General features: G+C 44.5%; 2 protein-coding genes across 2 annotated transcripts in view; one reads left to right on the plus strand and one right to left on the minus strand.

Annotated features, from left to right (window-relative positions):
* The first annotated feature begins 13,326 nt into the window (after positions 1-13,326).
* On the plus strand, positions 13,327-49,778 carry OPRL1 (opioid related nociceptin receptor 1). The gene is made up of 4 exons (XM_074969506.1): positions 13,327-14,001; positions 14,552-14,804; positions 43,013-43,368; positions 46,664-49,778. The coding sequence occupies exons 2-4, from the start codon at positions 14,581-14,583 to the stop codon at positions 47,185-47,187; spliced, it is 1,104 nt and encodes a 367-aa protein (XP_074825607.1). The 5' UTR covers positions 13,327-14,001; positions 14,552-14,580; the 3' UTR covers positions 47,188-49,778.
* Positions 49,779-70,561: 20,783 nt separating this feature from the next.
* NPBWR2 (neuropeptides B and W receptor 2) overlaps positions 70,562-72,089 on the minus strand; it is a 3,384-nt gene continuing 1,856 nt past the window's right edge. The window contains exon 2 of the mRNA XM_074969486.1: positions 70,562-72,089. This exon is cut by the window's right edge and continues 968 nt beyond it. Coding sequence (XP_074825587.1) covers positions 71,376-72,089 — 714 coding nt within the window. The 3' untranslated portion in view covers positions 70,562-71,375.

The following is a 72,089-nucleotide window of genomic DNA, read 5'->3' on the forward strand; positions in this document are numbered from 1 at the left end:
AATTGAAAGAGTTTGACTTGAAGGGTTGAATCGTCACTTGGATCTCTGGGTTGATTAAATTGGGGTCCACTAAGGAAGCCTGGATAGCTGACACTTGTGCTCCGGTGTCCCTCCATAGCTCTCCTGTGGGCAGCCTCTTGGTTTTTCTCTGCCTATTTCACTGCCTCCATTTCTTTGTCCTTTGCCTCCATAGCTCTCCTGTGGGCAGCTTCAAGGGCTTTTTCTGCCTCTTTCGCTGCCTCCAGTCTGGTTAACTCCAATTTGTGTTGTGTCTTGGTTTCTGTCATGTTTGTCTCTCTGTTTTTAACTAACTTTACACCCGAGAGTTAGAAATAAAACAAACAAAAACCTTGGCTTGTAAAATTTTGCTGTGCTGTAACCGGATACCTATGTTCTCTGATAGTGATTGTCAGCCTACAGAAAAATCCTTAAACCCCCCCCCCCCCAAAAAAAAAAAAAAAAAACAACTAACACCTTTGTCTCCAGGCAAATAGACAGAAAACCCCTCTAGTTGCTCTTAGGTAAAAAACAACTTCAGGTCTGTGAAGACTGGTGAATTTCCCTGCAGGAGGTTAACTACCCTGCCTTTGGGTAGAGAAAACTCCAGCTCACAAAAGACAATTCCCTTTTGTCTCTGCTCTGGCCCCCAAGCAGAGATAAAAAACAACAACTCTAACTGCTTTCAGCTTAAAACCTGCTTTCCAGCAGCCCAAAGGAAAAAAAAATTCCTTTTCAAATCTGTGCTTCTGGTTCAAAAAATCTCAAAAAATTGATCTCAAAATGATTTCAAGTTAATCCCACCACTCTGCCACCATGTCAAGGTTCCTTCCCCACTCTAAACTCTAGGGTACAGATGTGAGGACCTGCATGAAAACCCCCTGAGCTTATTTTTACCAGCTTAGGTTAAAACTTCCCCAAGGTACAAACTATTTTACCTTTTGCCCTTGGACTTTATTGCTGCCACCACCAAGCGTCTAACAAATATATAACAGGGAAAGAGCCCGCTTGGAAACATCTTTCCCCCCCAAATCCTCCCCAAACCCTACACCCCCTTTCCTAGGGAAGGCTTGATAAAAATCCTCACCAATTTGCATAGGTGAACACAGACCCAAACCCTTGGATCTTAAGAACAATGAAAAAGCAATCAGGTTCTTAAAAGAAGGATTTTAATTGAAGAAAAAAAGGTAAAAGAATCACCTCTGTAAAATCAGGATGGTAAATACCTTACAGGGTAATCAGATTGAAAACACAGAGAATCCCTCTAGGCAAAACCTTAAGTTACAAAAAGACACAAAAACAGGAATATACATTCCATTCAGCACAGCTATTTTATCAGCCATTTAAACAAAACAGAATCTAACGCATATCTAGCTAGATTACTTACTAAGTTCTAAGACTCCATTCCCTTTCTGTTCCCGGCAAAAGCATCACACAGACAGAGAGACCCTTTGTTTCTCCCCCCTCCAGTTTTGAAAGTATCTTGTCTCCTCATTGGTCATTTTGATCAGGTGCCAGCGAGGTTATCCTAGCTTCTGAACCCTTTACAGGTGAAAGGGTTTTTCCTCTGGCCAGGAGGAATTTTAAAGGTGTTTACCCTTCCCTTTATATTTATGACAGGGGTCATGGTGGATGATTAGCTGAACATGAACTCCCTGTGCAATACTGTGGCCAAAAGCACTAAAGCAATCCCTGAATGCATAAACAGGGGAATACCAAGCAGAAGTAGAGAGATTATTTTACCTTTGTATTCATCACTGGTGCAACTGCTGCTGGAATCCAGTGTGCAGTTCTGGTGTCCACGATTCAAGAAGGATATTAATGGATTAGAGAGGGTTCAGAGAAGAGCCAGGTGAATGATTCAACCTGTCTTACAGTGATAGACTCCAGGAGCTCACTTTATTTAGCTTAAGTCACCCCTTAACTTTCTCTTTGTTAAGTCTGTAAGTATCTATAGGGGGGACAAATATTTGATAAAGGGCTCATCAGTCTAGCAGACAAAGGTATAACAAGATCCAATGGCTGGAAGCTGAAGCTAGACAAATTCAGACTGGAAATAAGGGTGTAAATTTTTAAGTGAGGGTAATTAGCCACTGGAACAATTTACCAAGGGTTGTGGTGGATTCTCCATCACAGGCAATTTTTTAATCAAGACTGGATTTGATTCTAAAGATCTGATTTAGTTCAAACAGGAAGTAATTCAGGGACATCCTATGGTCTGTGTCGTACAAGAGGTCAGACCAGCTGGTCAAAATGGTCCCTTCTAGCCTTGGAATCTAGGAATCTATGATCACTAAACTTTAGCCACCAAATTATACAGTTAGAGAGTTGATGGACACCCGATATGTCTAGAGGAAGTAAACCTCGCTAGAGTAAAGTAGAAAGTCCTAAATGGTTTCTTTCATGGGTATGAGCAGTTTTTTCGTTATGCCAAACCTCTGCTACTGGAGAAGTTGTTTACTAAATAAAATGGGGAAAACTTGCAGGGCTGTAATGAAGACAAAATCAATTAAGAACTATGAGATGTTCCATTATTAGGGTGATGGAGTCTGGATAGGTACCTGTGAAGACTGGGATGCAAAAACTCTTGCTTCAGTTCCCTCCTTTGCCACTGACTTCCTGTGTAAACATGGGTAAGTCCCTTAATGACTCTTGGCCTCAGTTCCCCATCTACAGAATGGAGCTAGAACTTCTGGTCTTTCACCCTTTTTCTTGACTGTTTTCTTGAGGGTAAGGACTGCCTCTTACTAAGTGTTTTATACATTATATGCCTCTGATCTTGACTGGGGCCTCTGTACATTACAGTAATACAAATAAGAAAAGGTAGCAAACCTCATGGATACCAGATTGTGCAAAAGATCCGTTCCCAGCATGGTGGAGATTATTTAGGGCCCATTTCTGAACACACAGGGCTATGCTTGTGCTAAACCCCAAGGGGGGTTGAATATGGGTTGTCTCATCTGCAGATGCCCTCTCAAGCCAGTGTAGTGTAGTAAGAAATGAGATAATGAAAGAGAGTGTGCTGCTCACCAGCAGCTGATGCGTCTTTCATTTATTTAAGATCCAAACATAACAAAGAGAAGAGGCATCACCAGACATGAGGGGACAAAAGAAACAAGGGGACATGGTGGATGGGAAAAGAAGTCAGCCAGAGAGTGAAGTGGGGAAGAGAGGTGGCAAACAGTCAGGACAAAAGACAGGGGAGGAGATCACTAAAAAGGGTCAGGAAAAAAGAGGGCAAATAAAGAAACATCAGAAACAAGCAAATGGGAAAAGGCAGGAGAGAAAAGGGGAAATGATCTAAGGAGAAGGAAGAAATAAAATGGGGACAAATGAAGAGAGAAGTTGGAAAAAAAGATGCGTACGGAGCGTGTGCTGAGGAGATGGGGTAAAAAGCACGCGTGGAGGTGCAGGACTGTGGGGCAGAGGGTGAGTGAGGAGTAGATGGGGGATGAGGGTTATTTTATAATGAAGGAAAGTGTTTGAATGCTGAGGTTACACATTTATTATACATTGGAAAACAAAATCTGAGCTAGGATAAAAGAATGAATCGTGGTAAATGACAAATATGACTGAAAAAATTAAATATCTGCACCTGGTGTTATTCGAGAGCCTGTCTGTCATTCTTGTTATCAGTAGAGCTGCAGGACATTTTAAAAGGGTTTTTTGTGTGTGCAAAGACATGACCAACTCTCATTGAGATATTATTAAGCTGAAAGGTATCAATGGCTGCCATTAGGAGAGTCTTTGATCCTAGTTAAATGGACGGAGCAATTAAGCCCTATTATGTAATAGCTACAGAGAATGGAGGTTACTGCCCAAGGCACATGGTAGGTCTGAGCTAAGCCATGTGAGCGGAGGTGTTTCCCTGATTGCAAACACAGGCGATAGGACATTGGTTTTGCAGCCCATATGTGTCAGAGACCGAAAGCCTGGAGAAAGCCAGCAGAGAGCCTGGAGAAGCAGTAGTGAACTTGATCTCAAGAGGAAGTAGAAAGACAAGGTTTCTTGGGGCACAGAACTCACTGAAGTGGCAGGCTGGGGTGGTTTCTGAGCAAGCAGATTGCCTGCTATTGTTATTTTCTGCTGTGTTGAGGGCAACAGGAGTCTGACAACATAGTTTTTGTAAATAAGATCACAACAAAGAATAAACCTGACTCATATTATTGATTTCGGATCCTATCAGAAACAACCCTGCAAGGCCCAAGTATTGGCTAACTGGTGCAGCCAAAGGGTCGTCAGCGTTAAGGGAGGTGTGTAATGAATCCATCTGGTAACATGACTGTCTACACGCCTTTCCCAGATTGCACAGCCTCCTGTCATGTATTCTTAAACCTTTTAACTGACTCCAGAGTCTCTTGAAAGCGTTGTCATTTGAAGTTCTGGAAGCACTCATGTTAGCTCCATGGAGGGATGGCAGGGGAGGGTAAAGCTTTCCACACAAGCCACTTTTTATCGGTCTCTTCATGTACCCTTTCTTGTCCTGCTGTCCTGAGCTTTGTGTGTAATGCTAGAAAGGAGTTGTGAGCCTTGTGGGAAGCTTATGTAGAGCTATGGGGATGAAACATTGCTATTGTTTTGCCCTCTGTTTGTCAAGCATCCCAGGTGTGACTGAATACGCAGCACTGTCCTCACCATGGCTGCAAGGCAGTACCCGTGTACAAAATACACCCGCAACCTACCTCTCCGATCTGTATGAGCTTGCACGCTCCAGACACCACAGCTCTATACACCCATTTCCTAGTCCTCCTATCCATGTTCTCATCATGGGGCAACACTCATATCATAGACTGTACTTCCAAGGATTCAGGTGTGTTCACTTTACCCATCCCCTAATAGAAGAACAAGGAAACAGTGAAGCTGAAAAGCAGATGGTCATCCACACATTAGCAATTAGCAGGGGATATGATCCCATGAATAGTGGCAGATAGAATTCAAGCTCTTTATTCATATGAGTGACAGGGGTTTTTTTTTAACTTATTTGACCAGCTCTAATCTTACCCAGAATGAAATCCAGCCCTGCCTAGGGGCAGTACTTCTATTCCTGTGTGTGTGTGTGCGTGCGCGTGTGTGAGGGGTTGGTTAATTTTGGACTGGAACCTTGTGGGGTTCTAAGCCCCTCACTGCCTTCCCTTGGGTTGCTTTGAGTAGTATGTGACTTCCAGACGCTTGCCTGGTCTCAGCCTCCTTAGTTCCTCCTTTGAAATTGCTGTAGTCGCTCCTGAGGGATTCTCAGAGCTTGGTTGTTCTGTGAGGTGCTGTACTTTGGTGCCACACGACCTTGCTCGCACATCGGATTACCTCGCACTACCTTCTGCCAGGTTATGGTGTAAGTATTATGCTGTAAATATTATCATCACAGCTGTAAATTATTCATGAGGAGCCTGGCAGAAATGGACATCTCTTCAAAACCACGGAAGTTTCCATGACACAGATTTGTCTATCTTTGGAGAGCTCAGCTTCCTGTGGGGTTTCCACGGGGCTCTCTCATGGGTCCCTGTGATGAACTGGGAATATGTCTGTACAATTTATGAATTCTGAATGAGATTCTGGACCCTATTTGTCTGTGTAAGGCTGCAAACTCCATTCTGAATGTGCAGTCTTTTGCCTTTTCTATGTTCTACTCTGTTTGCCTGCATTGTGGGTTGGAAAGACTGGTGGCAGAAGAATAACAGTAGAGGGTAGCTGACTGTTAAGTGCCCAGTCTTTGAAAATCCATTCACTCTGGACAAAAGACTGGTTCCTGCCCAGAAGAACTGGTTTACCGGGTGAAGTCACCTTAGCAGCAAAGTCGCCTGACATGGGTCTGTGCTCATGTGGGAAAGCTGGCAAGGGTGTCACCCGCCACAGGGGGCTGAAGGTTTTAAAAGGGCAGAGGCTGGTCAGCTTGGGGGCCATTTTCTCCAGTCATGAGGGAGAGACCACTCACCATGCCTGCCTTCCTTCCTTCCTGGACCTGGGTGGTTCCCCAAAGGCTCACGAGGGGTGGGTGAGATGGAAACAGAGGGATATTTGGGTTTCAGATATTTGTTCTTTTATATGATCTGTACTCTCCTGTGCTTCACATGATTTAGGATAAAAGATCATAAAGGTGTTTGACTGGGCAAAGTGTGTATACATTGACTGCTTCACAATTTCCTTGTGCCTCTGAGAAGGTTAGATTGTGAACCAGAAGCTTCACACCTTTGGGGTGGAGTTCTGGGAGAGCAGTGCGTTTAAGTACTGGGGAATCTGAAGGGTCAGCACTGTGTCCAAAGAGGCTAGGTGGCTGGTGAGTGGGCCCCAACACTCAGAGGGGGTGCCAGATGGAAGGTCTGGCCCTGAGAGTATGCCTAGGGACCCAAAGATTGGGGCCATGTCTGGACTCTGTTCAGGCTCCAGAAACGTAACATACTCCAAGGGGTCCATAGCACAGAGACTTGGATTTCCCTCGCAGCAGTCCTAGTGGGTGGCCAGGCAGGAGTACCCGCTAGGATCTGTGACAGCTCGCTTCTCTTCTCCTGCTACACCTTCTCTCATCTGCTGACACAATTTCTGCTACCATCTCCATGCTTGACAACTCACAGATCTGCTTCTGTACTCCAGATCTGTCCCTTTCTGTCCAAACTAAAATCCCAGCCTGTCCCTCTGACAATTCCTCATGGAGATCTAGCCATCAGCTGAAGCTCAAATATGGCTGAAACAGAGCTCCTAGCCTTCTCCTTTATGTCCTTTCTCAAGCATGGTGGACAACATCACCATTGTGTCTGGCACTCAGGCCTGTAACCTGGGCATCATCTTCAACTCTCTCTAGGTTCTCACATCCAGGCTATATCTAAATCTTGCTGATTCTTTCTGTATAACAGCTTTGAGATGTGGCCTTTCTTATCTATCCACATAGCTAAAACACTCATCCAGGCCTTCATCCTATCATGTCTTGATTACCATCTTTCTCCCCGGTCTTGTCAAATGCAATCTTGTCCCACTCATATCCATGCAGAATACTATTGCAAAGATCATTTTTCTAGCTCATCACTTTGATTATCTCTTTGCATCTCTCCACTGGTTCCTACCTCTTTATTGCTTCAGACCACAAACTGCTCTCACTTTGAAGGCCCTTCACAACCTAGCCCCTTTCTGCCTATCATCCTTTATTTGCGATTGAGATTTTGATTCCCGCCTCTGATCAGCACCATGGTGCCATTCTCCATCACCCAATTTTCAGACAAGCACCTTTGTTTTTCCTCTCATACTGCCCTTCACATTTTGGGAGGTGCTTCCCATAAACACCCACTAACCTAGCACATCAGCTTGGAAAAGAAATGCCTAAGGTGGGATAGGATTGAGGTCTGTAAAATCATGACTGGTGTGGAGAAAGTAAATAAGGAGGTGTTATTTACTCCTTCCCATAACACAAGAACTAGGGGTCACCAAATGAAATTAATAGTCAGCAGGTTTAAAACAAACAAAAGGACGTATTTCTTCACACAACGCACTGTCAACCTATGGAACTCTTTGCCAGAGGGTGTTGTGAAGGCCAAGACTATAACAGGGTTCAAAAAAGAACTAGATAAGTTCCTGGAGAACAGTCCATGAATGGCTATTAGCCAGGATAGGCAGGGATGATGTTCCTAGTCTCTGTTTGCCAGAAGCTGGGAATGGGTGACAGGGGATGGATCACTTGATGATGACCTGTTCTGTTCCTTCCCTCTGGGGCACCTGGCATTGGCCACTGTCAGAAGACAGGATACTGGGCTAGATGGACCTTTGGTCTGACCCAATATGGCAGTTCTTATGTTCTTATTATCTGCCTTTAAACTCCCCTTTCCCACAATGCCTTCAAAACTTGGCTGCTGGTCATGTTGGCCTGTTATTATTTATTATTTGTATTGCCGTATTGTCTCACTGTTCCCCTGCCTTCCCCATCAGTCTATTTGTAACCATATGTAGTGTTTTGTCTTATACTTCCATTGTAAGCTCCTTGGGACTAGCACTGTCTTTTGTTCTGTGTTTGTACAGCGCCTGGCATAATGGGGACCTGGTCTATGACTAGGCCTCCTAGATGCTTTGGTAATACAAATAATTGATAATCCATCACAAATAGAGATTATTAGTTATTATAGTTTACTATGAACCTAATTTCACTGAAATAGAAATGATTTTGGAATGATAAGAATATGCAGCAATTTTTTACATCGGGGATAAGGACCTCAATCTTGGGCTCATTAAGATTAATGGGGCTTTTGGTGTTGATTTCAGTGGAAGCAGGACTTCAACAGTAATTGGGGGCTTCTGCAGAATTTGTGTGTGGGCAGTGGCAAGACAAGTGATTTTCTGAGTGTCTATATTTTTATGAAGGTGAACATTTACCAGTTGCTGGATGCATAATGTGCAATGATTAATGACAAACGATTCAATATCATCCACCATCAATAGCAGGCAGTGCAAGATGTTGCTAATTTGCAACCTGCACACACACTGCAGGTACCCATCATCCAAGAGAGACAGATGGATTTTCTGACCTTTCCTTTAAACCGATCAGATGTACTTTGCATTCCCAATAAACTTTCCTCTCTTGCTAGATTACTCACTTGTATCTCTGCGTGCAAAATGATTTCACACCTTGTAAGATTAATTTTCTGCTCCTGGTTGGCTTGATTAACCATTCAGCAAACTGTGCTAAATGTGGCAAAACAGCCATGACACACGGACATCTTCACCTCCCAAAAGCAAGGTCAAAAAGGCAAAGCTACAGATTGCTGCCATTGTGAATTGCAGGGGGTTGGAGCTGTTTTCTGCAAAAGTAACAAACATCTGCTGTATTTTGGAATACTGTCTATGATTTAAAAATCTATTTCTACAACTGCCAGATTCTTTAGTTATTGGCAGCAAATTTTGATTGATTAGCTACAAACGCACGACATTTTCTTCTCTGGGTAGTTTTCGTCTGGCTAAACATTGAACCCAAATGGCGGTATGGTGTTTTTTGATTATGCATTGAAACTCCTGCGATTTTGAGATAGGTCTGATACAGACACACTGTAAAATTAAGGACCTGATGATACAAACCTATACTCATTCAGTGATACTATTTACCTGAGTAAAGACTACTCCTGGGGTTAAAGCTTTATACAGGCTACTGCGAGTACATCAGACCTATCCCCTGCTCTCTGCTCTGACTTCCTATAGAATTTCAAAGCGAGTTCAAGGTCTCAGTCCTTGTCTTCAAAGTGCTCTGTAGCTGGGCCTAGGATATTTAAAAGACAATCTAAAGCTCTGAAGACCGTGGTTGACAGCTGTGCATCCCTGGCACAATGGAACTCTCAAAGATAAGAGTAAAACCTATCTGTTCAGGACACAAAACCTTCTCTGGGCATGGCCTGAGACTGTGGAATGAACTCCCCCAAGAACTAATGACCACACAAACCTCACCGCTTTCTGCTCCAAGTGCCAGGCATGTTTCTTTGCCCTGCTTCCTCTAACATAAATACAGAACAACAGGAACATTAATACACCCCTCCCGCAACAACCCTACCCAAAGAAGACACTCCACCACACATGCTTCTCCCTCTGGGGACAGGATGAGCGAACAAATTACACGTGACAGATATGCAGTGACCTTGCTTATGGCACGACTGGAAGGCTCTCAGATAGTACGGTGATGAGTGCTCTATAAGAACTTACATCATGATGATGGAGTGTCACACTGGTGTCAACGTATAAGAATTCAGCAAACAATAGAGGTGAACACATATGTGAGAGGTCAGACCAATGTGAGAAACACCAAAATGGTTACATGTGGGACAGCCAACGCTGTTCATGACCAGTGCAGGCTGTTGTATCCTTGCTTGCGTTGTTCAGGTTTTTCCCATAAGCTGTTAATGCACCTTGCTTCACATGGTTAACATGTTAACATGCAACATGGCCAATCTACCACCGCCTTGGTCTGTGTTGGCTGTTGCTTCCCAACTGCTAGGGTCAATCTGATATGCTTTCAAATTTGACTTTAGTGTGCCTTTCTATTGTCTGTACTGACCACCATGAGAATGGGTGCCTTGCTTTAGCTGACCTAAAATATGGCCTTGGGTGTTCTTAGGTCAGCCACATGTCCAGACCAACACAGCTGAGCTTTCATGAACGTACTTTGAATGCCAGATATCAGACAATGAGTATGGATTTCAATATTGGAAATTTTGTTCCCCCATTTGAACATCCAAACAGACCAAAGACGGTGTGTATGAAACTGATCAAACTTCCTAACGTGGCAGCAATATGCTGTCCATGTCTCACAACCATATAGAAGCATCGTAAGCATGTCTGCCAAAGGGTGCTAATGACAGACTTGAACTCCTTTGCAAGAACGTATATAGAAGAGAATATGTAATCCTACCCTAAATGTGATTTTTCTAGCATGCTTTATGATGCAAACTTCTGAGACTTTACAAAGCAAGTCAAAACACAGCCAAAAAAAGTCAGTTCAAGCACGTTATTTTTATCAGAGTCCAAAATATTTGGTAAAGTGACTGCCAGACTCGCAGATAATATGGATTTGGCACTAAAATTATACAATAAACTGTTTCACATATTATCAGAGTATTTGAGTCATGCCGGGCCTGATCCAACGCTGATGTTGGATCAAATTGAAGTGGGTAGTGGTCGTCTTCCATTAATTTCCATGAGTGTTGCAATGGGCACTCAATGCATTCATGAGATGTATGTTTTTGTTAGGAATCCTGTACATGTGCGCTGGACTTTAACTGAAATATCAGCATTTATTCATGTACATATTTGTTTACAAGCATAACCCATAAAATGATTTCATCTTGCTGACAACTTGGTTCTGCCGTCTGTTGTTAATTTGGGATAATTATAAATCGGGAGCGTCAAACACTGTAGGTTGACATTGGACATGTCTACATCTGTCTATTGCCATTTCAGTTAAAGGTAAGGTAAATATTCCATTAAGTTATTTTCATGAAACATTTGCTCTTGGATCCCCCCGCCCCCTGTGAAAAAATTAGGAGCCACTGGTCTAGGTCCCATACAATATATATACAATATGTGTCGTAATTGACAATCCCTGCCCCAAAGAGTTTACAAGATAAACAGGCAAGGCAGGAAGGGAAATTGAGTTGCAGAGAGGGGAAGTGACATACCCAAGGTCATACAGCAGGTCAGTGGCAGAGGTGGGAACAGAATCCAGTTTTCCTGACTCAATCCGGTGGCCTATTCACTGGACCTCATCATCTCTCTAATCTAGATCCACCATTAGTATCTTTCACAGAGGACTAAGTTTTTTGTTGCCTGTTGACATTCCCTACAGCAGTAACACTGATCCCATTGGTGTGTAACTAGAAATATGCCAAATGTTGGCACTGACCTTCAGGCCTGTTCAAACTGGGCCTTTGGTTTGAGGCTTGGTGTGATTGTGAACTTCAGCCCCCAGCTCAGTGAAAGTAGGCTGAGGATGTTCACGGAGCAGGAAAGGTGACAAATACCCCCTGTCTGAGAGCTGACCTCCTTGCCACGCTGCCTCCCAGGCTCCCCAGCTAGTCCTAGGAGACCTGGTGAGAGCTAAAGCCCGGATCCTGCGACCTATTTTGGGTGGATAGATCTCTGCACTTGTGGGGAGACCCACTGATTTCATTAGGGTTCCATGTGGGTGGAAGGGTCTATTCACATGGAACAACTTGCAGAATTGGGGCCAAAGGTAGAAGGAAATGTGTCCTTTTGGATTATTATGGGAGACAGGGTGGGTATGCAGGATGAAGGGGCCAGGCGAATGGGGACGGGGGATTCCTTGATAGATTCAAGTTACTTTAACTCAAGCCTTCAAACAAATCTACAAAGAATCATTTGCTCCCAACTCCAGGCAACCAACTGCATGGTGGAGATCACACAACCCCCTTTACTCAGCCCCCTGAATAGCCTCCAGTCTCAGTTCAAAAATCAAAGCAACTGCGACAAACCAAACAGCTTTAACACACTGTATTTGGTGCATAAATTAACATAAAATGAATATCCGACGACTTAAAAGCATTAATCAGATTGGGAGCCAGCAGAAAAGAGCCGAGCAGAATTCATAAGTGTTCTTCTCTGAACCTCCTGCCTCCAGTCGCGCTTCCTGCTTCCTTGCACTGACAGATCGCTGTCCTTCCTGCAGGTTTGGAAAATCAATCCATTAACAATTAAAGTAATGGCTAGCCCATTATTTATCTCACACATTTTTTAATGCACTGACCAAGAAAATGTGATGAAAACATGCCCAGATGTGTCCCACTCTGTTTTGAGCCCACCCCTTTTGATGTCTGCTGCTGAGTCCAGAGACCAGTGAGTCTAGGAGTTGCTATTAAGCCCTAAATCATTATTATTTATATTCTAGTATCCTTTGAGGCCCCAGGAGATCAGAGCCCCATAGCGCAGGGGACTGTAAACGCATAGTGAGAGATAGCACCTATGTCAAACATCATACACAAGACAAACAAAGGATGGGAGGGGAAGGCAACTGACCAAGGTCAGTAGCAGAATCCTGCTCCTTATGCGAGTGCCCATACCACCCTGCTGTCCCTGGTTTAGGATCAAAGTAAAACTAAGGGCCCATCCCACAAGATCCTAATCCTGCCCATAGATCTGAGTGGCAAACCCCTGCAGCTTGCCCAGCTCCAGCTGCGGTATCTCCCACTGAAGTCAGGTTGTAAGATGGTGCTCTCAGTTGTTGTGCAGCATTGAAATGCCAAATTTACAAGCATCTGCTGACCACTTGCTCTTAATGCTTTGGTTGTTTTCAAAAGGACAGTATTCTGCTGGGGCCAGATTTTTTAGAGGGTACTTTTGCGCATTTTGGGGGTTGCCTGAGGCAACCCCAGCTGGCCACTCATGTGCACATGTGCAAACAGGTGCTATTGTTAATCTGGTCCCAGACGTTCTGGCCTGTGTTACAAAAACCTGAACTGGAATCAATTAATTTTAAAAAAATCCACAAACCAAACGACAGCAACAAAAATCCCCAGGACACTGTACTCCCCCCTTGTTATGCTGCTTCTGGTTCTTGGGCACTAGCACAGGGCATAATATTTGAATCGCAAGGAAACACTGCAGGGGAATGTTAATTTGTTAAAAAGAAAAAATAACCCAGTTTCCATTTGAATTTTAAAAAAAGAACCATGGGGACATTTCCATTGGTCTGATGCTTTGTATAAGCTTTTCTCTTTGCAAAATCCATTTTGGGCCCACTTTGGTCTCCCGCTCTCCCCTCAATGTCTGGTAGATTTTTCGGCCCATCTCAAACTCTGTTGTATTTCTTTAAGGTGGCCATCCCTAGAAGAGTACCTCGTGTGGCTTTGTCTGGCGCTGAGCTCCAGCTCTGGTCTGCGGTTCGCTGGCAGAGAGATGCATTGACACTATGCAAAGGGAGGGGTAAGGAGGGTGGATTGCAGTGCAGTGGCAGCGTGACTGGCCAACAGGAGACTGCTTCCCCCAAGTTTGCTTCGCTCTGCAACTGGTAGAGAGGTGATGTAAGCAGAGCTTAGCCGGACCCACTAGAAGGCTTTCAGACTGGGGTGGACAGTTATACATGGGAATGAAGGGGGAGGAAAAAAGCCCCTCAGGTGTTTTACACATTGGGAGAAATCACAGTCCAACTGAGCTAGACTGGAACTGCAAGCCAGTCCCTCTGCACCAGGAGACCTAGAACTGCAGACAGCCCTGGAGCAGCTTTGGCTAGCAGATCCGCTCTGCTCCGCTCACACCTCTCCTCACCTCCCTGAGCTTAGAAACGTGTGCATGGGTGTGAGATTTTCCCCTGTCGAAATATCTTCCTTCTCTGTGAGCACCACATTCAAACGCCTGCTAAAGCAGCAGCAGCATCTCACAATCAGGGAGACTGAAGGCTGAGAGAGCTCTCCTGCATTTGCTTTGTTTCTCTTTTGTCATCCGGATTTAATTGATGGACCAGAGCACTGCTGAAGCCAAAGGGGGGGAAGATCTAGTTTCCTAACAGAAGGGAAAGGAAGCGTGTGCATTGAGGTAAGGCGCAAGCATGCTTATTTAACTTTACCTAGTCCAAGATTCCAGCTGAATTATTTCTGTTACGCTAGGGCTGCATGCAAGGGCAGCTTGGGGCTCCCATAGCAATGAACGGAGACGACAGACAGCAGCTGACAATGGGCATTGCAAACAACGATGTATTTTCTGTATGTCGTTTCACCTGCCAGAATACCGAGGTGTTCATCTAGCCAGTTCTGCAGCAAAAAAACAGGCAGGGCAAGACAGATGCTGTGTGTATGTGTGTGTGTGTGTGTGTGTATGCATGCAAAGGGACTGGTGCTACAGTAGATAGGGACATACAGTACCCCCAAATGAGTGCAATGTTTTTGTGTGTTGTATCTCTACATTTGTGTGTGTGACACAGAACCATACATAAGATGACGGTGCCTATCTTGCAGAAGCAGGGCTCTGCTTGCTTGACCATATCTATTTCCCAAAGGGTTTGCCCCCGGTGTATGGTTATTGCTGCTCTAGACATTTATTGATTGTTATTAATCCCATTTTCATTATTGGTCTGTTGGTGCCCCAGGTCTTTGCCACAGGCTGGATAGGTTCAGGATGGATCCTCTCTTTCCTGCTCATATTTTGGAAGACCCTGATCTGAGGAAACTGCTGAACGACTCCTCAATCCTGAACCTGAGCTTCCCCAGTAACTGGTTTAACAACGGCACAGGGGACAGCTTCCTGCCACTGGGCATCAAGATCACCATCGTGGTCGTCTACTCCATCGTGTGCATAGTGGGGCTGGTGGGCAACTGCTCGGTCATGTATGTTATTGTCAGGTAGGCAATGCACACATCTCACCAACCCCCCTCCCCTCGCTATTCTTTCTGAGAGTGGGGAGTGAGCAGAGGGCAGTGGGGTAACTTTAGACTGCAAGTGGAAGTGAAGTGATGCCCTGGGTGATAGAGACCATGTTTGAAACTCTTGCACTTCTCCAAGTTCTTTCCTTTGCATTTTAGCTAAGGAGTCCCCCCACCCCCAATGGTTCCTCAGGGATGATGAAGGTTTTCAGCCACGGTTCATATTAAACAACCCTCTGGTGCCTCCTAAAGGAAGCAGAGTTAACCCAGAGAACAGAACAGAGAGGTAAAATATATTTCAAAAGGTGGACTCTGCAAATTGTGTAAGGCGCTGCACTGGCTGTCAGCAGGCAGAGCAAGGATTTGGAAATAGTCAGCTGGCAGTCTGTGACGGTCGCTGGGGGACCACGGGCGCCCCCGTTTCACACCGCAGCTCCTGTGCCATGTTAGGGTTTGGATTTAGACTGGAGAGGGAGTCTAATCCCTTCCTTTGGTTCTATGCAAAAGGGAAATGAATTGCTTGGGTGGCCTCATATCTCTGTAGGGTACAAATCCTAAAGTTCCAAGTGTCACTATTTTTAAAAACGCCATAGAAATAGATTGCAACACAATGTTCCAGAGATGAGAGCAGCATCTCTAACTGCAGATGAACGTCCGGCTCTAGATAAATTGGATGGATTTTCTACAGCAGAAAGACTTTTGTGTGTGTGTGGGGGAAGAGCAATGAGCAGATGTTGTCCCCACCAGGGTCCATCTCCCGGTGTTTAGTGACATGTTTCTGGTCTTTAATATTTAATGTATCAATGGTTTGGATGATTCTGTATGTAGAGAAACTCAAAGGAGTAAAAACTCTCATTTTCTTCCATGATTTAAACCACCTTGACCCATGAATCCAGAGCAAATCATTTCCTGTAAAGTAAAATAAAAATTTGCATCAAGACGGGGCATCCCCTCTGTTGATAAAACCAATGTGTCACTTTTGACTCAGGTCACTGCTTATTTAGGGCTGGACTGTGACCCCCTTTCTATTGAGAATGGAGTCACTCAGGTGAGTAACTGCTCACTAATGTGAGGGGGTTCACAGTCTGGCCTTGAATTTGGAGCTCTAAATGCTGGAGTTATTTTATACTGGTCTGAGCACATCAGGATGGAAAATGTTTATTGAAGTAAAATAAAGGGTTACATGATTATATTTTCTTTATTCTGGGCCTGATGCTGCATCTCTCATTCATGCTGAGAAGCCCTTACTCTTGTGAGTAATCCCAATGGGACTACTGTGAGTAAGTGCTGCTCAGCAGGAGGAAGGGTCGCAGAACCTGGCCCAAAATATCACAGCCATTCAAATGAGTCCAGATCTTTGAGAACAGGGCAAAGGCTTGCTTTTTCTGAGCAGGCAGCCTTTCAGTGCTCTTACGGCAGGGAAGTTGGTGGATGGAAGGAGGAGATCATGACAAAACCCCCTGGACAGGGAGGGGCTGACCCTGGAGAGTGTGGAGACATGGAGGCCATGGTGCAGCAGCTGCACCATGTTTACTTGGTCTGTTGCGAGGGGATCAGTGTTCAGCTAATTTTTGCCTTTCTGATCCATTTATGTTGTTGTTAGTATTATTATTCAGTACCATCTGTTTAGCACCAGAGTTAGGCATGATGCTTTTTGATAGCCAATCAAGCAAGGCCTTCTGCATCCCTCCCCGTTCTCCTCGTGCAAGCCCCAGGATCAAGAAGTCTCTGCGTTTTCAGGAGCATAGGATTGCTCCCTCAGTGCCCCTCCTGGGCCTAATCCACTCCAATTGGTACAGGGAGGAGATAGGGCTAGGGCTGTGATCCCTTTCCCTTTCCACCCTGACTGGGTGCGGAGAGGGGCATAGACTGTAGCATGCCAAGAGCAGTCCCTGCACTGGGAAGGGCTGTGCCTCCTGGGGCTTCCCCGGGGGTTGTTCGGCTGCACACCTCGTCCAGTGCAGGCTGGGGCCTTCATTGCATGACCAGTCTGCAAACGAAGACCTACATCCACTGACATATTAAGTACTGCGCATGACTGAGCGGAGGGTGCCAGGAGAGGAACTGTCGGGTGACAGAAATGGGAATGGGGACAAGTTTTGGGAGAGCTTCTGAAGTTAGAATGAATAGAACCCTGTAACTCTCGGACCGTCATTTCAAAATGGGGCACACGGGTGTTCTTCCCCCCCACCCCAGTGCACTCATCTGTTGTCTCTGCAGAGCGCCTGCATGTAGTCCAGTTGGGGTTGCAGAGGCCCCAAGTGGTCTGGCTCAGAAGAGGAGCATGGGGGTGGGGCAAGCCGGGGCCATTAGATATGTCCTAATGTGCTCGGGGCTGCAGCCAATATTCCAGTCTAAGAGCAGCGACCAAAGGCAGCCTGCAGGTTGCGGGGAGTGGTTTCTGTCCCATGGAGTTCCCCACACAAAGTCAGACTGTTGATGAAATTTGGTCTCAGTAACATTCAGAAGGAGACGCACCCACAGAACTGCATGGTGTGCAAATGGATACAGTCATTTCACATAACTCCGCACTCTGGCTCACAGCAGGAGCAAATGGAAGTAGCCGATTTGATGCTTGTTTACTGCGCTGTGGCTGTGATATTGTGCAGCTGGCCACATTTTGCCTGCACTGCTGAGTAACTGGAGAGGGGTCCCCCACAGGTTCTGTGCCACGCCTTGGCTAACCCTACCATGCACTTATTTCCTCGGCCAAGCTAAGTGCTGGATCGAAATGGCTGCTCAGGTGATTTGTTTATGATTTGTTTTTTTAGGCCCTTGAAAGCTGTACTCCTTCCCTGCTGAAATGGATCCCTTCCCCACCACCCCCGCATAAGAACTGCCTAGGAAGTTCAAACCCTTCTCCCAGTGAAAAATATGTGTAGGAATGTTTTATGAGCCCAGATATTCCTGCTATACCGGGAGACGGGCCTGAACCCCTGCCCTGGATCTGAACAGCCCTGAACTCTAGGGAGCTGGAGAAGGGGTTTCAAAATCCACATCCAAAGAGCCCCGATTCTGATAAATGGCCAGTCCCAAACCCCAGATCTTAACACCCCTGCAGTTTAAAGGTTCAGAACCCAGATGCAGCATTTTGGGGTCCTTCAGGGAAACCTGCGCTCCAATATGGGGTGAGGAGGGTCTGTGTGCAGGGCACAGGAGGAGTGAACTGGCTAAACTGATTGGCGAAGGGACACATGTCGTGCTCCCACGAAAAAGTACATGGGAGGCTTTTATACATAGATCCCTTCAGGCACCCTACAGACTCAGGTTGCGCTAAAGCTGGATGAAAAGTTTCCATAAAAGCATTTTTTCAGTGAAAAGTGGGGTTTTAGATTAAATAAAAAAATGTCACAGAAAATGTTTGCTTTACTTGATCATTTATCTTTGTGTGTGTGTGTGTGTAAAACCAAAAACGTTTCCGGTTTTGGTCCAAAAAATTCAGCTTTTGGCATCTGAAAATTGAAAATATTTTGGCTTCTAGGTTTTTGAAAAAAAAATACAGCTGAAATTTTCAGTGGAATCCCTCCAACTTCACCCATTTTTCTGACCAGCTCCAGTTTGTACCACATAAATGACCTCTTCCAGGGCATCTTCACTCTTGCAATTTAAAAAAGAAGTATATTTCAACGACCCTTTCTTTTAGGGTGATTAAAAACAAACATACAAACAACCCCATCCCCCCCAGTATTGTGAGCTGTGATTTGTCTGTAGCGTTCCTAGCACAGTGGATCTCCGATCTGTGGTTGGGGTTTGTAGGTGTTACAGTGATGGAAATAATAAGACTGAGTATCAAAAATTTCAGTGGAAAGGTCTCCTGTCCTGTCAGACATGGATGTCGCCGCACTCCTCTTCCATTAAGAAGCTTGTGTTTAACTGAAGCAAAGTGCCATCTCATATTTGTGTCTTAGGGAAATGTGAGCAAATGATGCTAATTCTCTCTGCTTGCTAATAGAGCAATTCATGCCTAATGTAAACTGAAATGTATGAAAATTTGGGGAGAAACAACCCATTCTAGTTTCGACCGTCACATAAAGGAAAAGGAGAAGGCAGAGGAGATTGTGCTAGTCCTGGTCAGCACCATCCCTGTGCCCTGGCAGGTAATAAATATATATTGGCTGGATTGAAAGGAGTGATACGAGGACACCCAGGAACATCATTCATTCATTCATCTCTCACAGGCAGTGTAGGCAGAAGAACATCAGCCTGAAACATAAACATGCTAGGCCAAATTTTCAAAATGGCGGCCACCATTTTGCTCCTGAAGTTCGCTATGTGGATCCAAGATTGCAGATGCAAATTTTTCAGAGGCAAAGTGCACCTACAAAAAGACAGGCGAGCCTCAGCATGATGCATTTAAAAAAGCACGCTTATGTTTTCCCTGTTTAGGGGGTGTGGAAAAACAGAGGCAGGATATTTTGACCAATAGTGACCCTTCCATCTTCACTGAATACAAGACCATGAACACTAGAAAAGGGAGCCGTAGCCCAAATCTCCCCAGAGGTCCATGGAATAGTTTCATGGAATTTTCATGGCTTGCCCGCGTTTGTGTTTTCATAGATATTTGCGTCTGGCTAGTGGGTGATGATGTTTGTTCTGAGGAGGTAGCATGTAAGTAAATGTAAGTCTGAAAATAGTGTATATACACACTGTATATATTGCATCCTTAACCTCTCCCTGAGAATTGGCTTTAACTCAAAAAATACTGATACAAACCTCAGTTTCCTCCCTAAGCTTGATTATTCCTAGGGTTTCCTTACAGCTCCCTTTCTGCCCCCAAACCCCGCTTCCCGCTGTCTCTAGAAATGCTCCAACCTCACTTATATCCTAGTTGGATATGTCTCAGCACTATGAATCAGCCGTAAGTACCCAACATCTTTATACAGGGTTCAAGCACTAGGCATGAGAGTGACTGGAAGCAGCTCTGCATCCCTGTGAAGACTCTCAAATCTGCCACTTTCCTGCAGTCTCGTTCACACCCACTAAACAGACAGACAATTGCACCAAATAAACAATTTCTGCCACCTGTGATGTTTACAGGGTGTTTGTTCTTGAAGCTGTTTATTTCTCATACTTCCATGCCTTCGTACTAAACTGATAAGCGGTTTGCTGCACTGTCACCTCTGACAAGAGCTTTCAAATGGAACACATCTTTAACTCCCTCGCACTCACCCTTTCTAGGTACAGCAGCCACTCAAGATTGCTTCATGATCTGCTGACACTAAACTTCCAGCAAGGCCAACAACAACTTTGTGCACAAACAGTGTCCCTTACAAAGACTTGCAAAGAACATCTTAGCCAAAGTTGCAGAGATTTTTGCTTATGTTAGGAGAGCAACAGGGAGAATTTAAATGTGATCATGATTTGTGGCTATGTAACCTATCTGTTTCACAAGGTCTTAGCCATGAATCATAACAAAGACTCACAGAACATAGAAATAAGCAATACATCAATGAGTCCATCTCCCTGCTCATCCAGGATTGTTCTTTACAATCCAATGTTTTCCTTGGTTTAGTTTTAAATGTTCCAAGAGATGGAGCTTCTAGCTCTTCCCTCATGAGATTTTCCCACAGCATTATGTCTATCTCCCTTCTCTGAAACTTTCTGCTGTATCTTTTAAGCTACATTCTTCCCTCTTCCTTTGAAATTTTCTTCTACCTTCCCACCTAGACAGATGCAAACTTGGCCATTCTTTGCTGAGATTTTCCTATATTATCATCTGGTTTTCCAAGGAATGACCCTGCCCAGGTTTCTTGAATAGCGTGTGTGTTGTGAAAACCCATAAATCAGTCTGCACGTTTGCCTGCAGTACTGCTGTCTCCAATTTATCCTTTTCATTCGCCATCTACTGGTATTCCAGGATCCTGTTTTTAAACTAATAATAATGGATAGTGTCCAGTAGAAGAATGCTTCCTTGTCCAGTGGGTAAATAAAACTGCTTCTATCGTGTCTGGTCACGAATCTATTCCACTTTCTCAGGCCTTATCATGTCTCTTTGGTTTTTCAACAAGCACCTTAGCCAGCAGAGTTAGACAGAAGGAAAGTTTTGCAGTACATTCGCTTGCTCAGCTGGTCAGACAAAGAAGGCCACTCAAGTCAACACCAGGGATGAACTCGGCTTAGCATTTACAAACTCTGGAAGCTGGCCATTTGTCTGTAAAGAGTTATGGTGACAAATTAGCTTACAGCAAAAGGCAAGCAGAGGTTTGGCTCTGTACCATTTCCTAAGATAGCTAATGGCTGTGATGACACAAGAAAAGTGATTCACCTTGGGACAGAAGAGAATGTCAATGCTTATTAGCTTCAGGACTTGACTCTTGTCTTTAATAGGTTGAAATTCGGGTGCTTGCTAGTGGAGCCGGGATTCAGCTTTTGATAACCTTTGTGTGAGCCCCCACTCACAGTCTTTCTGTTTATGGAGAACAGAAAGGCAGATAAGAGCCCAGTCAGTTATAACAATATATTTTGCCCAATCTCTACTCTTTTGCAGAAGCAAGCTCTTTGTTCCAGTGCTCACGTTCAAGCTGGCACAGCCAAATTTTATGAGATTATTCTGCTTGCATTTCTCCTTGCAATTTCGAGTGACTGAAGCTTCTCTGCTCTATCTTGTAATGCACACAAGTGTTTCCCTGTATGAACATTGTGGGTGACATGTTTACAGGGAAGAAAAGTTGAGCTGCACAGGGACAGCAGAATCATCCAGCAATGTCTAAATAAGAACCAGCAAGAACCAGCAACTCATCCACAAGAAGCTCATAGACGGTGATGGCCTAGTTGGTAAGAGATCATGCATGAAAAGGCATGACCTGAATCTTGGTCTCTGCTTATTGATGTCCCTCAGATAAGGCCATGGGAAAGGACACTAAGGCAGATAAAAAGTCAAATGTATAGCCCAAGTGATGAGAGAACCTGTTTCCACATGGCTCCCCTTTTCTGGTCACAGTCTGCCCAATAGCTATCCTTGTGGAGAAACACCCCAGGAAAGTAATAGGAACTGCCTCTCACACTTTCTGTCCACCTGTTCTTACCTCAAATCTGGCGATTAACACTGATATGCAGGCACTGTCAAACCACTGACAGCTTGAAATGTGATCACCTTGTCTTGAGTTGTGTGGGGATCACATGGGATAAGAAGAGTGGGGTTTGTACCCTCACAATGACTCACATTGAGTCACACACCAATGCCCGTTTTCAGTGCAATGCTTAGCCCTTAATATAGCACTTTTCACCCCTGTATATGAAAGCGCTTTACAAGAAGAGGAATAAATATCATTAGCTACATATAGGGGAAACTGAGGCACTGGCAGGTGAAGTGACTTGCCCAGGGTCACACAGGAAGTCTGTGGCAGAGCTGGGAATAGAACTCCGATGTCCTGCCTCTCAATTTGATAATTGTGCTACTGGATCCAAGGGGCTACTTGGTCTTAATGGTGCATAGTAGACTTTTGTAAATCATGTGGTACCTGAGGAATAATATATACCAGGGAGTTAGCCACAAACCCCCTGTCACTCCATATCTCCCATGAAAGGAACCCAGATCCACTGTATCACGAGCCAGAGAGTACTTCTTGCCCATTTTTCAGTTATTAGTGGAACACAGAGACTCTAATGCTCACATTTCAGCAATGTTAAGGCTACAGGGTGGTTTGCTGTTTATCTCTTTAGGGGAGATGAGGATGAATTTCCTGAGATACAGAAGGAAGATTCTAAAACTTCTTGGTGTTTCCGAAATGACCTGGAGCCATTTAAAAAAAATCCCAAAGCTTCCTCTGGGTTTTACTTTCCGTCATATGGCTCACCCTACAGCTCTCTTATATTTGGAGTGACTGAAAAGGTGAAGTGATTAATTTGTTGGTATTGTAATCATATGACTGTCCAATCCTCCTCTACTGCTGAGCTGTACTAATTGGAGAAGACTGAAAAGGGCTCTCCATAGGAGTTCTATTTCCTTTACAGCAAAGGGCTATTGGTTTAAGTTGGCTGCCTCTTGCTGCTTCATATTACTGACCATTGTTTGAGTTTCCTGCAAATTCAGATAATTTCTCCCCCACCTCCAGCCCCTCCATCTCCTTGGTGCCTTTAAGGTGTTACTTATGCATGTGTTTCCCCTACAGTTTCCGATGAATTTGAAGCAGGTAGTTGGGCAGCAGCAGAAGGAAAGGGTTATCTGAGAAGGGAAAAGTCGGCACATTAAACTTGCCTGAATTCTTCTATTTCCCAGTAGTTTGATTAAAGGGAAAAAACAAAAAAACCAAAAACCCAGTTTCTAATGATGCTTCCAAAGCAAGAAGATTCAGAAACAACACCCAGCCTCCTATTGCCTGTTACTCCCAGACACCCAGTTGTGTGTGTAACCCACTGGTGAGTGCATGTTATGAATCCCCTTATGTGCCAGGCCAGAGGCTATGAGCTGTAACTGTTTTAGCTCTGGAGGTCCCAAGGTCACTCCCCCATGTTTTGGCCAAGAGGGTGACCATCACATGTGCCTATTTAATCACGGGGCTTTAGGCACAAGTACCTGTGCCATTTTTTACTCCCACAACTCCAGGAATATTCAGATGGGTTAGGACTTGTCGCCCAGAACGTTGATCTCCTTCCAGGGCTCTTTTCTTTCCATGCAGCTCCTATTTCATACACGCCCTCTGAGTAAAGACGTTTGACTGAACTCCTTGAATTCTTCCACCAGTTTGCTCATACTTGTTCTTCCCCAGCCCTCAAGTCTGCTACCTGGTCTCTAATGCTCTTCCTTCTATGGTGAATTGGACTCCTTTGCAGCCTAGTTAACTCAATAGCGCGTTCATGGCCTTTCAATTCTACTTACTTATTAATGGTGTCTCAAGGGCAGATTTTAAAAAGTATTTAGGCACCTAAAAATACCTGTAGGCATTGACTTTTACCTACAGCTTTAGATACCTAAACACCTTTAAAAATCTGGCCCTCAGTCCCTAACGCACGAATCAGGATCAGAGGCCCGTTGTGAGAAATTATAACATTTCAGTTACGTGACGTCTTACAAGAAGGCTTCCTAATAGGAATGGTTTAACAAGCTATCCTTCATGGAGTATAAAGTAACACAAATCCAGTGGACAGGAATGAACCCTTTGAGACCTTTTGTCTCTGTGCCCTTTGCTTTCCTTTTCCCTTTGCAAGAGGCAATTGGTGCAGTTTGGATAGAAATGAAATTAATATTGAGTGGTCTGTAGTGTGTGGAGTAATCAAAAGTTATTATACCATAAAGAGTGCAGAAGAACAAGAAATACAAATGATACAAATGGATGGAAAATGAAGTCTTTTGGTTATTACTGTGGTACAATGGCAAAGGAAACTTGATTTTTCCAAGATCAAGGCTGAAATATGCATGCTTGCAACTCACAGCTTGCATGTGCACATACCAATATGATTAACATTCCCCTCTAGTGGATGGCCCATGGAGAGTATAATAGCCCACCACTGCTACCAGCTGATGGATTTACTTCTTTAGCTCAAATGGTAGATGCCTGTGCTTTTGGAGCTGAAAGGTTCTGTTCCTGTTGGTATCGCATGTTTGGTGGGTTGTCACGCATGCAAATCCTGGCCGCACATTGTCTTTGGGATGTGCGTGAGCACAAGTCAGTTGCACACAAGTGCATGCGTGCTGTTAAAAATCTGTGCCTAACGTACACCAGCAGCTGCTTTCAATGTCAAGAATGTTACAGGCTGAGTAGGATTTTCAAAAGCACTGTAGGACTTGCAATCTCACATCAAAACCCAAACATGGTTAAAAATCCAGACTAAAAACACTAAAATGACAAACTTTGGTGAGGTTTCTAAGTCCTGTTTAATTGGGACTAAGTCCACAGCACTTTTCAGGTCAAGTGGCAAGAAGTTCCAGAGGCCAAAGGCAGAGGTGTCAAGTTCAAGATGGAAGTGGAATCCTAGTAAATGTACCAGGAGGAGAGTAGATTGCTACAGAATATTTTCAAACAGCCATACTCTTTAAACCAAAGCAGTGTGGCTCATAATGTGCCACATGGCTGGTTATGCATCTGTCTACGCTTCTGAAAGGGCCTGGTTGCCAGGCCTGTGGATTAAAGTGCTCTGCTCATCCACAGAACAGGCATGGCACAGGTAAGAGCAATGAAATTGTCCTGTGCACTGGCCTAGTAATGTATTTCAGTCCTGTCCCCAAGAGATGGACAGAGGGAAGAGTCAACTGCCAGGTCTTCATGGCACATTCAGTCCTTTGTCTATCTTCTGAAGCTAACAGTAAAGAAGACACTTGTGCAGGAGTGGTGCTTGTTTGCATTCTTCTATGGAGAGTCTGCTGGCTCATTAACCCTTGTTAGTAGATTGCAAGCAGCTAGGTAATTAATTGGGTCTTGTTTGACTATAAAGTTGGCAGTTTCTGTTGCGACATCTGGCTGCTTAGTCCAGGATGGTTAAGCCTCTGTGTGGGATCCATACACCCATCGGGAACAGAGTGCTGTTGAACTGCCATGCAGGCCTGAATAGGATGGAAATCTGGGGGACAGGGTAGTCATGTGATAGTAGTAGCCAGGATAAGACAAAGGAGATTGGAGTGATTGTAACACCTACAGAAGAATCTCTCTCCTTACTGTTGCTGGTCAGGTATTTGCATAGGTCATTCTCAAAAGACTACAATTTCTTGCTGAACATGTATATCCAGAGAGTCAGTGCTGGTAGATCAACTATCCTCATGCTCTTCACACTAAGGCAACTGCAAGAAAAGTGTCAAGAACAAGGAAAACCTCTCTACATGGCTTTCATGGAACTTAGTACAGCTTTTGACCTCGTCAGCAGAAAGGACCTTTGCCAATTGCTAGATAGACTTGCTTGCCACCCAATTACCCTCAGTCTGATTTAATTCTTCCATGAAGGCTATAGTCCAGTATGATGGTGACAGCTTAAAAATCCACAGTGGTGTCAAACAGGGATGTGTTTTGGTACATTCTTCTCTCTGCTGCTCCGTCATGCTTTTTCATTTTGCACCGAGGTTGTACATCTCCAGACAAGAGCAGATGGAAAACACTTCAACACTGCACATCTCAGACCACAAAGCAAAGTCAAATTCCTGCTGCTAAGAGAACTTCCTTTCGTTGCTGGTGCAGTGCTCATGGCATGCAGTAAAGAGGACCTCCAGCAACTTGCAATAGCTCCGCGCTAGCTTGTGATGAGTTTGGACTAACCAACACTCTGAAGAAGACAATGGTTATGGCACAAGTTGTGTTGATGGTGCTAGAAGTTGTGCACAGGTAATGCTACATGGGATCAATTGTATTGGATGATTTATCTCTAGATGATAAGCTTAATTCTTGCATCAGAAAGGCAGCCACCACATACGGTCAACTGACCAAACACATGGGAGAGAATAGGAAACTAACATTGAACATGAAGATATTGGTCTACCATATGTGTGTTCTAAACATGCCACGGTTGTTCAGGTGGTGAAGCCTGGACTGCCTACGGCAGTACAAAAGAAGGCTAAACACCCTGCACACCCACTGTCTTTGCCATATTCTAAATATCAAGTAAGAAATCAATGTTCCTGACGCTGAAATACTTGAGAAAGAAAAATTGTCATGTCTGATCACTGATCTCAAAGACCTCTCTGTTGGTGTGACCATTTGCAACGGATAGACAATTCTAAAGGATCTCCTGTATTGTGGATGCTTCAAGGCCACTGGGCCAGCCAAGGCTCAAGTTCAAGGACATTTGCAAGAAGGACCTGTTGAAAATTTTTAACATCAACATGGCAAGCTGGACAGATGTAGCTAGCAACAGGCTGCACTGGAGGGCTGGGCTGCATCAGAGTGGTTGAGAGAGAGGAAAGCAAAGTGAGTGAAGAGGAAAGAGCAGTAGGCTTCAAGCACTATTAGTGCACTGGTTTCATCTGTTAGCCCTGTGCCTTGTGTCTACATTACCTGTTGCTCGGGAATTGAGTGTTTTACCCATGTATGGCTGCAGCATGACATTTAGTACCTGAATGGCTTTGGCACGTAAACCATTGTCTTCTGAGACAGACAGCTGCCATATAGTAACAACCAGTAATAGCAGGGATGAAACCAGAGTTAGTGACATGGGACAATGATAATGCTGATGGCATGTGATAGGGTTTCCAAGATCTGACCCAAAATACACGGGCCAGTCCCTCGGCTGATTTAAATGGGAGTGCTGACTTCAACGAGGCTATGCTGACTTACGCCAATGGAGCTGAGAGATGCGAAAGAGCAGTGACCTCTTTTGTCTGTTTCATATCCCTTGTCATTCCAGACACTGCAGCCCTTACTGAACACGACTGTCTGCCGCAGGAGGGGAAGAGGAAGCATGTCATTGCAGCTAGAGGTTTAGTGGGGGAAGGAATGCGTACAAGCTGCATGCAGATGGATGGCACCGTCTGGGTCTCAGTTAGATGGGATTATGAATAACCTAATCAAGAGAATCAGGATCCAGAGCCAAACGGTAATGCTAATGGCTCCCTAGGGCGAGAGGTTTCAGTCTGTCCCTTCCCCCCCGCCTCTTCCCACCCCAGACATTTGTATTCAGTTTGTGACTGTGATGTCAGTGAACAATCTGTTCAGAAGTCTCATTTTTGCAGCCTGGCTGTTAGTTCAGTGACGGGGCTTCATGGATCTGATCGCTAAGCACACAGGCCCTGAGGCTGGTAATTGTGGGGAAAGGTAGCTATGCCATCAGAAAGGAAGCTTTGCAACATGCTGTGGAGATGGGCTAAAGAGCACCAGAGGATACATTATGCATCTCTGTGAAAGTGGTAAGACCTCAAAGTACAGGTGCAGGAAGGGACATTTCCATCTTCTCTCACCGCCTGCCCCTTTGTGAGCTGCACCTCTACCCAGCGCACATGCTTTGGTCTAACATTGTTCAGGGCTTGCTTGGTGGTGGTGGTGGTGGGGTGAGGCAGAGCTGTAGGTTAATGCACCTGGCTTTTACTTCTGAGAGCTTCGGTTTAAATAGTGGCGAGAACAATACATGAGCCTGATCTTAATTTCCTCCCCAGTGGTAAATTAAAGCTTGGGTCTGAGTGTTATATTGGGAGAACAATACAAGAAGAGGAAAAAATAAAGGCAAAAATAGGCTGAAAAGGGACAGGGAACATAGCAAAAATAATGAGAGAGCAAGCAAGCAAGGAGCTGAGAGAAGAGAAAATCTAAGGGCAAAGGGAGAGTCGATACACTGTATCCTGGGCTGCATTCAAATCAGGTTGAGCTCATGAGGGCTCTTACCAATAGCACAGCTTCCCTCTCCTTAGTCATTGAATGACCTTGCTAAAAACAAAATTGCAGGAAGACAAGGTTGGCAAACTCCAGTCTAGCTCCTGATTGAATCTTCTTTCAGCTCCTTATCCCAGTCTCCTCACAGTAGCACCGGCGCACCTTCCAGCAGTGTATTAACTGACGCGTCCAACATCTGCCAGGTGCGATTCTTTCTTTGTCCTTCTGTCTCCCCAGGGATAAATTGTTGCGTGGGGTTTTAAAAATATCCACTGTCGCAGATGCATGCGGCGCTGTGTGTTATTGAAGAAAAGGTTGAAGAAGTGCGCTTGGAATAAAGGGTGGTGGGTGTTTCATGTACTGTGTGTTGGGTAATAGCCTCAGAGGACTCCATACTTGTGAAACTAGACTGGCTCTTTATTAAGAGAATGATTTATTGCAGCTAACATTCCAGCCATGTGCACACAGACCGACTTCCTAGTGCCTCCTCCAGACTCTTCCTTCCTGCAACCTGAGTTCCTCCATCCAGGTCCCATGCAGGTTGCTATAGTGGGGTTTGTGGTGGTTATTTGAGCCTGGAGACAACAAAGTCTGGCTCGGGAAGGGTGTGGTTTTGAGCTAACTTTGCACTCCGCCAATCTGGGAGCCAATGGGGCAAAGCTGGTCCCTCTGTACCTCTTAGGGAAATGAGCCAAGGGGCCATTCCAATTCCAAGACTTGCAAGACTGTAAGGATGCCCTGGCCATGCCCTCTGTGCAGGCAACTAGGAGAGTGCTGTTGGAGTTGCTATGGTAGCTATATACTACCAGAGAATGCCCTTGCATAAGAAGAATTCTCAAGTGGCTGAATGTGCTGGGTTTAATTAACATTTCCCCTGCCCCCCAAAATCTAAAAAAACTAAAACACCCCACAGCAATTTGTGGACTTTGAGAGTTTGTAGACTAGGAAAGTTCAACCATCCCCTGATTACCACATCCATTTTATAGATGGGGTCCAGGGACGGGTAAATGACTGGCTCAAAACTACCCAGCAAATCAGTAGCAGAACTGGGAATTCCCAGTACCTCACTCTGGCCAGTGGATACACTGCTCCCTTCAATAAATTTCCTGTTCAATCTCATGCAAAAGCAGCAGCTTTGACTGATTGCTCCTTCCCCAGCTGTGTTCATATGCTTATTTGCATAGGGACTGTGTTAATAAGGGAAACTGTCTCCATCTCTTAAATCTTACATTTCATTTCTGCCTTTGTTGGGACAGATTTAAGGATCTGTTGATCTGAGTTCCTGGCAAAAAATAATCCACAAAAGATTAATTGATTTTGCTTGCACTGAATATTCTGGAAGTGTTTGCGAACATTGGTCAGCTGGGGAGATGTTTGCTTTCTTGGAGGCTGTCAGAAAGCGGAAAGAGTGAGCTAGCCGGGTTAGCATGGGGTGAGAATTAATTCATTTTATTTTTTGATCATCTTGTAAGAGAACAGCCAATGCCATCTCCTCTTTCAGAAACCATTTAGCTTCCCTAACTCATCTTTAAGTGCTGGGCCAGATGATCATTCATTCTCGTCATCCCATCTCCTCTGTCCATTGTTGCAGAGGGGTGAAAGTATGGGAAACCTGTTAAAGGGACCCCAAAATTCGATTGGCGGCAGAGAACCCACATGGTATCATCCCCTTCTGACTGCACCTCTATGTGTGGGGGTGGGGGGGGGGCTCTGCAGGATTACTGAAACATGGCTGGGCAGGACAAGGGCACAGGTGGGGAAAAGCAGTTCTACATAGATTCCCCTCTAGAAAATGCCCATAGGAATGAATGCTGATTGTTCCCCTCTCTGCCCTGTGCTGGCACAAGCCCTCAGAAGGACTGGGGCAACAGGCAGGGGCAGATGGAAGAGCTTTGGCAACACAAGTGCAGAAGGAAACATTCTGGGCAAGGTGGAAAGGGAACCAGAGAGTAGAAATGAGAGTCTGGCTGTCTATATAGAAGCACTAGTCCTCCAGGGATACTTTGAGACTCACAGGATTTCTCAGTGGGCCTCGGGACAGGGGTGGAGTTGGGGGGCTATGTCCTCTGCTCAGTCCATGGGGACACAAACCCCACCTCTGCTAGATTTTTGACCCACTCTAGCTAGTAGTATGGGGAGGTGCATTATTGTTCTGTGCACACAGAAAAACAATGGCTCCCCCACCCCCTCAGTAATGTAGTGTTTTTTCTTTATTGTAACGTACAGGTGTTATGAATCTGAACAATATTCCTCCAAGTGATAACATTTGCAAAACAGGTCAAGGATTTGGGGGAGGGCGGCGTTAAGCTATTGACAAATTTCCTCAAATACAAACTCCCCTGAAAAGATCACTTGGATGAGCTTTCATGGTTTATCACTCAGCAAGGCTATTTCCAAATACATCCTTCAGATGTCAAAAACCGCTGTCCCGAACACGACAGCTTTCCTCCCTCTCAGAATGTTTAAGGTGTCAAGGGATAGTCAATTATGGTCTGTTCACGTAAGAAGTCTACTTCAGCCTTTTCCAGGCCTTGGGTCCGCCAATGGATGGGTGATCAAGGGGCATTGTTACAATCTAGTGGAACAGACAGACGACCTACTGTAGGACAATGACATTGACCTATGGAGTGGCACAGGGATGGTTAAAATCATGGCCAAATTGTGCAAGAGAACACTGACTTTTTGCAACGTGCTTTGTAATGCACAACAAATCTGTCTCAGGTGATTTCAGAGTAGAAATTACCCTGTGCTCTAGAGACTTTTGACTGTTAAATACCAAGGTTAAAGTTAATCTTAAACTAGGTATTTGTTTGCCGCATCAGTTTCTGGAAGCTTTGTCTAAAAGGCCAGCTGGAGTGCCATCTTTTTGGGCATCAAGGGTTTGATGGATGCTCAACAATTTTTCCTTTGAGCAGAGAGGGGCCTGAACTAAAACCCTGGATCTGAACAAGGTTGACCTTTGGATCTATCTGTCTGAAAGTTATTGGACTTTCCAGGGCCAGATAAAAACAATCCAGGCAGCTAGACTCACCTTTTTGCTGAGATTGCCATCAAGAATTGAAATAAATTCCTGCATCCCAGGTTGAGATTGCTAATTTACTTCATGTGGACAACATAACTGCTCAACAGATGATAGTGATTTTCTGTTACTGCCGAACTAGGCCTGCTCTGAACCATTGATCTTTATAGCCATTTTCCAATTTAACTTGGTTCCCACATGTGATTAATTTCAAAATTCATGCCAAATTTCAAAAAAAAATTACACCTACCCATAGATCTGATTGCCCCAGATTGGATGGCATTCTTAGATCCTTCTTTAAATAGACTTGCCCTGAAACAGAGCAAGCTCCAAACTGCACAGGGTCATCCCGCCTCCTAGGTATGTTGGGTCAACAGCTTTATTTGTTTCCCTGTCAAGAAAGAAAAGAAACCAATCTCTTTCCCCAGCAGATCTGAGTCATACTGCTCTATCTGAAGTGAGCTGGAGTCTTGAGAATCTACCTTCTCGCTTGGTGTTTCTGTTTCTGCACCAAGAGGGGTTTTGTCCTTACCAAACATGGTCCAATGCTTCTTCTCCCTGGCAGATTCCTTTGATAATCACAGTCAAGCATTAAAGCCGACAGCTTTTTGCTTTTTAAAGCCAAAGACCTTTTTTCCCTATTCAGTTGCATTTCTGTTGGAGGAACAGTCACATAAGCATCATTTTCAAGCGTCTGCTGTCTATGAAGCTCTGGCATCGAATATGTACTCAGCTAAGAGCCCTCTCCAAAAAGAAAATAGACTTGGTTTTTTGGAGTGTGCAAATGCTGGCTGACTGCATTGTTGAGACCAATATAATACAGCCACATTCCTTAAGGAGGCAGTCACACAGCCTTAGAGGCTCACTGAATTTCTGTAGACAAGAAACCAAAGAGACAGCTATGGGCTGGTGAGAGCCCCAGGACAGGAGGAGGATGCAGGAACATTTATGGAACAGGAAATTTCCTTTGGCAATAGAGCTATCACCAATTCAAATGAGCTCAGTAGGTTAATACAGCAACTTTCTCCCTCTGGCCACCTGGTTGTAAAACATATTCAGATCACAAGGGAAAATGAATTTAGTGGTGTCAGTTCCATCTCTTGTAGCCAGATACCTGGCAATATCTCCCCAGGATTGGAATACCAGTGGGTTGTTGCAGATCAAGATTAAGACGCATTAGCAGAGCTCTTTGGGCAAAATTCTTCTGCAGGCCGCATCATCAGCTCCTTGATTTCCATCAGCATTCAACTGTAACTAATAAAGTTGAGTGAAATCTGCAATTTCTGTCCTGCAGGAAATTCTGACATTTCAAGTTCTCTTTTCATAGAATCATGGAACTGGAAGGGACCTCAAAAGATCATCTAGTCCAGTCCCCTGCATAGAAAATATCCCATAGAAAATATTGATTTTGCAGAAACTGCATTTTTCATGGGAAAATCATTCTGATGGAAAAATCTAGTAACTAACGAGTGAATTCCCTACTTAATAATGATAACTGTTGTTATCTGTAGTACTGTACCACCGAGGAGTCCCAGTCATGGACCTGGACCCTATTGTTCTAGGTGCAATACAAAACCACTTCTTCCCCCTTTCCTAGCTAGCTGGGGTCAGGTCACTGGATCAGTCTTTTCCAGGCTTGCCAGTCCAGTGTTCACTCCATAGCTACTCTGTCCTTCCATAAACAGTCTATCTGTTGATTTCTTGGCCAACCTCTTGTTCTCAGCCTGCGAACTCTAGTCTCAAAAGGTGCCCTAAAAGGACTCCCTTAATCTATCCTGGCGTACATGCCCATGCTATCTCAGCTTCTTCTCTTGCAGCTTCTCTCTCATACCACTGACCCCGGTCTCACTCCTGATGACATCATTCCACAAGCATTCAGCAATGTCACTCCTTTCCTCTTTTCACTGCCCTCAAACATCTCCTTTCAATGGCTTTGAGTCTTTGCAAGTGCCTTTCTTTGGTCCTCCATGTCTCTGATCAGTACAGAAGAGCTGATCTTACCATGGTTTTGTATAGAGATAGCTTAGACTGTATGGGCATCTGTTTATCACAAATCACTCCACTTTATCTTGCACCAGACTTCCCCTCTGTTCAGCAGATTTGCTTGCAGTTTTGCTGCTTTCTCCATTTGCTGCTAACCAGTCCCCATGGTATTTAAAAGCAGAAACCTGATTTAGATGCTGGCCCTCAGGGTTGACATTATATCTGTCTTGGTTCTGTACAAGTCGCCCACAGGACTTCAGTCTTTTCTTTACTAATTTTGAGGCCATAGTTTTAGTTTGCTGCCTATAGGACCTCCACGTGAACAGGAAAGCAAGCAGTCAGAAAGGCAAGAAACCTAGCTGTAGATGAGCTATATAATGAGCTGGAACAACTGTCCTCAACTAGATGCTATACAAATATAGAATTAAAGGACAGTTCCTTCCTGAAAGGGCTTACAGTGTGACACCGTAACAGCCATGTCCTCTTCCCTTGTCGGTGCATGTCCCCAGAACAGGCGTCCATTTGGGGGGTGGGGGGAAATAGCCCTGATCTTTCCCCTCCCCAAGTGTTAATGTCCCTAGGAATATACCAACATATCCTCCCTTCCGTTTGTTGGCATATCGGAATACCTCCTGCTCCCTTCCCCTGCCAAGTGATCTGGCAGGGGGATGTCCCACCCTCAGCATGCGTTAACCCTCTCATGTAGTGTGGCTGCCACAGAGCACCTCCTGCTGGCTGAGTGTGGCACTGCTGGTGCTCCCTGCCTCAGTTTCCTCCTCCCCAGGGTTTTCTGTCTGTCCCGGAGTTCACGTAGCTGATCCCTCCAGCAGGATTCCCCTTTTGGGGTGCTCAAAGTCCCAAAATAAACACTGCATTTGACAAGAGTCCCAGATTGACATGAACACAAGTTCTTTTGCCTCTTCTGGGCTCAGCTCACAGTTCTTCTCACTCTCATCAGAATGCTGACTCCCAGGGCTTTCCCCCACTGGGTGTCCAAGTACATCCAAAACCACCATGGTCTTCCACCCCTCCAGGGCTTCTCCTCGGTTCCCTGTTCCTCTTGAAAAACACCATCCACAGGACTGCCTCCCTGGAACCTGGCTCCTGGAGTTAGCTCCACTCCTGTGGCTTGGCTGTCCTCCACAGCTAGTCCCAAACTGCTGGGCTTCTCCCTTTTTAAAGTCCCACACCCAGCACAGGTGTGGCAGGGCTGGGCGAATTAAACAGGGTTGGCCAGCCCCAAGTCTCTTGGCCTTTAAATGGCCATACCACCCTGTTACACCCTCTATTCCCCATCCCAGCAAACACATAGAGTCCCCTTTAAAAGTATCATTAATTAAAATCGGTATATATCTTCCCAAATGGGATTCAGGACCGGAGGGAGTACGCTTCGGAGTCAGGGCTCCAAATGCAATCGACACTGAGGTAGCTGGAAGCTTTTCCCTTCTGTAGGTTATTGAGCAGGTGAAAATCTTTCCAGTTTGTCAAAGAGCTGCCAAACAGCCACTTAGCAGAACGCACTCTATGTATCAAACTCATGTGTAGCTAAGAGCTTTCTTCCTTTGTGCAAACACTGGGAGGCAAGCTATGCATTTGTAACTGAAAACAAGAATAGAGAGCCTGTTGGAAATTCAGTGTCCCATTGATCCGGTTGTAGCAAAATGAGACAAGTGTAAATCACTTTAGCCTCTTCTGATTACTTGAAGCCTCTTGAGCAAGGGGAACAAAGGTTCACTCTCATCTCTGGCACCCTTGTCGTGATATTATTACTTTGCCTTCTGACATTCCTTTCCTGTTTGAAGATAGAGATTGGTCTGAGGTGCTAATCAGTATCAACAAAATGGGGAAAGGAGCATGCGCTGGTTAATAACACACATTATTCTGTCTGTTACCAACAGGCAATGATGTAGCAAACACCCATTAGTGTGGCAGATGGCTGGACAGGACAGGACTCATTTCAGATTGGTAGGATTAAAACCTTACATTAGGATTGTCATTGTATAAAGGAGAAGTTGGTTTTGTGGTTAGGGTGCTGCACTCAGGAGTTCTGCGTTCAGGCGGGTGTGTGGGATAGGATATTTCAGGCGAGGTATTTCTGGTCAAGCTAGGGATGTATTAATGCCATTGTACAAGGCACTGGGAAGACCTCATCTGGAATTCTGGTCAGCCGTGTTCAGGAAAGATGAATTCAGCTGGGAACAGGTAAAGAGAAGGGCTGCTGGGATGTTCAGGGGCATGGAGAATCTATCTTACAAGAGGAGACTAAAAGGGGCCAACTAGAGTGAATGCCAAAGCACCCAGTCAAAACCCTAAATATCGCGCCTGTGAGGGCAGTGGTGCATGCCTGATGGACGGCGCTGTTGGGTGTGTACCTGAGGGACAAAAACACATTTCAATAAAGCAATAATCTTCAGTTTCACGTTTTCAAGGTGGGAGGAGGCTATAAACAAAGAGGACTTTAAAAATGATCAAACCCCCATTACCTTGGCCGTGACCTTATGTAAAGTGAATGCAAAGCCTGATGCCGAGGCTTGCCCTAATGGTGCATGGGCATCCCATAGATTCCTTCTACAAAAGTTCCAAGGCTCTTTTAAATGTATTTGGAGGCCAAAGCTACCCCTGAGAGCCTAGGGGATCCTGAGAGTGCAAAGTTCACTTGAGGGTACTTTTGCCTTCCCTTTCCGTTCAGCTGTGCTGGGTCACACTCTAGTGCATTTGAGCATCTGGCTCGCTGTGTATAAGAACAACCAATGTACAGGACCTTGAGAAATAGTCCAGCTCTCTAGACGGCCATCGTTTTTCCTAAATGACATGAGTGGTGCAGGGTGGTGGTGGGCTGAGGATTTTTATTTCACAAGAGGAGCTGCTGGGGTGTTTGCCCATTGTTAAAGGGGAGGGAATGGCCCTTTAAGTGCAAAGAAATCATTTGTCGGATTTGTTTTGAGATATTTGTTTGTGAAAAAATTGTATTTTGGGAAGAAGCAGCCTGCGTTCATCTGCAACAGGAGACTTTCTATCCTGTTGTGTTGCTCTGCTCTGTGGATCGTGAAGCAAGGCGTTTGTAATCTCCAGGAGATGTTTCTTCCATGGCATGATACTGGCCTCTCTTCCTTTTAAAGTAAAGCAGTTTATGAACCTTTAACGTGTAAATAGTTGAGGATTGGTCCTGCTTTGAGCAGGGGGTTGGACTAGATGACCTCCTGAGGTCTCTTCCAACCCTGATATTCTAAGATTCTATGAAATATAACCCCAGCTGAGAATTGGTAAGGGGGGCAGATGGTAAATGCATATAGCTCCAACGTGCAATCTTTAGTTTAGGATCAATTACTACCAAATTTGAAGTTTTGTTCATCCCAAAATTTGAATTTAACACCTGTAATCTTTAGATCAACTAAATTCTTATGTTAATCATTTCACTATTGACCAAGAGCCTGATCTGAAGGCTATTGAGATCAATGGGAAGATTGCCACTGAATTCTACATGCTTTGGCTCAAGCCCCTAATGTACAAGAATCCCCGCAGAAGTTATCCAGAACAATGCCTATTAAAATGAGTGGAAACAAAGGAAGATCTGTTTCAAACCTCAGCCCCGCATTTCAAGTGTTACTCCTCATGCCTAAGAGACAGCACTGGCCATTCAGCCTTGCTGAATGCTGTCAGATCATTCTCGGAAACGCAACCTAGGGACAGTGCTACTGAGAACGCCATTTAACCGAATCTAAGTCTGCAGAAAGGATGGCTGTGGGGGAATGCTGCCCTGCCTTTGTGATAAATGATTAGAGCCTGCCTTTTATTTACCAGTGAGCCAATGAAGTGGTGCTAGAAATAATCACAGGCTTTGTTTAGCTATTTCAGCTCAGCTAGTGGCCAAGCTGCTGACTTCTGAGCCATTTGCTGCCTTGCCGATAGCTTATCGGGTAAAGTTCAGAGCAGCATTATCCTACCTGGGCGATATGTGATAAACTCCTGGCTTAAGCCTTACTGAGACTATGTCTACACTTGCAGAGTTTTTGCGCTGTCAGTTTCACCAGTGATAGTGAACCGGTCAAAGAAAAGCGCTGGTTTGTGTTCTCACTTACTTCCACAGGCATCAGAGCGTGTTCGCATTTGCAGCACTTCCATCGCTGATGAGAGCAGCGCCCTAGGGCAGCTATCCCACAGTGCAGCTCTCCCATTTTGACGATGGGTCTTGTGGGAAGGGGGGTGGGTGATTGCGGGGCATCCTGGGTCCCTGCACAGTCTCCTCTTTCCAAACCCTGATCAGCTCCAGTCGCTCAGCATTGCTCCAAGCAAGGGATCTTTTGCTCCCTGGAGCAAGATTTGTCACCTGGCCAAATAAGTGAGCACTTGCCAAAAAAACAGGAAGGGGAGTTTCAAAGTTCCTGGGGCTTTGCAGGGGGTGGGGGGTGGATGTCTGTTTATCTGGCGTCAGAGTGGTCACCTAGGCACTGTGGGAGATCCTGCAGAGGCTAAAAGCTCTGTAAACAGGAAGAACATGTCATCACTCACACATCACCACAAAAGCATCACCAGTAAGAGCCGTCCGCCTTTCATGGAGGTGGTTTTCTTTCTTTCGGAGTTTCACTGCAAAAAGTCATTGGCAAGTGTAGACGCTCCCATGGTTTTTGGGCTAAAAAGGGACTTTTTCCGCTTTAAACGGCAAGTGGAGAGACGCCCTTAGTCATTTTTCAAAAGAAGTCATCTGAGCCTTCTCAGTTGGTAATAACCCAGTTTACCATTGGCCGGGATGTGCTTGCTGTATCAGTACATTGCGGCATGCTGGCAGTGAATGCATTTGAGGGAGACTTGGGGAAGGCTCATGTTTGTGTGTGTGTGGTGTTCGTGGAGTTCATCTCAGAGTATGTAACTGGCTTCTGTATTCGGGAGAACAGGTCTGTCTTCAGAGCTGCTTCACCCTTCCTTCCTGTTTATTAGAGAGTTGAAAGAGAGTGTGATGGGGGTGAAATCAGCTGGTTGTCACCCTTACACCGTAACAATGCATACATTATCCATTGGGATATCGGGGATACCCACCATAAATATATGAGCATGATGATCAGGGGTCCTAGTTTTCTGTGATAACCTCCCCCCCAAATTCTCCAATAAAAAATATAAAAATCCATGTTTTTCCACAATTAAAATGAAATCTGACATCTGGGGACCACCCGGGGCCAACAGCTGGAGAAGCCCCACTGTCTGGGACCCTGGAGCCATCAGTCCAAGCCCTGCCACCTGGGTCAGTTTCCCATATTCCTGTGTGTGCGCTGGTGGCAAGGGGTACTACTGTATGTGTTTTTATTTTTTCACAAAATATTAAAACTAAAGATTCTCTGTAAAAATGCAAATCCCAGGTTTTTCTGGGGCAAATTGTTTTCTAGGATCCCTGATGATGAACCCCAAAGCAAAAGAATGCCTGTGGCAGCTGTGAGATATATGGCACCCCATGAGATGGCTCTCTCAATATTTCCAGCCCACTTCTGCAAACTCAAGAGGTTTTGAATAGTTTGGATGAGATCTGAATAAGGGGATCTTACCCAAATCGAACCCCACAAATGATCTGAAAGTCCCCTGTGATTGAATCTTACCATCAATCCTTTCCTAACACTGGGAGAGATTAATTCCAACTGTCTGATGGGGGAGAATGACTTATTTGGCTGATAGTATTAGTGTGGGTTTCCCCCTCTTTCACTGGTGGGCATAAACTAGAAAAGCTGATGATATTCCATCTAAAACTGCTTCTATTATGGGAGAATATTAATTCCAGGCTCATCTCACTGGAGTTAAAAAACAATTTAATATTTTGTCTTAATTATGATTATTATTGCTTTTAGAATATTTAGTCAAAAATGAAAAAGTCAGAGCCTTTGGGGTGTTTCAATTTTTCTTAGCTGTCAGACAGTAAAATTAGTCCCATAGAAAAGAGCTGAAAGAATTTTGAAGCAGAAATAAATACCAAAACTCTGTTGTCTTTTTGCTTTTTCTGATGCTTGAGAATCTATAAACAACATTCCCCTCCATGGAAATCTGTTTGTTACTACAAATTACTGGAACATGTTCCCACCTTTAGTTATCTCATTACACTCCACAATTGCATTTTTTTTAAATAAAAAGAATTCATATAAGCTCTTTGCAGTGTTCCGGAACGGCTTTAATAATTTAGATGCATAGACAGGTTCCTATTAAATAAACCACTAAATAATTGGGAATTGATCAGGGAGCAGTTGAGCTTGAAGATAAAATTATGTCATATTTGAGGCTGGTAATGGGCTGTACCTCCCAGAGCACTTTCCAGTTAATTTTGACAACCAGAAAAAAAAGCCACGCAAATTATTTCTTCATGCCCCTTGACATTGTTTAAAACACTTAAATTCTATCCATAGTGGTCTGCAACAATGGTGCAAGACATACAGTTGTGGCTTTTTTATGTAACCTTCACAAAGGCGGATGTAGGTGTCCATGAATTTGTTGATCTAATCACCACCCGCAGAAGGACTCAAAATTCTACTTTTTAATGCAAAACCGGTCAGACCAAGAAGCTTGTTGGCTCCTGATTGTGGAGTAACATGCACCTCCAACTTCAATATCCTGTGAAGAAATCCATCAGTGAGAAATCATAAGACAGTCTGACGGAGGCATGGTCATGTGCTAACTGCATGCATGCAGATATAGACAGGAGATATATATAAAGTAGGACATTTAGCTGTGTAGGCAAAGTCCATCAATATTCAGAGCCTTCAAGGCTACGATCAATTAGAGAGCTTGAAACATAGACCTCAGAGTCTGCAGAGCCAGCCAAAGCCCTTATTTTCCAATGTTTTCTGGTATTTTCTGAGCCTTCTGGATGATTGAGGTTGTGCAGTATTGTACATATACTTTACATACATTGAAGTATGTTGGGGGATGAATGGCTGCATACAATGAAGAATGAATGAAAATACCATGCAAAGTATTTGACTTCTAGCTTCAAATTCTGTTCTACACGCATTCTTTTATCACCCTCATCAACATAGCATCTGATAGTTTTCCAGTAGTGCATAAGTGACACAACTAACCTCTGTCACGCATGGTTCATGAGAGCAGCGTAGTGTTATGGTAGGCTATTTGTCTTTTTTTCTTTGTATGTCCATGGTGCTCCACGTCGACATGAGAGAAGGCAGGTCAGAGAAATGTGCCTTGCCTTGTGAGTGGCATTGTGACGTTTGTGACGGTCCTTGGTTCCTCTGGGAGTTTGTTCCATAGTCTCGGACAAGCCTCCAAGAAAGCTCTGTTTCCTGCACAGATGTGGAAGAAAGTTCCATTGTGCTCCAGAACTCAAGGTGTTTACCACCATCCTCATTTTGGAGCTTTAGGCTGCAGCTGACGTTCTACAGGAAAGTGCTTTCACTGCCCCGTAGCTAATTATGGAGGTGCCATTTGCAGCCCCATAGTTAAGGTTACGTTTTGTGCAATGCAGAGGGAGTCAACCTGTAGTTATATATGAAAAAACACAGCTTATCCTCCCCAAAATTACAGCACTTACTCTTTAATAGCTCTCCATATATACAGCTGTTATTCCAGCACCTGTCACCAGCACTAAACATGAACAGAGCTGGGTGCAACGTTTCAATTTTCAAAACCATTTCAAGACATGTTTACAGTTTTTTCAATCAGCCTGAGAAAACAATGATTAAAAAGTGCCACCTACACTTACTTTCCAAGGGAGCAAAATGAGACAGGTCACCAGCAGTTGTTGGTTCATGGTTCCCAAGCCCTTTCATATTTCTGCATCACATACAGATGATTTCCAGGCTTAAGGAAATGTTACTGGTCCAGTGGGAACTTGTGGTTCACACCTGAGCCAATTAGTTCTCAGTTCACTCACTGTCTACAGCTGTTTGTGCTTGCAATCAGTGAAAAGTCTAAACACTCTTGAGCCTTACCACTGTTACCACTATTTACTTTCAGCTGCTTTGCACTGCCTCTAGTTTGAAGAACTGCTAAACTTTTCATCGGTATGAGAGTCAGATCTAAACATGCTCCAAAACAAAAAGAAGAAATCAATTTCTATTAGGGCTGCTACCCTGTCCCAGTTTTCCCAGGATTGTCCCCTTTTTTAGGTAGCTGTCCTGGGAAATCCTGTAAGTCTTTCTGGGACCTTAAAAGCACAACCACCAGAACTGGGAAGGCCAGGTGCCCCCACTTTTTAACAAAAGAAACATAAGCGCAGAAGTCATGTCCCCCGCAGATTCCCCCCCACCCCCCAGCAGATTAACAAATTCTGCTGGGGAGGCGCTGCAATTATATCTTTTGCCCAACAGGGGCTGCTGTGGCACCAGGAAAGAGGGCAGCTGGCTCACTACCAGAGCAGCCAATTGAGGAGAGAGAGGGGTCACTTTGGCCTTGCTCTTGCCCCCCAATTCTAGAAAGGCTCTAGCGTCCTTGCTTTAAAGTCCTGGCTTTTGTCCGTTCTGAGACCTCTGGCTCCCCTGGTCCCTCGTGGTTAGAGTGGATAGTCAGCTGTAGGCTTGGTGATTTCTGATTTCCACAACATTTTTTAATAAATACAATGCTGTAAATACTGAGCACAAAAAATGCTCACAAGAATTAGCAGCGCTGATTTCTAAAATTCGCCACATATTCATGTTCTTCTCTTTCTAGAAGAGGCTGCCAAGGTTTTTATTCTATTTTTAATCTCTCTGTCAAGATTTAAATGCCAACAGATGAAAGAGGTTTATTTCCAGAACGTCATCTGCTTTAAAAAGTCCTCTATAGTCATAAATATGATTCGACGCTGATTAGTAGCAAATGCAAACATAAAGCCAGCATCTGACAATTTGATGTTTGCGTTTGGTAACAAACTGTCCACAGACCACACTTAGGCCAAGTTGGGGATTTGTAGGTTATTAGTCCACAAGTAAGCAGTATTTTGAGCTATTATCATTCATATTTGCTTTGCATTGAATGGAGTGTTTGGAGATCTCTAATGAAACCTGCAACGAGCCTAAAACTGCTAAAGGAATTAGAAGCCCCTGTACAGAGGATGCCGCTTAACGGGCAACCTTCTGTCTTAAGAGATTGCCATCAAAGTATCCACAAACATGATAAGCACAGTTTACTGCACCTTCATTGGAAAGCCTTCTCTGGTAAACCACTGATTTTTCCAAGTCCTTAGCTAGTTGTGATTCACTGTTATTTCAGCCCTGAGTGCATTTTTACAGAGAAATTATACGTTTGAAAATAGAGATTTAAAATGGAGATGTTGAACCCAAAATGTGGGATGCCCAGGTTAAAACATTTTTAGACCTGATCTGACTGTCCATGAAGTTAATGGGAATTTGGGCATTGCCTTCAATGGAACAGGATCAATCCCCCCAAAAGCACATTTCTTCACTCCTTTTAATAATAATACCTTAGATTCGGAAAATAGATTTTTAAAAATATTATTTGCTTTTGACCATTTATGTCGTTTATATTTTGCACTACAATTAGCCTGCAGAGACAATGAAAATAGATGGGTCAGTTTTATCTTCTGGTTCTCTTGCACTAGAATATTGACATCTGTGGCTTGCAAACATGGCAGGGGCTTAAGTCCTCTCCTTCTGATCTGGTGTTGCATTGGAATTTAAAAATCTAGAAGTGTGTTAATCAACACTGTGCTTGGGAGAAGCCAGCAAACCTTTGGGAGGAAGAGAGGTGTCTCCTGCTGGGTTATTTGGGCTGGGCATTGGGAAGGAGGTTTTAGGTATAAGTCTTGATCCTGAATGGATCTGGATGGACAGTCCCATTGATACCAGCGGGAATCCACACAGGCACAGGGCTCTGCCTATGTGGATTTGATTGCACGATCCGGGTCACAATTTGTAAATGGTCTTGTGTTCCTTCTGGAATAAGTGTAACTCATTGCCGATGCTAGTCCTATCACAAGCAGTGGGGCTGGAAATCAAGTGGAAATCTGTATATCGATCTCTCCTTTGTTTTAGATTCACCAAGATGAAGACAGCCACAAACATTTACATCTTCAATCTCGCCCTGGCCGATACCCTGTGTCTGATAACCTTACCCTTCCAGGGTACGGACACGTTCCTAGGGTTCTGGCCATTTGGAAATATCCTCTGCAAGATCGCCATCTCCATTGATTACTACAACATGTTCACCAGCACTTTCACCCTGACCATGATGAGCGTGGATCGTTACATCGCCATCTGTCACCCCATCAAGGCGCTGGATATCCGTACCCCCCACAAGGCCAAAGTGGTCAACATCTGCATCTGGGCCCTGGCTTCAGTCTTCGGTATCCCAGCTATGGTGATGGGGTCAGCAGAGAATGAAAATAATGGTCAGTAAAAGTGAACTAACGGGATATTCTCCAAACTAGACTCTGCATCCATGTGATAGGTGCACAGGGTTCCACAATCACTGGCTCGTTAAGTCTGGTACTGTAACAGCCCTTCCCTCCTGGGCTAGAAGCATGTTTTGAACCACAATCTTCATCACCACAATATAAAATGTTACTTGAGATAAAGTACTAGATCCATTAGCTAGTAGCTGTAGTAGGCTTTTATCCTCTGGTGATGAGAGCAATGCTGCATGTGATTGGGGAAAATAATCCTTTCCTACCCCAGTGGCACTCAGCTTACAATCTGAAGCATGAGACTTGATTTCCCTAATGTCTGTTAGTCAGTACATATGCATCTGTTATCCATCCTCCTGCATGCAAGAGTCCCTCTTACAATCTTACAGAGGGTCCTTTAAAAAAAGAGTGTTAATTGTGATCCTTTAGTATGGACGGATATATCATGGTGGAAGTAATTCTCCGGCAGCTCAGCTGGTGGATCCTGACCAATCAAAAAATTGAATGACAATCTCAAAGCAATCGCTGCTGGGTGAGAGTCAGAAATGGAGTACCTTTACCGCTGTCTTCCTAGCCCATTTCCTTAGAATCTTTCCGTTTCTGGAAATTCTGAAAATCCTCTTGGTTTCCCACAACTTAACCCCTCTTTCCCTGAAAGGCTTTCTATCACAGCCACTACTTTTCTAACTGAAGGATGCAGGATCCCTTCAGAGCCCACCGACATTGATAGTCAGTATTCACAGAAGCTATTGTAACGCCGGCAGACCCCGGTCATTGGTGGGCGGGATCGAACCTGGGGCCTCTCTCTGTGCCACTAGATGGGGTAGAACACCACAGCCAGGAGGTGTCTGGGTTACACAATCGCCCTTTAAAATCTCTGCGGCCAGCAGTTACCATGTCCACACTGTTGAAACCATAACAATTACTGAACCAGGGAAGTTAATCCTTATCTTGGCACCCAGAGTATTTTTTCTAAACAAATAAATAATTAATTAAAAAATAAAATAAAAGCATTGGTCTGGCCTTTGCCAATTCTCGTTTCAAGTAGGCTGAGAATGATGAAAAGACCATTATCTTCAGCCCGTTCTTTCCACTTGCCCACAAGCCTCAAGGGACCAATGAGCTTTCCTGACTGCTTGCCCAGCTTGAAATGAGGCGGGGTAATCTTGGGCTTCTGGGGTTGTAATTTTCACTTTAATACCATCCTTCGCATGCAACTCAAATGATCAGCACAATTTTTGGAATTAAGAAGGAGGAAGAGACTGTATCTGTGGTGCCATAAAACGCAATGAATCATATTTCATGAACTTCTGGTCAATTAAACCTGACACATTTCATGATCTTGAATGGTCCCTTTCGAATAGGTGTTCAGTACTTATGCTAAACTATCAGGTCAATCTTTTATTTAGCTGTGACACTCTCACTACCTGTCCCAGACCTGAAGAAGAGCTCTGTGTAGCTCAAAAGCTTGTCCCTCACACCAGCACACGTTGATCCAATAAAACATATTATCTCTCCCAAGTTGTGTCTCTGCATTTCATCAACATACTTTCTAAAATTCTTCCTAAGCACTTGTCCTAATTTGTGGCTACATGGGAAGCTGAATGCTAAGGCAAGATGCCTAGACTTGTTAGCTGTCCTTATGCTTTCACAAATTTGGTGAAAGGGTCTCTTCCTTAACATGACATCTCTTTTTTTTTTAAAGCTCCTTTGAGACAGCAGCAGTTGCATCACCTACATGTGCATTTATTCTCAGTGTGACAAGGAAAGATTTAGCCCAAAGGGTATCATCCTTTAGACATGGCTTTGTTAATGAATTACACTTGGAGTGCCTTTACATTAGAATCATAGAATCACAGAATATCCGGGTCAGAAGGGACCTCAGGAGGTCATCTAGTCCAACCCCCTGCTCAAAGCAGGACCTAATTCCCAACTAAATCATCCCAGCCAGGGCTTTGTCAATCCTGACCTTAAAAAACTTTAAGGAAGGAGATTCCACCACCTCCCTAGGTAATCCATTCCAGTGTTTCACCACCCTCTTAGTGAAAAAGTTTTTCCGAATATCCAACCTAAACCTCCCCCACTGTAACTTGAGACCATTACTCCTTGTTCTGTCATCTGCTACCACTGAGAACAGTCTAGATCCATCCTCTTTGGAACCCCCTTTCAGGTAGTTGAAAGCAGCTATCAAATCCCCCCTCATTCTTCTCTTCTGCAGACTAAATAATCCCAGTTCTCTCAGTCTCTCCTCATAAGACATGTGCTCCAGTCCCCTAATCATTTTTGTTGCCCTCCGCTCTTTCCAATTTTTCCACAACCTTCTTGTAGTGTGGGGCCCAAAACTTGACACAGTACTCCAGATGAGGCCTCACCAATGCTGAATAGAGGGGAATGATCACGTCCCTCGATCAGCTGGCAATGCTCCTACTTATACATCCCAAAATGCCATTAGCCGCCTTGGCAACAAGGGCACACTGTTGACTCATATCCAGCTTCTCATCCACCATAACCCCTAGGTCCTTTTCTGCAAAACTGCTGCCTAGCCACTCGGTCGCTAGTCTGTAGCGGTGCATGGGATTCTTCCGTCCTAAGTGCATGACTCTGCACTTGTCCTTGTTGAACCTCATCAGATTTCTTTTGGCCCAATCCTCTAATTTGTCTAGGTCCCTCTGTATCCTGTCCCTACCCTCCAGCATATCTACCACTCCTCCCAGTTTAGTGTCATCTGCAAACTCGCTGAGGGTACAGTCCACGCCATCCTCCAGATCATTAATGAAGATATTGAACAAAAACATTCTCTGGGAATACTGATATTTCTAGTTTAAAGACACTTAGAGTGAGACAAAAGGGTGCTGGAAGAGAGAAGGAATGAAAACTTCCTGTTTGACCTTTGGCAAGTTGCTTATCGATCTCTCTGTGTCTAGTTGCCCATAGAAAGCACCATGTTTTAAAGGGTAGGTCCCTCGACTGGGATTCCAGAGACCTGGGTTTTATTCCCAGCTCTGAAACTGAGCTGCTATGTCTCCTTGGGCAAATCACTTCACCGTGCCTCTGTTTTCCCTCCCACCCTTTGTCTGCTTAAATTGTAAACTCTTAGGGGCAGGGCTGACTCCTGCTCTGTGTTTGTACAGAGCCTAGTGCAACAAGGCCCTGAGCTGTATTGAGCATTAATAAAATAAATGAAATTAGCAACAAAAGTGACTGCAAGTGAATTATCGGATTTACAGATGGTACCATGTTGTTCTCAATACAAGTTGTTGTCTTTTTCTTTTCTTTGCAGAGATTGATTGTCTAATTAAGCTCCCTAAACCTGTGGATTACTGGGATCCAGTATTTGGGATTTGTGTCTTTCTCTTCTCCTTCATGATCCCTGTGTTGATCATCACCATTTGCTACAGCCTTATGATCCGGCGTCTTAAGAATGTCCGCGTCCTCTCAGGCTCCAAGGAGAAGGATCGGAATCTGCGGCGCATCACTCGAATGGTCCTGGTGGTGGTTGCTGTCTTTATTATTTGTTGGACCCCCATTCAGATTTTCGTGCTGGTCCAGTGCCTGGGTGCAAAGGCTGAAAGCGAGCTCGAGTTAGCCATCTCATGCTTCTGTACTGCACTGGGATATGCCAACAGCAGCTTGAACCCTGTTCTCTATGCTTTCTTGGATGAGAACTTCAAGACGTGCTTCAGAAAGTTCTGCTTCCCCACCGCCTTCAGAACAGAGCTCCAGATGTCCAACAGGATGTGCAGCATCGCAAAAGATGTGGTTTATGCCTGCAAGAACTCAGAGGGGACTAACAATCCAGCATGACTAGGCATGGAAATTCCCATGGTGGCTGTCAGCCAGCAGAGCCCAACGACCCCCACTTCAGAGCTAACTCAGATAACAGCTCTTTAGCAGGAGCTTTCTGACCCAGAATTGGAGACTGGAAACCTAGGGGGCAAATAAAGGAACTGCAAGAGCATGCAGAAAAGTGAGCCATTTTGACACCTTTCTTATTACACCACTCTCCCCGTTAAGTACTATATTTTAACTCAGCCCCCCCTTAAGTCCTAGGAGCCACTAACGTCATGCACATTGCCTACAGTTATAAAGAATTCAGGAATTAAAGAGTCAAACTCAGACTTTGCTCCTGAGGCTTATTTTGCCATTGCTGCTGGAAAGCAGACAAAATGCTAATAACTTTTCTTGGTTGAGTTATTTCAGTGGCTCATCAAATAATATGGATTACTGAGTGCTTGTGTGTGAATTTTAGGCCAGTAGCATCTCTCTGAAATGAGGCTTCATTGATGCCAAAGCAAGGAACAGCGGTGAAACAAAACAAAGATCATTTCCAGAATTACTTATGACTGGGATGGGTGGGGGGAATTCAGACACTCCAGCCAGGAAAGAAAGAAGACTGGACAGCATCACTGCATGGCTGGATATCTCAACTCAAAGCCACTTAAAGAGAACTGGACAACTTCCAGTGAAGGAACATACTAAAATCAAACCATGTGCCGCAGAGGTGGGCGGCAGGGCGGGAGGGGTGTGAAGGGATTGTAAAAAATGACAAACAATAGCTTGGAAGGGATAGAAGGCAAGACAAAAGAAACCAATGTCAATTCAGAGGAAAGAGCTGAAATTGCTTTTTCTATATTTTCATTATAACAATGGATTGTACTTTGTGTGTGTGTGTGTGTGTGTTTGTGTGTGTTTGTGTATGTATATATACACACACATCTATATAGATATATAATTAATATTGCAACTTGCCAGACATTTCTCAGAGGCATTTCCCAATGGAATCAAGATGAGAGGTTAAATCAATGGAGTGGCTTCATATGGAAAGACATTTCAAGTTAGTTATGATGGCTGTCCTAAAGAAAGTACTGATATTTTAACAGCAAGGCATCCAAAAACACTCCAAATTCCTCTGGTATCCTCCCTTCTGGTCCCTGTAATATGGACAAACAGTTCTACAATCAGATAAGCGTTGCCGACAGAATTCTGGAGGAGGGAGCCTTTTCCTCCTCAAGTGCTCTGGGCTAGTGGGTACCCCCACACATCTGTGCGTCGCTTTTATGACACAGTAGACTTGTCACCTCAAGTGAAACCATCTGCCCTGTTGTGTCATTAAAACACGAACGTGTTTATGAAGAATAAACCACTCAACCCTCCCTCCACGAGGTGCCTCTGAAAATGGAACCTTTTCTTTCTGTAGCACAAGAGACCAGGAGCCTGGGAGCGGCGGAGAGTGGAAAAAATGTTTCCTGACTGGCTGAAAGCAACAGGACTTTTAAAACCAGTTTGAGCTGGGGGCGGGAGGCTCGAACTGAAGGAGGCAGCAACTCTTGCACTTCATAGCGAATGTACAGATTTTCTTGTGCTCTGTTCTGCGAAATGATGTATTTTTAATGTGTTGATATGCTGACATTTTAATGCTGCACTGTTCTTTATATATATGCTGGATGAGAACACAATGTTATATTTCTGTGTAAAGTTTTTCTTTTTCGGCAAGGCTTGGAGAACAATTACAAATCCTAAATCAGACACCTAGCAACCAGACCACTTGTAAACTATGCTAAATTGAACATGGTCTGGGAACCAGAAGGAGTCTCAAGCATTTGTCATGGGATTTAAAGGGATATAGTAGAAAACTTTGTAATTCATATTTTCTATTAAGAATTGAGGGGGGGAAAAGACAGGCCCAGTAAGTACTTTGCAATGGATAGTTACCCCCCCAAACAATTGCAACAGCAATGAGGACTGATATGATTACCCATAGTAAAAGATCAAGCATGCAGAGAAGTAATCATTTGACACATGCACACATATATATATTAAAAGTTGGGTGGCATTTTTTAAACATAAATGATTTTGTTATCTTAACCTATGCTCAACAATCCTACAGAAACAATGTACTCGGTAAGTGTCTGCCTACTCAGCTTTTGGATAATTCGTGGCCTTTGCCGTGAGTGTGTTATACATTCTGATTTATGCTCAATGGAATTTGTTATAAGAAGAGCTACTGCACCAACAATAGAAGCTTTATTGTACTGTGCCTCTGGAAGTAAAGAATCATGGCTGGCTGAAATGCGAGCCCTTTAATTATCTTCTGAAACTGTTGTGGTGGTATATTTGAGCTTATGACTATTGCAGTGTAAATGGCAATTTCCTACATGGTTACTTGTGCTTTAATAAAGGAAAATAAACTCCTGCACTTTTGAATGATGTGCAATGTGATGGCTTAATTCTGTGAACTGCCTGGTTGTTGCCACAGTGGAACTACCGGAATATTTAAAGGGTAGTGGCCATTTATGGGTCAATCCCAATCAGTAAGATTGATGGGGTTGATCCCAACACCCAATGAAGTCAACGGGAGTTTTTTTTATGTTGACTTCACTTGAAGCAAGGCAACTTTGAAACAGCTAAAATAGAAATGATAGAAAATAGGCAGCTAGATGCTAACAGCCCAAGTTCAACTGTATCTGTTCATTAAATTAATCAGTAAGGGACTGATCCAAAACCTGTTGAAGCCAATGGAAAGGATCTCATGGACTGGGATCTGGCCCATAGTGTACAATTGGGGAAAGAGTCCGCAACTGCTGATTGGTCATTAGAGACAAAACCAGATGGCCATTCCATAAGCAAGATAATCCCAGCTACTAAAATTTAGTCATACCCAATCACTTCTGGCTCTTGTGCTGTTAAAAGTAGCCATATTGTAATTGGTCTAGCTGTAGGAAAGAATGTTAATACTTTGGAACTGGGAAAGATGGATCATTTGGTAAGACATGCAATAAAGAAACGTGTCTGCTATCAGCACTCTGTTCAATATTCTTCTCAAGCCAAGGAAATGTCAGTATTGGTTTTTGTTTTTTTTTTTCTAAAAGAAGAACGAAAGCCAGTGTGTAAAAAAATAAAATTAAAAAAACCCCAACGCTTGTATTTCCCCCTAAAATGTATTTCATTTTAAGCACCCGGATTTCTGATCTCCTGGCATTTCCATAAAACCAACTGCCTTATTTGGTACTATGGAATTTGGTAATGATTCCAAGAGCTCTCCCTGCCTGAGATGGCACAAATTAGGTGACTTACTAGCAATCCAAGTGGGAAGGACAAAGAATAGTTAGACTTAGACTGAACTTTCATTCCTCATGGTCCTCCCTTTAGGTCAGGGTCAAGGCATGGTTAGATGATATGCTGGTGGGGAACTTCCACTTCTTAGGTGGTCTCTGCTCTGTGGATAATGGAATATTTTCCCCCACAAAGTTGTCAGTCTGTCATCTCTCACTAGCACTAGACTCACAACTTAAAAACTAGAAATGGTAGAAATTTTTAACAGTGAGGATACTTAATCACTGGAACAACTTGCCTGGAGAAGTGATAGGTTCTCCATCACTTGAAATCTTTAAAGCAGGACGGATTATCTTTTTAAAAGATATGCTCTAAATCCACCAGAAATTATGGGCTTGATGAAGAAATTCCTAGGTGAGCTTCTCTGACCTGTGTTATTCAGGAGGTCAGACTAGATAGTCCCAATGGTCCCTTTTAGTCTTAAAAATCTATGAATCCATGAAAAAGGTAACAACTTCTCCCCCATACTGAATTCTCAGTATTCCAGTGAACCAAAACCCCAAAGCACAGGAATAGTACCTGGAAGAAAACCTGATTGTGAAAACGTACAGCTGCAGCTTATCTATGGAAGAATGCTTATTATTTATATTTCTTCTAAAGATGCGCCCTTAGTGAAAACATCCTCTGATGCAGACAAAGCACAGTCTATAAAGATCTTCATGTTAATGCAGAAATACTCATTAATGCTCAGATTTCCTGTTGAAGATTTGTTAAATCCCCAAAGAACTGCACCTCTGCCTCTGCACTCCAGTCTCTGATACATTATTGCTAGACGTGATAATATGTGCATAGAGACTCTGGGATTCTTCTCACCGACTGCTGCTTTATGGATGCACATTTAAAGTGAATGCAGTTGATCGCTATTGTTTGTATATGCTAATGAAACAGACTTCTCCAGAAGAAGATTAGAGCTACAATCCCTTTTATTTCACATTAAACAGAAAGGGATTTTAAAAAATGGAACAAAAGAGAGATCAGCTATAGCAAAAGCCATTAACTTTCCCACTAATTTTCTGTATTTCCCCATAGATTTCTGAAGAACTTTCTCTCATTTATGCCTCTCTATTCTATGCAGAACATAGCTAAGATTGCAGCAAAGAGGGCAGGTCCTATCTACCCATATCTTTTTGATAGCTTTCAGTTCTGTTTCTGTTGTGCGTTTCCATGTTATCCTTGGTCTACCTTGTCGCCTTTTGCCCTAGGAGTTCCAGTCCAATGTCTGTCTTGTTGTGCTAATCAGGTCTTTCCTCCAGGTATGCCCTAACCATCTCAATTTTTGTTCTGTAATTTCCTGCCCTATTGGTTTCTGTTTTGCTCTTCTGCAGAGTTCTTTGTGATTTTTTTTCTGGCCATCTGATATTGAGGAATTGTCTAAGGCAGCTGCTTATGAAAACTTGGAGTTTAGATAGTAAGGTCTTAATAAGTCTTCAAGTTTCAGTAAAACTGACTTTACAATGGGTGTTAAATATTTGAAGTTTAGTTTGGAGGACAAGATTTCTGTTTCTCCATATCGGCTTTAGAGTTACATAGGCATGTCTGGCTGTCACTATTCTGGCTTTAAGGTCTTTAATTTGTTTCAGGTGTTGTGCTGAAAATGCTGCCAAGATAGGTGAAATATCAGACCTCTTCTATGTCAATCCCAAAAAGCATTACTGACATTTCTTGTCGCGTGTTGATTCTCAAGATACCGGGACTAGACGAGAGGAGATGGATCACTTGATGATACCCTGTTCTGTTCACTCCCTTTGAAGCATCTGGCACTGGCCACTGTCAGAAGACAGGATACTGGCCTAGATGGACCATTGTTCTGACCCAGTATGGCCATTCTTAGGTTCTTATTTACGAGTGTAATTCTAAACTCCTGTTGTGTTGTAATCTGTTTTGGCTTCGTGGTATTATAATGCGGGCATCTCTGTTGTTCAGATCTCTTCTTTGTTCTTATTTTTATTCCCAGTTGAGCTATCACTCGTATACATGGTCTGTTCCCACATCTGCCCTGTTCCTGCTGTATACATCTTCTAAATTTACATCTTCGTATATTTCTGAAGATATTTGTTTAAAAATAGAGCCTTGTTTTTCAAAAAGAAGAGTTTACTTTTGCTGCATCTTGAATTGAAACTCTGTGTTTCCTGACTTCATGCTGTGTTGCTATGCATATGCTGATGTTTGCATAGATTCATCATTATGACTTTGCAGAATTCAGCACAACTTTCACATTCTGCACACTGCATTAATTCCTCATTGCTTACATGCAATTTAAGATTATAGTTCTCATCCTCAAAACACTGACTGGAGGCTACATGAGGCACTACCTTTCTCTATGTGCCACTCCATGAATACTGTGCTCAGCAAGGACAATGTAGCTGGCTGTAGAATTGAAGAGATAGGAACTGGAGGTATGTTCTGGATGGTGAAAGCAGCAGAGGGGAAGGTTCTCATATCAACAGCTGGAAGAATGTTTGAGAGGGGAATGACAGTTCAGCAGTTAGGGCATTAACCTAGCAGTTAGGAGAGCTGGGTTTATTTCCTTGCCCTGCCACAAACTTCTTGTGAGACTTTGTGCAAGTCACTTAGCTTCTCTGTTCCTCTGTGCCCTATCTCTAAAATGGGGATAATAGCACTTCCCTACCTCATGGGGCTGTTGTGAGGATAAATACATTGAAGATTTGGAAGTGCCTTGAAGCCTACTGATGAAAAGTGCTATGTAAGAGCTGGGTATTATAAGTGCTAGAAAAAGGGGTGACAGATGGAGGTCCATGAGATAGGCTGACGTAAGTCTCTGGAGAGCTTCATCAAGAAAGCAAGCTCCTGAAATGACTGATAAGCCAGTGGTGTGGTGTGGAGGTTGCAGTCAATCTTGCTTCTTTGCACATGAGAACTGGGGCAGTGGCAATCTGTCACAGTGAAGTCTGGAAGCTGGAGAAACCTTGGAGAAGTGAGCTGGAATGGGCTAGGTGACAGGAGATGAAGTCATGGATGTGGACTTCAGTGGGGGATTAGAGGACGTGTCCTAACCAGTCAATAATAGGAGGATGCACAAGTATGGGAGGAGAGTCAGTGTCAAGATAAGGGGAGGCAGTGAACTGTCAGAGAGGAAACCCTTATCCCAAACCACGTGTTTACGACAACTAGCAAAACAAAGGAAGAAATTCCTGTAAACATGCACCATAGATCTACACTGTTAAAATGTATTCTAAGGGTTCCCGTCATGTAAAGGTCGCTATTCAAACTGCTGTTTGAAGGGCCAGGCAGTCAGGCTTGCATATGCTTACTTGTGTATATAACAATGTGTGTACCTAACTGGCCCCCAACGTTCCTGTGATGGCGTGAGAGATGGTGGGCCGAGTGCAGACAAATGAGCAGTTAGATGTCTAGCTAGGTCCTTGTACACACAAGGGTAGTAATTGCAAATACAAATGAGATGTGCCAAAAGGCTTTCAGCAGTGTGCACAGTTCTGAGGCTAAAGAAATCAATGATGCCTAATATTGGCTATACAGTTGCCGTGTCATTTTTTCTAATACCCTGATTCCTGGGTAGGTTGCATAATATACCTGAAATAGTTAATACAGAAATAGTATCAAGAGGTGTTACAAATCTTGGCAACGATGTTAATTAATTAATCATATAAATCCACAGTGATGCATCTTTAACCCAAAAAGAGTAGATCCCGGGTACGGGTGTGTTCAAACCTGGCAGTGAGTCTCTACCTGCAGGGGAATGCAGATGGCCTTTTCACGGTCTCTTCTGCAGAGCAATTATTCTCCCTCTGATGGCAAAACATTGAGCTTCCTGCTTCAGCACCATGGAAACTCTAAACACACCCTGGAGTAGCAAGCGCACCATAATATCAGAAACAAACCGAGATCATATTCACCTCACTCATGTTCTGCTTCTTGCTTATTGGTTCTTCATATTCACAGTGTCAGGAGAGTTACCTTGCTGTAGCTCTTGCGGCCCTCTGCACCAGACACCCGCCCACGCATTCCGGCAGACTTCATTACTCTCTGAGCAGGTTCCCAATTCCACTCAGACCACAATTTGCTCGGCTTGAGTAACAGGCCTGCTGGGAATTGCTCCCTGATGCAAATAGCTTTCTGCAGATGTTACAGTCACAACTTCAGGATGGAAGGAATTGTTTTTACACTGACAGGAACTATACGCCTTGGTGTAATGACTGCCCCACAGCCCTGCCGGGTAAGGGGGCTGCTGAAGTCTGCTTGCTTTTTAATGCGGCAAGATGGGGGGCGGGGGGGAATGATATCTTTCACCGGACCTACTTCAGCTGGTGAGAGAGACAAGCTGAAGAAGGCAGCCTGAAGAAGAACTCTGTGGAGCTTGAAAGCTTGTCTTGGTCCAATAAAAGATATTACCTCACCCACCTTGTCTCTCTAATATCCTGGGACCAACACGGCTCCGTGCTGTTTAATGTGTCCTGGGGAAAGCAGCTATCACTCTGCAAGCCACAGTCAGAAAACCCTCTCTCGCGTATAGGGGCAAATCCTGTCCTTCGTGACAAGCAAGAACATAGGGACTTGGTGTGGGAGTCAGCAGGGGCCTTCCCAGGCTGTAGAGAAGGGGTGGAGATACCCACAGCCCTGACTGCCACAGGACTGCTGGGGCCTCTGCTCCATTTTCACAGTGAGGGGGGCCAACAGCTGCGTCTCTGAGTAATCATTGATTCCCACCCCCACAGTGCCGCCCCCTCCTCACTCCCCTGCCTCACCTCTCAAGTCCTCCTAGAGCTGGATTCCACAAAGTACTTGGGCTATTCACACAGCCGCAGCAGGGCCTTCCGTGGGAGTGGAGGAAGGAGCAGTATTTGCCTTATAAAGAATGTAGCTAAAGACAGGCAGAGACAGGAGGAAGATAGTTTACACCCACTGGGAGCCTGCAGATGAGTAATAAGCCCTCCCTGGCAGTACTGGACAATGCTCCAGCCCTTGCTAAGGATGGTCCAGTGGTTAGAGTACTGGCTGAGGAGCTGGGAGACCTGGGTCCAATTCCCTGCTCCACATGGACTTCCTGTGTGACCTTGGGCAAGTCACAGCCTCTCTGTGCCTCCATTCCCCCTCTGTGCAATGGGGATAAGAGCACCCAGTCCAAAAGCTCAGCAGGGAGCTTACGAGTCAGCAGCCAGGAGAACCTTCGCTGCAAGGCCCACATGCAGATGAGAGCTGGAACCGATTGTTTTTTTTAATTCCTGCAAAAAATTGTAACAAACTGAAAAAGGTTTTGTTTGGTTACAGTTGTTCTTTTAAATGTTCTGTGTTTTCATAAAAAAAAAAATGGAATCCCCCCAAACTTGCAGCTGAAAACATATCGGTTCTGCAAGCCTGGTGGCCGGGCAAGCCACAAGCCGGCGAGTGTGGCTGCAGGGCATCACAACAGCCCATAAGCCAGGAAGCCTAGGATGGGATGGAATTGACCTGTGCTCATGGAATGTTGTGAATCTATTCAACCAGCATTTTCTGGTGGAAAACTGTCAAAAAAATTTTGCCCTGCTCTCCCCAGTTTACAATGTCATGCTTTCCACAGGCTCCAGATTCCATCCTCTGCAAACAGTTTTGTGGAGAGACTGCGCCAAACGGCCCCAGATGCATTGATTGGCTCAACTCTGCAGAACAATGCTGCGGACACGTAATCATGCTTACTGGCTGTTCGGCTTACTTTCGTCCATGTGAAAACTCAATCCAGGGTGGTGGCTTGGCTGGCAGATTTTGCTGTTGAATGTTTATTTAACATGAAGCATGAGAAGTGGCCCCGCTGCATGTTAATGTCATGCCTTTGTACGATATTTTGGATTTGTTCTCATCGCGCTGTTTCAATGTATTGGCCTAGCTTCACCACGGAGAGGATTCTGAGAGATAATCACCCTCCTCCAAGGAATAAGCATAAGAAAGCAGAAAATGAGCCTGACCCAGAGGGAGATTGTTTCTGTGCCCCGTTTCTTCCTGGAGAAGATGGAAGGCTGGGAATGGAAATTGTAATGATGAGATACCCTCCTTTTTGCTTCAGCTGCCAGACTATGGCTTAGCTTGAATGCGCTTTGCTGGAAAACCACCACTGGATTTTCATTAGAATGTATTAGGGAAGCAACTGAGTCCTTTTGGCTTGTAGCAGTTGGCAAGATTGGTGTGTGGTGATTACAGTATCATTATTTGGATCAGAATCAAACCCTTCATTACCTGTGATCATTGCAAACTAACCAGGGCCACCTCACACCCTCCTCATAGCATCACATTAAGGACACAGAGGCCGAATCAATGTAAATGCCACCTATGCTTTATCTCAGTTCAAAGGGTTGCATGCAACTAAGATAGCTGGAATGCACTAGTGGGCTGTGGAGGGGCTCTCAGTTGATACTTCCGGCTCACAGGAGTCAATGAAATGGGTGCATTACAAAGCCCTGTACAAGGACGCTAAGGCCTTGTCTTGATGAGGAAAAAAGGCGTGTTCTTAACTTGCGTTAGCTAACACGAGGTAAACTCCTTCAGAAGACAAGGCTGGTTCTAGTTTTCACATCATTTAGCTGGTCAAGGCAAACCCTAGGTTCCCTCATCATTTAAAACTTGACCTGCTAATATGTGTGAAAACTACAAACTGCCTCATCTTGACTGGATTTGACCTCAGGTTAGTTACCTCATGTGAGCCAACACAAGTTAAGAATGCACCTTTTTTCCCTGAGAGAAGATGCCCCCTAATGGGTGGTGCATGACAGTGCATGGCCAGTGGTTTCTACTGGTGACAGGCTTGCTTTCATCTGCAGCACGACTCCATTGACTTGACTCTGAGATTGACAGTCAGAGTCTGGTGGGATTCAGAGCCATGGCACACCCTGATGAAATGGCTGCTTAATTTGTAAGATCCCAGGAACAGGGACTGTTGTCTCGTTCTGTGTTTATCCAGTGCCTAGTGCAATGGGGTCCTGATCTGTGTCTGGGCTTCTAGGTGCTATGTGTTAATACAAAGAATAATAATAATAAGACCTTCTGCCATGTGGTGCACAAGAGTGGCACAGAGTCAGGTTTCCCCAGAGGGATTGTATTCACCCCCCAGTGCGCAGAAGTCTCTGGGAGAAGTCAAAAAAATTATATGAAATCAGTGGAAACTGAGGCCTATCCACACTTCTAAGTCCACAGGACGATATGAGATAGTTCGAGATGCAGGGCGAACACATATGCTGCCGTCAGTAGCAAACATTGGCTGGCAGAGGGTGGATGATGAACATGTTACTCCAGCTCAGATAAGCAGCAAAGTGCATTTGGTTTACAGCAAATTGCCCCATCCGATCCCAGGATTCCTGCTATGTGCTGGTCGGCAGTGTCTCTGCTACCCCTTGCTTCTGTCTGTTCTGTGCTTTGGGATGAGGATGGAAGGCTGCAAAGTAACACAACTTTATTTTGTAGAATCCGTAATGATGACACACGAGAACCCCCAAACAGAGAGAGACAAAGCAGGCTGCTCCCTAAAAACTGAGAGGCACAACTCACCCAACATTACTCAAGGCTGGCTGTTTGCTGACTGATTGCTGGTAGGCCCAGATCTCAGGCTTCCCCATGGAGCCTCCTACCCTGCAAGCTGGACTAGAAAAAACACAGAAATTTAAAGTAATACCATATAATTTTAACACAGTTTTCAATACACCACAGTTTCCTCTCAGAATTTTTTACCTACCACGAGATCAAAGCTCACATCATTTTAGCTCCACAAATCTCTCTCTCTAGGTCTCACCCAGTGTGCCATCTGGCCACCTCCTCACCTGTTTTGTATTAATTTCTTTTCACAATTCTAGTTCAGACTGAACGGAATCAGATGGGAACACAAACTGCAGCTCAGTCAGAGAGAAGCCAGAAGGAGAGTATTGTCTGAATCACACTGATAAGAAGTGAAATGTAATTAACTGCCTAAATCATTTACATAAATACAAAGCAGCAGAGGGCTGAGTTTTGAAGACCATTTTCATTACACTGAAATCTGACTTTATTAATGATCAATCTCTGATCTCTTTAGAGGTAATTAAACAAAAGAAGAAGAAGTGCCATACAGTCAAATCCCCATTTTTGTGTTTTAGTTATTAGCTTTGCTCAACATATGTCTTTCTGAGTTTTGTCTACAGACCCTTTGGGAAATGCAGACTGTTGTCTTCGGTCACTGGTGGCTTCTTACAATAGCACTGAGAGTTGATACATAGCTATGAATGAGACTGATCGTATCTGCACTGCCTGAGTATTCAGACAACATGGACTAACTTCCAGAATCCTGTCCCAGAGTGTCCCTGGCCCACTATTAAACGTGGGCTAAATCTGCTGTAGGTGATATCTTCTTTGATTGGTTCAAAGTCCCTGCCAGGAACCCAGTGGGGCATCAGACATTATAGACATTTTCGGAGCTGCAGTAAAAAGTTACTTATTAGTCATCATTTTTACTATTTGCATATTACAGTGATGGCTAAAATCCCCAGTCAGGTTCTGAGTCCCACTGTGTTCAGGTACATAGTGAGAGGCAACCCCTGCCTTGAAGAACTTACATTCTAAATAAACGAGACAGAGAAACAGTAGGAAGGGAAACAGAGGCGCAGGGAGGGGAAGTGGCCCAACCATATACACATAGGAGATAAGTGGCAGAGTCAGGAAGAGCACTAATGTCTTCTCCAAGCCCAATCAACTGGGCCATGCTGTCTTCTCTAGTCGGTCCCCAGTGTTCAAACCTCTGACTCTATGCACACAATGGCAGCATTTTCACCCCCCAGGTGTGTGCACCTGTTAATAAATTAGTAAAAGACAAGTGATATTTTCTGCTGAAATACACAGCTAGCTTCCTTGGGCTTGAACTGCATTCTGTTGTGTTGATTTTATAGATAATGCCATCACCTTCCGTGGAATTGCCCAAGTGTTAACCAATGTTAAAGCAGTTAAAGCAGAGAATAAGGTTTTGCTTCTGCATGAAAGGACAGTTTGGTTCAAGGATTAAGGCTTTTTAATTGCAGTACTGTTATGTTCCTGGTATTGTGTTTATTTAAATATTCACTCTCTTGCTCTTTTTAAAAATAAAATGAAGGCCATGCTCAAATAAGCAGAATAACTGACGGTAACTAATCACAAGTGTATAGTAGATATAAATGCTTTGGCCGGTTTTGCAAGCTTAAAATGTACATAACACGAGAAAAATGAATGAAAACTTTTCCTGAATGGAGAAAAAAATCTACTTAAGCTTCACTGATTTCAGAGACCTAAATTAGTAGACTGTAAATGCTAATGACTATTGAATTGCTAACAGACTGTGATTCTGACTCTGCTTTAGATGCAAGTAAAGTGTGGTAGGCTATCATGCATGCCAAGTCATATGATATTTGGTGTTTTTCTTAAAGCCTGAATGTCATAGTTACCAGGGGAACTGCATCTCTGACTCTTCCTCCTCTCCTTGAGTGCACCTCCACTCAGGTCTTGGGCTGTCACCTTTCCTGGCATGGAATCACATGATACTCTCAGCCTGGACCATGGGCTGCAGTCCGTAAGTACCAACTGCGATTACCTCAAGCTGTCTGATTTAGGTGCTTACCTGCAAGGTCATTTTCTTTTAGGAGCAGTGACCAGTGGTATCCAGAGACCATACAGCCTTTTACAGGAAAGTATTATTGATCAACATCACCTGAGCTGTGGCAGTCTAGCTTTTTCTCGTTTAGGGTACAGGGTTTTTGAAGATCACGACATTTAAACAGACACCAAGCTTCTTGTTTATCAAGCCATTGTTCTCCCAGCACTATTGTATGGGCCTGAAAATTGGACAACCTATAGACACCACTTGAAAGTCTTTGAGAGGCACCATCAACGCTGCCTTCGTAAGATTCTGAAGATCAAATGGGAAGACAGGCGCACCAATATTAGTGTCCTGGAAAAGGCAAAGACCACCAGTATCGAGGCAATGATAATCCACCAACAGTTCCGCTGGACTGGTCACTTTGTCCGGATGCCAGACCACTGCCTCCCAAAACAGGTCCTGTTCTCTCAGCTGAAAGAAGAGTACGGTTACATGGGTGGACAACAGAAGCGATATAAGGACTTACTGAAGGACAACCTAAAAAAGTGTAATATTGACATTGACACTTGGGGGACATTTGCCCAGGATCACTTAAAAAGTGAAGTCCTACGTGATGGTCCCCTGCATTTTGAACTTGTTTGCCAACAAGCTGAAGAGGACAAGAGGTGCAGAAGGAAGGAGAGACTGACTTCCAGTCATGGTCAACAGCCTCCTGCTGAGCCTGAAAACATCTGCCCTCATTGCAATAGAACTTGTAGTTCAAGGATTGGCCTTATTAGCCATCTGAGGATCCATAACTCCCATGGAAGATGGTCATACTCGGTAACGAGTGATTGCCCATCATCATCATCATTATTGATCTAGAATCGTTTAAGAAAAAAAGGTCTTAAAACAATAAACAGCCTCTTCACATACCTGTCTTTCCTTAAGGCTTTCCATTCTCCGGAAGCTGGGAAAGGCCCTAACTCCTTCAGACAGTCCCATTTTACCTGTTCATTCACACCAAGAACAGCTCCTTGACAATTCCCACCTCCCTCTCTCTAGAGAGGCTCTGGAATCATTTAGTGTCCTTTTAATCTCCAGGTTGCTAGCCTTGGCGAAACAGCTATGGAAGTTGCCTCTTCACCACTTATATCTCAGCCATTGTCTCATACTTTCCCCCACATGTTTTTTTGGGAGGTTGCTTCTGTAGATTCACTGTGCTGCCTTCCTGATTGTTTTTCCAATAGCCCCCCTATTAAGTAGATCAATAGATTCACAGCTCAGTAACCCAATAGAACTATATACAATATAACTATATAATGACTATCTCGTTGTGCATCCTAGTCACTGAGCCCCAGGTCACACAGGAAATGATTGCAGATCAGTATTACTAGGGCCCAGTCCTACCAATTTCTCAGATGGTGAAATAAGTCCTTCCCCGTGAAATCTGATCTCCCCTTTGCTGCTGGGAGTGAGCTGCAAGTCCCAGCTGGGCTGGGGAGGGAGAGGACTTGTTCTTCCCCTGCAGGGCCACTCTTGCTCTCAGGGGGAGATCAGATCCACCTTGGAGTTCCTCCCCCTGGTGCAGGAAGCTCCAGCCCTGGAGGTTCCTGCAGCTGGAGGAGACTTGTAGAGGTGGGTTCAATATCCTCCTGCTCCTGGAAGTGCCCCAGCCAGGGAGCTCCTAGCTGTGAGTCCCTGCTGTGCTGGGGAGTGACAGGACTTGTCCTTCCCTTGCATGGCAGCTCTGAGGGGGTAGCTGGAGGTGAGGTAGGGGGAGATCAGACCCACTTCTGGGTACCTTTTGGGTCGGGACAAAGGTAATTTCAGAGGTAGACAACTGAAAATGTGAAATTGACTGATTTTAAAACCCTCTGGCTCTGAAATTGATTTATTTTACAATTACAGTATATGGTAAAAATGAGAAAGTCAGCAATTGTTCAGTACGAGTGTGCTGTGACTTGTATTTTTATGTCTGGGTTTGTAAGCAAGTCGTTTTGAAGTGAGGTGAAACATGGGGGTACGCAAGACAAATCAGACTCCTGAAAGGGGGACAGGAGTCTGGGAAGGTTGAGAGCCACTGCCTTAAAGGCTCAAAAACCTGAAAGGAGAGTGCCCCTTAGTGGAACGAAAAGTGAAATGCAAGCAATTTCTACATGCTCTAGCTCAAGCAGAAGTTGCGGGCATGATGCAGGAATCACGGCTGGAGCAGGCTCTTTCTAGTTATGTTTAAAGGACATAATTAAGGAGAATCCTCTTAGATATGTCAAGAAAGCCCAGAATGAGATTTAGCTGTGACGGTCTCAGGCGAAGTACTGTTGCTAATGCAATGAGCTGCAGCTCACGAAAGCTTATGCTCAAATAAATTGGTTCGTCTCTAAGGTGTCACAAGTCCTCCTGCTCTTGTTGCTAATGAATTACTCGAAGGGGATGAAGAGCAGGTAGGAGTCCTTTCCCCATCTGACATGAAGTCAGGCTTCCAAAGCAAACATTTTCTCGCTGTGTCAGGCCCAAGAATCCCAGATTGGAGCTTCTTGCTTCGTCTAAAGGGATTCTGATCACTCTTCTCTCAATGGACATTGTTATGCTGGGAGAGCTCTCAGCGGCATTCTTTTTTCTCTTATATCTCTTTGAAAAGCCACTGGAAACGGTGTGGCACACAAACACATTTAAAATGCTGGTCGATATTGGGTTTTTTTTCAACAATAATAGCTAAACCACAGTATGTTACCAACTGTGTAAAGACAACACCTTGGGCTAGGCCCACTGCCTGTAATGGACTTTGGCTCAAGCTTCTTGACTCTGATCTCCTTCTAGGACCAGTAATACCATAGTGCTTGTACATTTGGCTAAAGCAGGTAAAAGGGCAACATCCCATTTGAGCAGCTTTTGAAGTGACGGCACTTGCATTCTCTTTGTGATGCATTGGTTGAGTCAAGCTAATTTTCTCCACCTTGATCTCTGAAGCTTCATTTTGTTTAGGTTTATTTCCCTTCCTGAAGATCCTTTTTATATGGGAATATACAGAGTATAGATATATATTTCCCACCAGGGGGCATACTTGCTAAAGAATAGGAAACCCTCCAAAATGCCATGTCCCTTCAGGCTGAGACATTTGTTAAATAAATCTGCTTGTAGATCTGGGCTTAAAAGACCGTAGTCACCTAAAGGGCCTGCACTTTCCTCGCACAAGGCTCCTGCATCTTCCTCAAACTGCTACTAACACTCTTACGCTCCCATGTCTGCTGCCTTGGAAGATTAACCCAGGGGTCAATAGACCCCAAACTTCCAGTGACAAACTCCCTTTTCAGCCTCTAAGGTAAGCAATGTTATCATAGAATCATAGAAGATTAGGGTTGGAAGAGACCTCAGGAGGTCATCTAGTCCAACCCCCTGCTCAAAGCAGGACCAACCCCAACTAAATCATCCCAGCCAGGGCTTTGTCAAGCCGGGCCTTAAAAACCTCCAAGGATGGAGATTCCACCACCTCCCTAGGTAAGCCATTCCTGTGTTTCCTAATATCCAACCTAAACCTCCCACACTGCAACTTGAGACCATTGCTCCTTGTTCTGTCATCTGCCACCACTGAGAACAGCCTAGCTCCATCCTCTTTGGAACCCCCCCTTCAGATAGTTGAAGGCTGCTATCAAATTCCCCCTCGCTCTTCTTTTCTGCAGACTAAATAAGCCCAGTTCCCTCAGCCTCTCCTCACTTCCCTAGCAAATGCTCATCTATCTATCTATCTATCTATCTATCTATCTATCTATCTATCTATCTATCTATCTATCTATCTATCTATCTATCTAATTCTTTGTTCCTAGCATAACACTTCTGGCATTCACTTCCCAAAAAGCAACTTGTACTCGCTCATCTGCCAAATCTTCCCACGCTCCTGCAGGAGCTTTGAGGGTCACTGAAGTTAATGTGGGATCCTTGCACAAATTACCTAACTCAAGACCTCAGCAAACTCTGCTTTGACAGATTTCTTAGGTTTCTAATAAAGAGCATTCTGTCCAAATGAAACACAAGACAGCTCCTTGTCCAGTTGCACATCACAGCTAACTAGGAATGGAACCAAGCCATGAAAACTGGGTCTGGATTTCACACACTAAAGTTCAGGGAGTTAATCATCTGGGATTAAAGTTCAGGTCCATTTCTACAATTAGCTCTACATGAGGATTCAGCACCTATTTTGTGACAGGTTAATAATGAGAGCTGGTCAAAATTTTCCCACTGGAAAAGTGTTGGAACTGACATTTTGCCCAGGAAAATGTTGGTTTTGACACAGTTTTTCAGTTTCCTGCCTGGGAGAACTGAAATGATAATTGTCATTGTGACTCATCTCATCATTTTAGAACATAAGAACGGCCATAGTGGGTCAGACCAAAGGTCCATCAAGCCCAGTATCCTGTCCGCCGACAGTGGCCAATGGCAGGTGCCCCAAAGGGAATGAACAGATAGGTTATCATCAAGGGATCCATCTCCTGTTGCCCATTCCCAGCTTCTGGCAAACAGAGGCTAGGGACACCATTCCTGTCCATCCTGGCTAATAGCCATTGATGGACCTATCTTCCATGAATATATCTAGCTCCCTTTTGAACCCCGTTATAGTATTGGCCTTCACAACACTCCCTGGCAAGGAGTTCCAGAGGTTGACAGTGTGTTGTGTGAAAAAATACTTTCTTGTGTTTGTTTTAAACCTGCTACCTATTAATTTCATTTGGTGGCCCCTTGTTCTTGTATTATGAGAAGGAGTAAATAACACTTCCTTATTTGCTTTCTCTATACCACTCATGATTTTATAGACCTCTATCATATCCCCCCTTAGTCGTCTCTTTTCCAAGCTAAAAAGTCCCAGTCTTATTAATCTCTCCTCATACGGAAGCTGTTCTATACCCCTAATAATTTTTGTTGCCCTTTTCTGAACCTTTTCCAACTCCAATATATCTTTTTTAAGATGGGGGCGACCACATCTGCATGCAGTATTCAAGGTGTGGGAGTACCATGGATTTATAGAGAGGCAATATGATATTTTCTGTCTTATTATCTATCCCTTTCTTGATGATTCCCAACATTCTGTTCACTTTTTTGACGGCCGCTGCACATTGAGTGGATGATTTCAGAGAACTATCCACAATGACTCCAAGAGCTCTTTCTTGAGTGGTAACAGCTAATTTAGACCCCATCATTGTATATGTATTATTAGGATTATGGTTTCTGATGTGCATTACTTTGCATTTATCAACATTAAATTTCGTCTGCCATTTTGTTGGCCAGTCACCCAGTTTTGTGAGATCCTTTTGTAGCTCTCTACAGTCTGCCTGGGACTTAACTATCTTGAGTAGTTTTGTATCATCTGCAAATTTTGCCTCCTCACTGTTTACCCCTTTTTGAGGATCATTTATGAATACGTTAAATAGGACTGGGCCCAGTACAGACCCCTGGGGGACACCATTATTTATCTCTCTCCATTCTGAAAACTGACCATTTATTCCTACACTTTGTTTCCTATCTTTTAACCAGTTACCAATCCATGAGAGAACCTTCTTCCCTCTTATCCCATGACAGCTTACTTTGCTTAAGAGCCTTTGGTGAGGGACCTTGTCAAAGCATATTGTCAAAGGCTTTCTGAAAATCTAAATACGCTATATCCACTGGATCTCCTTTGTTCGCATGCTTTTTGACCCCCTCAAAGAATTCTAGTAGATTGGTGAGGCATGATTTCCCTTTACAAAAACCATGTTGACTATTCCCCAACAAATTACGTTCATCTATGTGTCTGACAGTTTTGTTCTTTATGATAGTTTCAACTGGTTTGCCCGGTTCTGAAGTGAGGTTCACTGGCCAGTAGTTGCCAGGGTCACTTCTGGAGCCCTTTTTAAAAATTGGCGTCACATTACCTATCATCCAGTAATTTGGTACAGAAGCTGATTTAAAGTTTTGTTTCGATTGGAAAGCTCTACATTTTCTGTTTTAATATCTCTGACTTAAAACTGTTTGGAATTTTTCAGTATGCAAAAATAAAAAAAATTAAAAATGGCATTTCGACTTTTCGTTCCCATTCAAAATGGAACGTAATTTTGGGGAATGTGGAAATTTCCCACAAAAGGAAAATTCCATTTTTCGACCACCTCTGCTGATGACAGAGCCAGGGGCAGAGAGTGATTGTAAACAATGCTGTGCACTTCAGCATTTCCATGCACCAAACAATAACCCCGGTACTCTGCACTTAAATAGTGCCTTCCATCCATGGGAGGTATGATATAGATGTATAAGGAAAGGTATAGAGAATGAACAGGTATCCTGATTGAGCCAATGTGATATTAGCACAAAGGAAAACTCAGTGAAACTGAATGGCAACAGATTTTTCTCTTTAGGCTTTCTTAAGCTATATCTATGCTCACACTGCCGCAGGGAAAGGCTCCAGCAGCAGGGAGGCAGCAGGACACCACTTCTAAAAACAGCAGTGCAGCTGGGAGGCACTGCTTGGACGTGTGTAAGGCATAAACACCAGGGACAGGCATCTGCTGGGCACTCTACTCTGCTTGCCTGAGCAATGCCTCACCATCTACAGTGCAGCTTATACCCGCGTTAGCTGGGCATGCAGTGTGTGCATTCTACACGCCAATGTAAGTATAGGCCTACTGTGGCAGGACGCTGCTGGGGAAGCCTCCATCAGGTCCTGGCACTCCAGCCCCAATCAGGGAAAATGGATTGGGGCTGGGTCAATAGCCTAGGTTTGCCTAATCACTGGCTGCACCAGGCAGCCTCATTAGGTAGGAGCTATAAAGCTGGGGGTGGGGGTGGAGCTCAGAGAGAGGTAGGAGCCTGCTGCTCTGTTGCTGACCAGGCCTGTGTTAGGCCAAGCCACTGTAAATAGCCTGTATATAGTGGGAAACTGGTGGTGGGAAATGGACACGAATAAAGAGCATGGATATTGCACCAGCTGGGAGTGTCCCTGAGTCTGTGAGGAGCGGGGCCAATGGGCTGAATATACAGGGGCGCGCTGTGAACCCCGTTACACATGGGGGCTTGTCCAGGATCTGAAGCCACTGCCAGGGAGTGGCAATCCGAGAATGGAGGCCACCTGCTAAGCAGCAGGAGGAGCTGCAGAAGACCTTTCCAGCAGTCCCACCAGGCGGAGAGACAGGCCTTACTCACTTGGCAGGCTGAGCAACAAAAGACCCTCCAGGAATTCATCCGGGAGCAGGCCAGTGTACAACAGCAGCTCCTGCACCGGGTGGTGAGTCCCGTGGAAGGGGATGGCAACCAGGCGCTGTTAGAAGAAGAACAGGAGGATACAGAGGCAGATTGAGTAGACGGGTTGCTTTATTGCGGTACTTGTTCCCCTCGACACTCTTTTATTTAAGTTAGGATGTAAATACCCACATTTACTACAACACCCCCAAACCTCTTATTGAGTAATATGAACGCCCATACAATGAATATTAATAGCTATAAGCTGAATATGATTATACCTGTCCCTGTTTATTGTTTACAACATTAAACATATTGTACAGACATTTTTACCTTGAAGATAAGATACATTTCTTTGCAATAATTACAGCTACAAATTCCCTTGATCAGCAGTTCACAGGGAAGGGAGGAAGGGGCCATGACCCCGAGCTCGTTTATGTAGCTGGGAAAGGAAGCGAGGGGGAGCTAATACTCCTTTACCCAAAGAGTATCCCTTAGATCCCCACATTCCTTCTGCAGCTGCAACGCTTATCAATCCTTAATGAGCAGAAGGGAACTTTATGGCAGGATGACACTGTATCTATCAAGCGAAGGAATAGTGCGTGTCTGTGCCTACTCCCTAATACCATGCCAGCAGACGAGTGGTCTCCCAGGTCTTTACTTTAACCCTTACATACCCCAACACACACAGGGTTGGGACTCTGTCAAATGGGCCCTGACAACGACCCCAACGCCTTCCTGTGTACTTTTGAATGGGTAGCCATGGGCGCCGGATGGGACAAGGCGACTTGGGCCCTGTGACTGGCCCCCCCATCTGGCCAGAGAGGCGCAGGTGGCCTACATGGCCCTAAGTAATGAACAGACTGAAAATTACAATGCGGTGAAGGCGGCAGTCCTGGACCGGATGGGACTGTCTGCGGAGAAGTACAGGCAAAAGTTTTGGGCAGCCCGGTGGACTCGGAGTTTACGGCCCTGAGCTTTTGCCCTAAAACTTATGGACTGGGCCATGCGGTGGTTAAGGCCAGACACCCAGAGGGTGTGGGAGATAATGGACCGGGTGATTCCGGAGCAATTTGTGAAGGGCCTCCCGGAAAACATTTGAATCTGGGTCCGGCAGCACCAGCTGAGTTCAGTGGAGGCCGTGTTTAAACTGACCGAGGAATATGCCATGGTGACTTGCCTTGAAGGGACGGGCAGACAGGCCGGGACCTGAACTCGGGAAAGAAATTCCAAGACACCCCCTCACCCCCTGGAGGAACCCAGAGAAAAAGAAGGAGGAGGCTAAGGGAGCCCCTAGTCACCCGGGCCAGTTGATCTGCTGGCGATGTGGGCGGCTGGGACACAAAAGCCTAGGCAAATGAGCAGTTAGATTGCCCAGAAATGGAGTGTGGGCTAGCCAAATTCTGTGACTGGACGAATGGTGGAGGAAGGAAGCAGGGGCGAGGACTGGCCACCATCCCTGTGCAAGTGGGGAGGAAGCCCCGGAAGGGCTTAGTGGACAGGGCCTCGGCCCACTCCCTCATTCAAAGGGGGCTAGCGAAACCCCAGTGGTTGATCCCTGGAGCAAGAATGATGCTTAAGTGCATCCAGAGGGATTGGAGGCCCTACCCTGTGGCCCAGGTGCCCCTGGAGGTCAGAGGCCAGTTAGCTTGGCAACGGGTAGGGGTGATAGAGGGGGTTGCTGTACCCCAGGATACTGGGGACAGATTGGGGCCCCTTCCCAAAGGGGAAAGGAGGCCATAGCAGGGGACGTGCCAGCAGAAAAAGGGTGGAGACCTCCTTGAAGGGAGGGGAAGCCCCTACACCCCTCGACCCTAATGAGGGGGAGGACCCAGGTCTCCAGGGGACAACAGAGAAAATCCCTAGACAAAAAAGCCAGAGTGAAGAAGGCAGAGAAGGGGCCGGAGCAGGCCCCCCTGCCCTGGGCAGTTGCTTAAGTGGGGAGGTGTGTGGCAGAGCGCTGCTGGGGAAGCCTCAGTCAGCTCCTGCCACCCCAGCCCCAATCAGTCCTAGGTAAGAGCTAGGAATTACTATTATTAATTTGCCCACATAATCACCATGAATGTGTGCACAAATCCAGGAACTGGGTATGAAAATGAACTTGATTACCCATTTTTGTGCGAATGTACCTGATTTGCATGTGCTATATTGGTTCTTGGGTGGACAAATTAGGCACACATACTATTGCTCATGTGCACTGAACTGGTATAAAAATACTCACGGGTTAGAGTAAAGAGAATTGTCCAGCAATTTATCTGAAGCCCGAGAAAGACCCTTTGACAGTGGAGTTATCGTTCACTTTCTCTCTGGGTTTTAAATCTTCTTTGGAACTTTGCATTAAGGCTGGAATGGGGAGGGGCGGGGGGGGGGGGAGTACCGTCCACGGTACTGCAATAACATTATCTGATCCAGGTGAGATTTTCCAAAGCCATGAAAGTCAATGCTCCTTGTTCCCACCTGTCAGAAATGCAGGGAGAGGACGGAGAGAAGAGGAGTCCTTGTCACCACCAAGAGTTGTCCCCTGGGCACAGCTCAAAGCAACTGAAGTTCTGAAAAGCATGCGGACTCTTTAATGTTGCTCCTAGCTTGACCGCTGAATCTTTTGAGTTTCTCCAGGGCTAACAATAAAGCACTCCCTGCTCAGGGCTGTATTGGTCTCAGCTTGGACAGCTTGTCAGCTTGTCAGCACAATTACCCATAGTTTCTGTAGTTCTTCAACACAGCATGAGATTCCAGATCTTTGGAATCTCTCTTTCTCTCTCTGGTCCTGATTCAGGAAAACACATAGGGTGTGTCTACAGTGCAATTAAACCCCTGCAGTTGGCCTGTGTTGGCCACCTTGAGCTGCGGGACTATAAAATTGCAGTACAGACGTTCGGGCTCAGGCTGGACCCCGAGCTCTGCGACCCTCGCCGGGTCCCATCTACACTGCAGTTTTATAGCCCACAGCCCGAGCGCTGCGAGCCCAAGTCAGCTTACATGGGCCAGCCATGGGTAAGGCAGTGTACATATGCCCATAGACATGTACTTCACTTGAGCATCATCCATTAATAGGACTACTCACCTGTTTCAAGTTAAGCATTTGCTTGGCTGAATGAAGGTCTCTATGTACCACCTTTTCTAGGGCTTTCCTTGTGGTTTGCAGCACATCTTTGCTGCAGGGTTATACATCAGGTGACACGAAATTTACAGGGCAGTGATATTGGGACAAGGAGGATAACACAGAGTTTCTTATAAAAGTTGCTTCTAGTAGAAATGCCAGACACTGTTCAATTTGATTTATTTCATCAAACACTTTAAAGTATATGTCTTTTTAAACATTAAAAAATGAAAAGAAAATTCTTGGCACTGATAATACAGATATTATTTTTTCTGCAGTCATCACAATATTTGTATATTGTCTTGTTTGGATATTGTAACTTTCAGATGCTTGTTAAATTTTTGGTTTCAATGTGAATCACGTTAGCAATTCAGGAAAGGAGAAATCTTGGGGAAAACAGACTCCCCTCGGAAATCAAACGATCTGCAAGACACGTATGCACACAGACAGGGATGCATTTTTTTTCTCAAATGCACCGTTTTATCTCATCACTAAAATCCATTTTCACAATGTACAATCGTATCTGGCAGCTCAAGCTGCTCCATTGTAAACAATTCTGCACACGACATATAGATTAATAACTCAAAGTTACATTCATCTTTAAAAGGCTGCTCTTTTCCAGGAGCATTATAGCTTCACCCCTTGAAGAGACCCCGTTCTTCTGTAATTGTACAGCAGGTGGCAATGCAAGGCAATGAGATGACAAGAATACAGACTAACGCGGCTGCTACTCTGAAACCTATAAGAAGGTTGTCATTCTTTAATATTTCAGGCTTTCCCCCCTAAACAAGATACAATCAAGCAAAAAACAACAAACCAACCCCACAACTTTGAGTGATTGTGAGATTCGTACAAGGAACGTGGAAGATTTATTATTAGAATTGTGAAAAATGCAAAAGAAACAAACACACACACACACACACATACATATAATTAAACAAACTAAAAGCTTAGTTAAATAGCATAAAGCTTGTCTATTCCTCAGTCATACACTGAAAAGTTTGTAAGGTTGCCCCTGCAAAGCCATGAGAGGGAAGGGAACAGAGAGGCATGGTCCATCTTTTAAGCAGCTCTGCATTCCAGCATCTTTCTGAAACTTTTCCGAAAACTGTCATCCAAGAAAGCATACAAGAAAGGATTCAAGCATGAATTGGCATAGCTCAAACTGGTGATGAAGTAGGAGATACCTATGACTACAGAGGTCTGCGCTAAGTCAGTGGTCAAAGCCACGATGGTGGCCAGGTGGAAGGGGGTCCAGCAGAAGAGGCACACAGCCAGGACGATGAAGACCATAATGGTAACCTTCTTCTTGGCTTTGTCCAGGGCTTTAGCATTTGAATTCAAGTGCATGTTCCTCAGTTTATACAGCATCATGGTATAGAGAATGCAGATGGTGGATACAGGAATGGCAAAGCCAAGGATTAGGGTATAGATCCTGCTGGCCTTGAACCAAAACCTCTCAGGTTTGGGGAAATTGAGACCACAGCTCTTGATCTCCAGGCCATCTACATAGACGTTGGCAAAGACGATGAAAGGGAGAACTATGATGGTGACCAGGGCCCAGATGCACAGACTGACAATTCTGGCTGCTCGATAGGTACGATGGGGCATCCTCTTGGACCGGACAGTGGCCAGGACAACCAGGTACCTGTCTATGCTCATCACCGTGAGGAAATAGATGCTAGAGAAGATGTTGTAGTGGTCTATGGACAGGATGATCTTGCAGAGGATTTCTCCAAAGGGCCAGTAGTGCAAGAGATGCTCAGCAATGTTAAT

This window comes from Natator depressus, chromosome 13 (genome assembly GCF_965152275.1).
Source record: "Natator depressus isolate rNatDep1 chromosome 13, rNatDep2.hap1, whole genome shotgun sequence".
Taxonomy (NCBI): domain Eukaryota; kingdom Metazoa; phylum Chordata; order Testudines; family Cheloniidae; genus Natator; species Natator depressus.

Excerpts from the sequence above, each read along its gene's own strand:
- OPRL1 (XM_074969506.1), top strand. The coding sequence starts at position 14,581 with ATGGATCCTCTCTTTCCTGCTCATATTTTGGAAGACCCTGATCTGAGG. Across the intron at positions 14,805-43,012 it reads GTCATGTATGTTATTGTCAG|ATTCACCAAGATGAAGACAG; the intron begins GTAGGCAATGCA and ends CCTTTGTTTTAG. Across the intron at positions 43,369-46,663 it reads AGCAGAGAATGAAAATAATG|AGATTGATTGTCTAATTAAG; the intron begins GTCAGTAAAAGT and ends TTTTCTTTGCAG.